Source organism: Myxocyprinus asiaticus, chromosome 8 (assembly GCF_019703515.2).
Source record: "Myxocyprinus asiaticus isolate MX2 ecotype Aquarium Trade chromosome 8, UBuf_Myxa_2, whole genome shotgun sequence".
Taxonomy (NCBI): Eukaryota; Metazoa; Chordata; class Actinopteri; order Cypriniformes; family Catostomidae; genus Myxocyprinus; species Myxocyprinus asiaticus.
This window is the reverse complement of record NC_059351.1, coordinates 32,599,779-32,660,340: the sequence shown is the minus strand read 5'-3', so window position 1 is coordinate 32,660,340 and position 60,562 is coordinate 32,599,779. Positions and strand designations below refer to the sequence as shown.

The following is a 60,562-nucleotide window of genomic DNA, read 5'->3' as shown; positions in this document are numbered from 1 at the left end:
GAACAGACTGAAATTTAGATCGCTATGTAAGAGTTAATGTACAGTTAGACACTTGTTATTGCAAAATAAACCCCGACAGGGTGATCACACTGAAGCAGGGGCAGAGACAGGAGTTTTTCATAGGGGTGGCTGGGCAGGGGTCAGCAATCATTCTGTAGTGGCACAGGAACATTAAGGCAGCATTTTCGTATAGTCGGACAGGTGTGTGGAAAGTGGAGGCACGTGGATACAGAAACGGAGGGGAGTGGTTACAGTGACACCCGGGACGAAAAGGTGCGGCGACCTTGGTGTGTGCACATGTTAAGTCTCCTGTATGTTGCAGTCGTACAGAGATGGTTCTATCTCTAAAAAACTAAATTGTGCCCAAGACAAAAAATGACCAAAACGGCAATTGTGAGTGGGATGGCCAATGGTCCATGGTTCGGTCCATGGTGGCCATGGCCACCTCTGGCCACCCTCTAGCTCCGCCCCTGCCCTGAAGGGGTTTATTTTGTGATAACAACCGGCTGACTGTGGATTATCCCACTTATTACATGGCTAACCAAAACAGTCCAAAACAATTTCAAAACAATATAAAATAAAATAACTATAATTTCCAAATAATAATAATAATAATAATAAAACAATGTAAACAATGACGCGCTTCCTGATTCCTGCTCCACGTGACGCGTGACTTTACCAACGAGCTTACGTCATCCCTCTCATGAGCACACGTCACAGAGATGAACGGAAGCGAACATTTGTACTTAAAAAGTATATAAGTATTGTTTTGTTTCTCAAAATAATCAATCGTTTGGGTTCAGAAGAACTTTATTTGTCGACTGGAGTCGTGTGGATTATTTTGATGCACCCTAAATATGCATTTTGGACCGTCAAAAAATATAACAACCGGCTGACTGTGGATTATCCCACTTATTACATGGCTACTAACCAAATAAATAAATACATGGACATAAAATATTGATTTGCGTTGAATTTATGTTATTATGTGAGTAGAAATAAATTGCTGAACAGCTGAAATCCACCTCTGGTTTGCCTCAGAGTGCTGTTGGCGCTTATACTGTGCAAATGATTGTCTGACTTCTCATTATCCAGCCTATTACAAGACTACTTGCCAAATAAATAAATAAATGGATAAGAAACATTGATTTGAGCTAAAATTATTTAATTATGTGAGGAAAAACATCGGAGCTCTGGTGGTGTTTATCTTGTAGTGAATGACTGTCTGACTGCTCATTATACAGCTCATTAAAAGACTGCTTGCCAAATAAATAAATATATGCACAAGAAACATTGATTTGAAGTTATTTTATTAGCCTGCTTGTAGAGATCACACAGTGATTCGAGAAGCAGAAAAGATGTAATAATCACTGAAAATGTTCCCCTTCGCTGCAGCTCTCAAATCTTCTCCATTCCACATATCCAAAATTATGCATTGGATTCAGATTAGACACTTGAGAAGCAATGACATTTTGTCCTCAGTGGTGTCCTACATGGCACAACATGTCAACATGCCATTTTATTATCTTAAAATGCATGCAGATGATAATCCAAGACTTGAAACAAGTCAAAAGTACTACTTTTATGGTGATTCTTATGGTGGGTTTTTGTGTGTGTGTGTGTGTGTGTGTGTTTTTTTTTTTTTTTGGCACTTAAAGGCATAGTTCACCAATAAAATGAAAATTTGCTGATAATTTACTCACCCTCAGGCCATCCAAGATATATCTGAGTTTCTTTCTTCATCAAAATTTTTAGGATTTAATTTCAGGCCTCCTCCTTTAAACAATGCAAGTGAATGTCCTCCATTTTTTGATGGTCCAAAATATATATTTAGTGTGCATCAAAATAATCCACACGACTCCAGTCGACAAATAAAGTTCTTCTGAACCCAAACGATTGATTATTTTTAGAAACAAAACAACACTTATATACTTTTTAACTACAAATGTTCACTTCCTAATCCTAAAAGTCCTAAAATCCTAAAAGTCTTAAATTCTGTTTTGATGAAGAAAGAAACTTAGATACATCTTGGATGGCCTGAGTAAATTATCAGCAAATTTAAATTTTTGGTGAACTATTCCTTTAATGGCATTATTCGTAAGCAGAAGGGTGATAGGCTTCTTTCAGTAATTCTTTAGTTCACTGGTCACTTTTATCTTGCATTAAACCTTTGGTATTTGCATCATATGCCCAGAGGTGAATCAGACACTACACTCAACAAGTCAGGTGTCTGTACTGTCAGTATAGAGGTGCCATGGTTAAATACCTAACCAAATCTTAAACATAAGACAGCATGGTCAGATTGCAAATTGGTCACAGCAATGCACCACAATTGTATACATTAGTATGTAAATGTCCCAGTGGATTTGTTTTAGTGCTGATATGCTGGCCCTTTTGGTGTATTGACTGACACCATTTGACATGTGGTGGACCATCAGAAAAAAAGAGTGTTGGATCTAACACCCATGTTTGCTATTTAAACGTGGCCCTTGATGAATTTCAGCTTCTTTATCCACAGATTTTTGTTGCAATGAGTTCACAAGATTGATGGTACAAACAAATCGCTCTAGTTCGTTGCAGACCCATACAAAAATTTTAAAGTTCTGAAAAACTTGCCGCAAGTCTTCCGCAAAATTGCCACAAATTTGCTGCAAACTTGGCACAAATTTGCAACAAATTATTTTCACATGCAAATGAGCTTGTGATTCACCACACATGTTTGCTAGAGGATTGCAGCTCTTCACCGGTAGCAGTGAACCTGCAGCAAACCAGGAGACAGTGAAGAGTTTGTTGCAAAGCTCATTTGCATGTGAAAATGAGACCGCTTCTGAGACTGTACATCTTATCACGTGGCTTGTTGTGCATGACACCGTGGAGACTCCGCATGTGGAGGCTCATGCTACTCTCCGTGATCCACACACAACTTACCACGTGCCCCATTGAAAGCGAGAACCACTAATTGCGACCACGAGGAGGTTACCCCATGTGACTCTACCCTCCCTAGCAACCAGGCCAATTTAGTTGCTTAGGAGATCTGGCTGGAGTCACTCAGCACACCCTGGATAAGAACTCACGACTCCAGGGGTGGTAGTCAGTGTCAAAACTCTCTGAGCTACCCAGGCCCCCCCCCAAAAAGTCATTTTTAATCAAATCTAGACAGGCCCCATTTACACCAGCCATCACTCCAACCTTATCCTAGAGTAATCATGCTAAATTGCTAATTTGGAACTAGAAAATCACTTGCCATTATATCAAAAAGAGTTGAAAACTGTTTGGTTCATTAAATGAAGCTTAACATAGTCTTTGTGTTTGTTTTTGAGTTGCCACAGTATGAAATAGACTGGCATGTCGTAAGGTCAATATTAGGTAAAAAACAAAATGGCAAAAAAGAAACAGCTTTCTCTAGAAACTCGTCAGTCAATCATTGTTTTGAGGAATGAAGGCTATCTAATGCTTGAAATTGCCAAAAAACTGATTTCATGCAAAGGTGTACACTGCAGTCTTCAAAGACAAAGGACAACTGGCTCTAACAAGGACAGAAAGAGATGTGGAAGGCCCATATGTACATCTAAACAAGAGGATAAGTACATCAGAGTCTCTAGTTTGAGAAACAGATGCCTCACATGTCCTCAGCTGACAGCTTAATTGAATTCTACCCACTCAACACCAGTTTCGGGGTGCTAGTGCGCATGCCTATGGTTTAGACGTGTTAGTTCAGGCTCCTCTCTGAGGCTTCGATAAAGTTATTATTTTACCGTGTTTCATTCAGTTACGGGCCATTAACGTGTGTCTATTTTCCTAATTTCATGCAAACTTTTGTTATAATTCTATAATGCCAAAACCGAGCGCCTCCAACAAAGCCAAAACCATGGACAACCAAGTCAACGGAGCTAGCGCTAAAGCTAATAGTGGGCCTGCAATCTGCTCTCCTGCTACGCCTGTGGAACTGCTGGACACCACTCATGCTATGTGTAAGGAATTATGCAAAGAGATGTCCAAGTCAATCTTGCCCGGGGTAAACGCACGCTTTGATGCTTTTGAACTTAACTTTCAGAAGCTTGTTATTTTGCAGGTTGAACTGCAGGCCCAGAGTTAGCTGCCAAGAGTTAGCTGCTAGCGACTTTGAAGCACGGATACAGGACCAAGTATTCAGAGATGACGAAACAAAACAGTCAAATCCAGGCCAAAGTACTGGACCTAGAGGCTTGCTCTCACTGACATAATATTAAGATTGTAAGGTTACAAGAGGGCGAGGAGGAAGGTAAACCCACTGAAATTGTCTCCAGGCTGATTCCCAAATTACTCGGGGAAGAGCATTTCCCTTATCCGGTTAAAGTAAACAGAGGGCATCGCTCTCTCCAGCTGATGCCGGCCGCCGGTGGGAAGCTGTGCACAATCCTGGTAGGTATTCATCACTTCAAAGAGAGGGAGCTGATTCTGCGCCGTGGGAGGCTGCAACTGTTGGAATACAAAGGAAAAAAGGTCCTGATCTTCCCCGACTACACCAGTGAGGTGATGTCTCAACGGAACACCTTTCGGGATGTAATGCAGTCTCTACGCAAAAAAGGAGTTAAGTTTATACTGCGATACCCGGCTACGCTGCAGATCCATCAGCACGGCGCTGGGGCGCCTATAGTCTTGATCTGGCGAAGGCAGCGCTATTTGTGGAAAACTCCGACAAAAACGGAGAGGAGTAGACCTACACACGGCCACTATTCTTTTACTTTATTGCTGTGCCTGTTTACTTTCATTTTGGGGCTAGGAGAGCTTATTGTTTTTACTATGCAGTTGTAGTAGGCTGTATATTGCACTGGGACTTAATAACAATGAATGTTTTACATACACTTGCCGCTGTACAGGTTGATTTCAAATTTTTCAATACTTCATGAATGCCTAATTTTAGGTGGGGGGCATTGTGCAATCCTCCTCTAACTCAAATAACCTTTTTTCTTTGTTTTTTGACAATATCATGCTGCCTATGTTAAAAAATTAAGCCTCGGGGAGGGGGATTTTTTTAGAATACTGGATTTTGCTAATTGCCCGGCAGCTCCTTTCTGGATGGAACTGGGAATTTCGTGTCCGGTTTGTGTAGACACGAGGGAGGGTGGAGTAAGTTGTGGGTTGTTCTTCTTGTTGGCTCAGACATGTTTGTTACTTTTGTATTTGCTGTCTGTTCACTCATCCATTTATTATTTTCATTTATTTATTTTACTGCAAATTGCTCTTTTGAGGTTGCTAGTCATTACGCATTACCAAAAATATGTGTGCTCATTTTCAATTACTAATTTCTTTTTGGCATATGCAGAGGTCTCATGGTAGGATGCTGGTGGAGGGTAAGGATGTGACAATAGTCTCTTGGAATGTTAAGGGGCTTGGCCATGCGATAAAGAGGGATAACATTTTTAGACACCTTAAATCACTATCCGCAGATGTGATTTTTCTGCAGGAGACCCACATGAAAGCAACTGAGCTGCGCAGACTGTGGTGCAATTGGATATCGCAGGTCTACCAATCGCCATTTCCTACTCATGCCCACGGGGTGGCCAATCTTTTCAGGAAAAACATTCCATTTCAACTTGCCTCTATGGTCACTGACCCTTACGGCAGATATTTATTTTTGTCTCAGGAACCATAAACTCGTTTCCGCTGACTTTCCTAAACATTTACGGTCCGAACACAGACGACCCTAATTTTTACATGAAGGTTTTTGACCTACTTCCTAATGGCAATAACTCTAACATAATAATTGGTGGAGACTTGAACTGTTATTTAGACCCTCACTTAGATAGACTGTCTACTCGACTGTGATTTCTGATCACAGTCTCCTGACTATGTCCATTAATCTCTCCCTCCCTAATGTCACATTTATGTGTTTTGTTCTTGTTTTCGTGTCTTTTATTTTGGAAGTTTAGTTTTATAGTCACGTGTTTCATGTCATGTGATTTCCTGTTTCCTCATGTGTTCCTTGTCATGTGATATCCTGTTTCCCTCCATGTTCACGTGTCTTGTTTTCATTGGTTTATTGTCTTAACTCGTTATCAGTTCTAGATTGTCATTGGTTTAAGTTTAATAGTCTTGTTATCCTGTTTATAGTTCTGTCTGTTTATTGGTTGTCTTTTTACCCTTGTCCATGTATTTATACCCTCATGTTTGCCATGGTCCTTTGTCAGGTATTGTGTTAATGTAACGTTGTTTGGATGTCAAGTCAACTCAAGTCCATGTTTCTGTTCACGGTTTTTGGATTTCACGTTTTTGAATAAACTGCCCTTGGGTTCTTCACATCATCATTGTCTTCGTCTGCCTGTCATTGCCAGCATATGTTACACCTAAACAATCTTACTCCTGGCATTTCAACACTTCTCTGCTCGCTGATGGCAAATTTATAGAATACATTACCACCAGATTGAAAGATTTCATAGAATTTAATGATAACGGGGAGGTGTCAGACTCTACACTTTGGGATATATTAAAAGTAGTCATACATGGGCATATCATTTCTTATGAATCTGCATCCAAGAAGGAAAGAGAGAGGCTGCTCTTAGAGATACAGAATATTCTTCCCACACTTGAAGTGGCACATCAGGCATCAAAATCATCTGACAACTGTAATAAGATAATGAAGCTCAAATACGAATACAATTGTATCCTTGGCGGTCAAATAAACAACATTTTCCTAAAAATGAGACAGAGACATTTTGAGACAGGAGACTTTCCCAATAGGATTTTGGTGCGACAACTCAAAGGGGCCCAAGCTTCGAGGTCAACAGCATCAAGTCTAAGGCTGGTGCCCTGTTAACTAACCCCAAGGATATTAAAGACCACTTTACAGACTTTTACAGTGAACTTTATACTTCCAATAGTAACGCCACTCATTCCGACCTGAGTTACTTTTTCGACTCCCTTAAAATGGCTAAACTAACCGATATTGCCAGGGAAGACTTAGACTCTGATTTCACTTTGGAGGAAGTAGTCTCTGCCGTTAAGTCATATCCACCTGGCAAGATGGCAGGGCCAGATGGATTTAGCTCCGAATTCTATAAAAGATTCTGTGATATCCTTGCCCCGCTCCTTTTCAGAATGATAGTTAGTTCTAAGAGAGATAGAATTTTGCCAAGTACATTGTATGAGGCCAATATTTTCCTCATTCCAAAGAAAGATAAGGATGAAAATGATCCGGCCAGCTATAGGCCAATTGCGCTTCAAAACTCTGATAGAAAGGTAATCACTAAAGCATTGGCTATTCGGCTAAACAAACATTTATCATCTATCATTCACCCAGACCAGACTGGGTTCATCCTGGGTAGGTTCCCCTTCTCTAATGTACGTCGTCTTCTTAACACAATATATGCCGATCACAGGAGAGTCAGAGGAGCCGCAATCCTGTCACTGGACGCACAGAAACCTTCTGACCAGGTTGAGTGGCTCTATATGTTAGAGTCACTAAACAGATTTGGATTTGGCGAGGCATTTACATCATGGGATAGACTGATATACACCAGGCCAATGTGTTCTGTTCTAACTAACGAGCCTCTTGCCCTAAGCATAAGACATCCTTCAGAGATTGCGGGTCTCAAAGTGGGGGGTGAGGAAACACTTATTAGCTTATACGACGACGATGTAATATTGTACTTGCAGAATTCTGAAAGATCAGTTCCCGTTCTCTTAGATTTAATTACTTCATTTGGTAGGTTATCGGGATATACTATTAATTGGACAAAAAGTAATTTTTAATCACTCGACCTTCTGACCAGGTCGAGTGGCTCTATATGTTAGAGTCACTAAACAGATTTGGATTTGGCAAGGCATTTACATCATGGGATAGACTGATATACGCCAGGCCAATGTGTTCTGTTCTAACTAACGAGCCTCTTGCCCTAAGCATAAGACATCCTTCAGAGATTGCGGGTCTCAAAGTGGGGGGTGAGGAAACACTTATTAGCTTATACGATGACGATGTAATACTGTACTTGCAGAATTCTGAAAGATCAGTTCCCGTTCTCTTAGATTTAATTACTTCATTTGGTAGGTTATCGGGATATACTATTAATTGGACAAAAAGTAATTTTATGCCTCTTTCTGATGTCTATAGGCATGGTTTTCTGGAAAGTGTTCCGTTCAAAATAGTTAAAGACCATTTTACCTATCTTGGAATGATAATACCCAAAGATCCAAAATTAATATTTAAACTGAATTTCACGGAGTTCACTGCAAAACTTTGGAAAATTTTACCTTTGTCTATGATTGGGCTTATAAATTCAATTAAAATGGTCTCTCTCCCCAGATTTCTCTATTTTTGCCAAAATCTCCCTACTTTTCTCACATCTGCTTTCTTTAGGGAACTGGATTCCATAATTTTGTTTTACATCTGGAATTACAAGACTCATAGGATTTCAAAAATTAATCTGCAAAAGCCCAAGTCTGAAGGTGGCTTGGGTTTGCCCATATTTAAACATTACTGTTGGGCTGCTAACATTAGAGCTGTAGTGTTATGGCAGCAGGGTTTAGTCTCCATTGAAGACCTATATGTAGAGGGGCGGTTTGCATCTTTTTGCCAATTAAGGGAGAAATTTGATTTGCCTCATGCACATTTCCAAGTCCAAGTCCAAGATTTGTAGTTTCGAAATTCTCCTAGACAGGCATCACTTTTTTGACATTCTAAGAAGCCCTCCTGGCTCCAGGCATTTTGTTTCGAAGATTGTTTGTTTGTTTGATGGCCGCGTTGCAGCCTCCACTGAGAGGCTCAAGGCGGACTGGGAAGAGGACCTGGGAATTGAGCTGTCCGAGGTAGCGTGGGACAAGTGTCTCTCTATGATACAGGCCTGCTCAGTTAACAGCAGACACCAATTGATCCAGTTCAAAGTAGTCCATTGGCTACACTACACCAAATCCAGGCTGCATAAAATTTTCCCTTCTGTCCCACCAATGTGCGACAGGTGCAAAGTGGCTGAAGACACAGCATCTCATGCCTTCTGGTTCTGCCCCTCATTGTCTGGATTATGGTTAAGTATATTTGATTATATATTTATTCCAAGGCTTACAACAGGCCCTTCCCACCGGATGCCGAACTCGCTATCTTTGTCTTCTCACAGCTCTCTGCCTCCCGGGAGTATTGCAACAGTCTTTAAAACTGGGTATGATTGTCGCTAAAAGTCTTGTTCTTAAGAACTGGAAAGCACCCCCTCCTTCCAGAGATGGATTGCAGAAATGATCTCAGTCATACAGTTGGAAAGACTCAGATTCTTGAGGTCTAATTCAATCACAAAGTTCTCTGCTATTTGGGACTCATTTCTCGGGCACCTAGATGTGGCAGCCACTCAGGCGACCTCTAATGGCCTAATTATAAAACACTTCTATGCACTTTATCTGTCTTGCAGTTCTCTATGGTTATGGTATTATTTAGTGTAAGAGATACAATATGTGTAAGTTTTTTTTTTTTGTTTGTTTGTTATTTTTTTGTAATGTGTGTAGTTCGAGCCAGTGTTATTTGTTCTGTGTTGTTAAATTCTGAAAACCTCAAAATAAAGTATATAAAAATGTTTTTTTTTTTTAAACACCAGTTTCATGTACTACATTAAAGAGAAGACTCAGGGGTGCAGGCCTTACGGGAAGAATTGCAAAGAAAAAGCCACTTTTGAAACAGAAAAAAAAGAAAAGGTTATAGTGGGCAAAGAAACACAGACATTGAACAACAGATAATTGGAAAAGAGTGTTATGGATCTTAAACCCATTGAGTTTTTGTGGTATTAGCTAGACTGTAAGGCACGTGAGAAGTGCCCGACAAGACAAGCCACATCTATGGCAAGTGCTAAAGTAAGTGTGGGGTGAAATGTCACCTGAGTATCTGGACAATCTGACAGCTAGAATGCCAAGGATCTGTAAAGCTTTCATTGCTGCACGTGGAGGATTTTTTTGATGAGAACACTTTGAAGTAGTTTAAGAAGTTCTGAAAAAAAAATTTCAAATTGAAATAGTAATTTTTCACGTTATTAATGTCCTGACTATACATTGTGATCAGCTGAATGCCACTTTGGTGAATAAAAGTGGAAAAAACAATTTCTTTCCATAAGAGCAAAATCTGTACATTATTCCAAACTTTTGGCCACCAGTATATATATATATATATATATATATATAAAATTATTATTATTATTATTATTAATAATAATAATAATTAATTAATTTATTTATTTATTTATTTATTTATTTATTTTTCAGTTATGCAGCCCCACTGGTTACCACTAAATTCTTAAAGGGATAGTTCACCCTAAAATGAAAATTCTCTCATCATTAACTCATCCTCATGCCATTTCAGCTGTGTATGACTTTTTTTCATCCGCTGAACAGAAATAAAAATTTTTAGAAGAATATTTCAGCTCTGTAGGTCCATACAATGCAAGTGAATGGGTGCCAAAATTTTGAACTCCAAAATTCACCATAGGGCCACATAAAAGTTCTCCAGGGGACTCTGGTAGTTAAAGCCATAACTTTAGAAGTGATATGATAGGTGTGGATGAGAAACAGATACATATTTAAGTCCTTTTCCCTTCGCTTTCACTTTCTCCTTCTTTTGATTTTGATGATTCACATTCTTCGTGCATATCGCCCCCTACTGGGCAGGGAGGAGAATTTATGATCAAAAATGACTTAGATATTGAACTGTTTCTCACCCACACCTGTCATATTGCTTTAGAAGTTATGGATTTAACCACTGGAGTTGTATTGATTACTTTTATGCTCCCTTTATGTGGATTTTGGAGCTTCAAAGTTTTGGCACATATTCGCTTGCATTGTAAGGACCTACAGAGCTGAAATATTCTTCTAAAAGTCATAATTTGTGCCCTGCAGAAGAAAGAGTCATACAAATCTGGGATGCCAAGAGAGTGAGTAAATCATGAGAGAATATTCATTTTGGGTAAACTTTCCCTTTAATTTGGGATGGCAATCAGTTGTCTGCACAGTTATTCTAGCATTTTAAAATCCTGCACCTCTAATCCACCCCCTTACCTGCCACAGTCGCTCAAATTTAAAGGTGTCTTTAAAATTTAAAGAGGGTATTTACTGCCCGTAAAAAAAGCAGAATCTTCCATTGGTCCGCATACAAAATTTAGGACGTTGTTTGACTTAGTCTTAGAAAGGAAAAATGTATTCACTAAATTATGCTTGTTTAAATCTATTAGTTTATAGGATTGGACCTAAAATACAAATGGAAATCCACCAGTGTATTCTTCAGATTATGATTAAAAAAGCACATATTCAGTGATCACAAACTACTCTGATTGGTGTATCCTGAACAGCACTGTGAAAAGTGATAACGCCTTTTATGTGCCGCTTCAGATGTCAGACAATAATTTACATATGAATAGTGAATAATGAAAATAAAAACATATTATAAAGTTAAAGTATTTTCGAAGTGGTAAAATTGCCCAAATATTGGTCGGGACATTTTTGATTTTCTGAATGATTTTCTGACATGTCTCTATCATCCCTTCCTAAATGTATGCCTATGGTGAGTTTAGTCTGTTCATTACTTAGGGCGTTTTCAGACCTGTAGACCGTTTTCTTTGTTCTGAAATGGGGACAAAATTGTTACAATGTTGCATTTTCTTCTTGGTTCGGTTCGCTTTCACAAGGCAACATTTCAAAACGGACCAAAACTATTAAAAGTCACGTGTGAGCAAGCTGTCCCCTTATTGTTCACTATGTTAATTCACTCTTTTAGGATTAAGCTCATCCATTGATAAACCGGTTAAAATTATATGCCTGTAAAAAATGTGTCAACTATTACACATTTTTGAGAATTTTTGAGCGTCGTCAGTTAGAAGTTGTGCTCCAAATACAAATTATCCGTCACTTGGATGGATATGAGTTGTAAAAAATTGTATCCGTCATTAGTTGCTTTTGCAATATTTCTCCACTGAAACGTGCCTGTTCTCACAGATCTCTCTCTCTCCCACGTACACACACACGCACACAAATACAAACAGCAGAGTAAAGCCATGTAAAGATGTTTTTCATTTATCAAAACCTTGCCAACGCCATCCTACCAGTGTTCTGCCACTATCCAAAAGAGAGAAACGATCGTACTAAAATTACCTCTGGAATTATAAAACAGCTCCCATTTTAAATGTGCAATTATATCTAATATAGTTGCTAAAAGGCTATATCCATATTTTGATGATGAATTACAGAGTAGTGCTGATCTACAGATGTCTTTTCCAAAGATTCCTCAGTTATGTTCATGGTTTTTATAGGGATATTATTTGGTTTGTTGGTCCGTTGGGTCGGTTTGCATTATCACCACAAGCGAATCGCTCCAGTTCGTTTACTCTGCTATTTGCAGAGGCTTTTGTGTGATCTGACAAGAATTTCAAGCTCAAGTTGTTGACATTTGTGCAAATATTTCAACATCCAATAACTGTTCCTTGCTTTGGGTTATGAAATGTTCTTGCTTAGTCAACAAGAAGGGGGCGGGAGTTTGTTATCAGTTCCTAGAAGTTGCATGGAAACATCTCCTTGCAGAAAGTACATGAATTCAAACACACAAAAGCACTGCAATTTAACCATTATCTCTTCCATGAATAAGTGGTGTCTGCAGTAAGTCAATTATTAGGAGTGTTTTGTTCAACAGTAATTACTATTTTTCCCACTAGGCTTTTTTTTTTTTCTTCTTTGTCATTTAGTGGCATCACATGGGCACACACTCTTACAGCCCTTATTGAAATGCCCTCTGTATATGGTTTTAATGACATAGCCTCTTATAATGAGCTGTTTAACACTGGAGATGTCTTATCCACGTTATTCTTGGTTCTAAATATTTCTTAATATTTTTTTTTTTTTTTTTTTTTTTTTGCTGACTGTGGCAGCGGGGGTGTGGTCAAGCATCTCTCCGGAGAGAGAGAAAGCGGTAAGGGCGCTTACACCTGAGCTAAATTATGTCTAACATCTGTCTCTAATTTCAGTATTATTAGTGTATTGAACTGGAAGTGTTTGAGTAAATGTTTGCTTGTAAAACCGATGAGTGTGGAACTGTAAGTGTCAGAGTGCATGATTAAAACTCCTGCCTGAACCAGGAAATCTGCTTCTCGCCTCCTCCTTTCCAATAAGTAGTGTTACACTGACCTTAATTGTTCGAAGTCAGTTTTAAAAGTCCCCATGCAGTTACTGTTGGAAAAAGAACTAAGTATTGTAAACTATTTATTTTCAGATACATTTCCTAAAAACTATTTAAAAATGAAAGAATGCATCACAAATATTTGCAAGGAATTGATTTACGTTTGGATTATTATGTCTTTATGCATGTTGTTAGTGACTTCTAGGGGTTGTGTATTCTCAAAACTACTGACATTTTAAACACTTTTTCATTGTAGGATGCGTCTCTTAAAAATTCCATATGTGTACTATGCAACATCACTTATTGTTTGGGTGGCAGTGTAACACCAAAAAACTCAGCGCTGCAAACATATTTCCATTGTGGAGGGTGCCCGCTGAGTCTTCTTGTCATTCCCTTGGCGTAGGTGGGTGGTGACGTGACAGAGGACTAAGTATAAAAGATATCATTTAGTCTTGAAGTTTAACAAATATGAAAATAACAATCACTAAACTTTTCCACTGCTTTGCCTAACAACTACTTTCCAATAAGACAGTGACTTTGCTCTGGCTGTTGCTCTGGCTGTTGCACTGGCCAATTATATTCTGCCACAAGAATTTTTCTGGTGTTAGAAAAGTATAAAATGTCCTGTATCCTTTGCTTTGTTGAGACTTCTGTTGTGAACTCTCCCGGCCATATTTTGCTAATACAATAGAGCATTGGAAAAGAAAAAAATCTGACTTCAAGCATCATTCTTGAAAAATTCTTTCACACTGTCCAATGGCCATTGTATTAATTTTTGGTTTAGTAAAGACGTAAATATTTTTGGGACTATGGCTACAAAAACTCTAGATATTACATTTCATACCCTACCAGCACAAGGGAAATGCCAATACATATGTTACATTACATAATAGTTACATCAACAAAGTGCTGTATCTAATCTATTTTGTGTTATTAACATGTACATATGGTTGTGTGATAGGAATGTTATCTGAAAAGTGTCAAAGGGTCTGAGGAAGGTCACTTGGTAATGGCATTTATTTGCTCTACTTTTACAAAACACATTGAAAGTGAGATGCATTTTTATCCAATTGTTCATCCTACTACTACTAAGTAGTTCTGGTAACCATAATTGCATAATTTCTGATGTGGATTGAGATGTCCAATTTTTGGGTAGGTCAGTTTAATTGGGATTATGATATCCAAGATTTCTGAGCATTATGTCTTAATACACATATCAACATTCTTCTGCATGTCTATATTTACAGTATATTCAGCTTCTTAAAATTACTTTTTTTTTTTTTTTTTTTTTTAATAAAACATTGAATGTAAATGTTTTATGGTGTCTGAATTACAGTAATTACAAGATTGTGACAAGTAAAAGTCATTCACTTCTTTTAAGAACTTGTAATTAAAAGTTTTAAATTCTGAATTCTATGAAAGTTTCAACTTGACAGTTGTGACATGATGTAAAAAAAAAAAATATGGCAGCAGTATCACAGTTAAAGATAGTTAAACATTTCTGCTTCATATGTCATTATATTATTCCATTGTTTTCAGGAGTTATTCTTAAACATTTTGTGACAAAATACTTCTGTATAACTCCTGAAAACAGTGGAATAATAAAATGACGCATGAAGCAGAAATATGTGTCTAATATGAATTAATGAATGTAGTGACAGAATATGACTGTAGCATTACAGTTACGACACTGTCCTATTAGACTTGTCACACCCCAGAATTTTCCTGAGATTACCCTCATTTTAAAGAAATGCTGGTGGGAGAACAGAGGATTGATGGTTCATGCAACTAATATTCCATGAAAATGGCACTGTGGAATGATAGCAGTAGGAAACTACAATTAATGCCATGTGACAATTTGAAATGTGTTGCAAAAAAAATCATAAAATATAAAACAAAATGTTTGGAATAAGAGAACTGTAAATTATAATTTATTAAAATCACTTTGAATTCAAGAAGAGAGTTTTGAAGCATTCTGACCCTATAACTGAAAACTGAATCCAAAATCAAAACAATTAAACTTGATAACGTGATACACTAATGACATAATAAAGAAAACAATGTTAAAGAAATCTTTATATTGATTAAAACATACTAACTAACTAACTAACTAACTCAAAAGTTCCCAGCCATGCATTATAAAAGTTATGAATTTAGCATACTGTAAATCATAGTATAGGGATTAAATATCCTTTTTCCTTTTAAATTGTCTGTTATAGCACAATACAGCAGGCATCTGTACTGCTGGGGAAAAAAAACCCAGAGCGGTTAGCATGCAGGCTACATCAAGCTAACGCAGCTGCAAGTTATAGCGATAACATGATAGGTTTTTCATCAGGCATTACAAACGGCTACCCCCTGGAGACCCGATTTTCAGGGGGGACTCGATTGTTCACGACACCGGCAACTCCTGCTTTTGATATAAATAGATGTCAAATGATTGGACGAAAGTTGTCTATATGTCACCAGCTTGACGATGCCTTCTGATTGGATGGTTATCTTATGCGGTTAAGAACAAAAACAGTTGGAAGAAGATGCAGGGGAAAGACAAACAAAACAGGTAAATCTCTTTGTTGGTGATTTCATAATTGATAGCTCCATACAGAAAAAAGTAACCACCTTCAAGATAAGTCATTAGGGTGATTCTATAACTTCTGACACTTTGCCATTGCGACAGTAGAAAAACTTTGTGTTTTTCTTTTTATTAATATAGTAAATATCTGGGGGTCTGGGTAGCTCAGCGAGTAAAGACACTGACTACCACCCCTGGAGTCGTGAGTTTGAATCCAGGGCATGCTGAGTGACTCCAGCCAGGTCTCCTAAGCAACCAAAGTGGCCCGGTTGCTTGGGAGGGTAGAGTCATATGGGGTAACCTCCTCGTGGTCACTATAATGTGGTTCTCGCTCAAGGTGGGGCATATGGTGAGTTGCGTGTGACTGCCGCGGAGAATAGCGTGAAGCCTCCACACGTGTTATGTCTCCGCGGTAACGCGCTCAACAAGCCACGTGATAAGATGCGCGGATTGACGGTCTCAGATGCGGAGGCAACTGAGATTCGTCCTCAGCCACCCAGACTGAGGCAAGTCACTACACCACCACGAGGACTTAGTGGGAATTGGGCATTCCAAATTGGGGAGAAATATATATAGTAAATGTCTGATAAATGTACTGGAAATAAATTAATCAGTTATATGTGACATCCCTTTGTCCTGAACAATAATGAGTGAGACTACATGTATGGATTTATTTATTTTTTTTACTGAAAAAGTAAAAATTTTTATAATATATATATTTTATTTTTTTTCAGTTTAAAAAAAAAAAATACAAATTTCCATACATGTAGTCTATATATATATATAATAACATTGCTGGAAACAGGCAGACAAAGAGACGATGATGTGGGAGGATGAACCCATGTGCAGTTTCATTTACAATTGTGGAAACCAAAAAACCCTGACTACAAACATGAAACATAAACATGAACTTGAATATAAACTTGACTTGACTTGACAAACTAAACCTAATACTAAAACTAAGCTTGGCATTAAACTAAGCTTGGCACTTGACATGAAAAAACATGAACAAAACACATAAACGTGACATATATATATATATATATATATATATATATATACAGGTGCATCTCAATAAATTAGAATGTCGTGGAAAAGTTCATTTATTTCAGTAATTCAACTCAAATTGTGAAACTCGTGTATTAAATAAATTCAATGCACACAGACTGAAGAAGTTTAAGTCTTTGGTTCTTTTAATTGTGATGATTTTGGCTCACATTTAACAAAAACCCACCAATTCACTATCTCAAAAAATTAGAATACATCATAAGACCAATAAAAAAAACATTTTTAGTGAATTGTTGGCCTTCTGGAAAGTATGTTCATTTACTGTACATGTACTCAATACTTGGTAGGGGCTCCTTTTGCTTTAATTACTGCCTCAATTCGGCGTGGCATGGAGGTGATCAGTTTGTGGCACTGCTGAGGTGGTATGGAAGCCCAGGTGTCTTTGACAGTGGCCTTCAGCTCATCTGCATTTTTTGGTCTCTTGTTTCTCATTTTCCTCTTGACAATACTCCATAGATTCTCTATGGGGTTCAGGTCTGGTGAGTTTGCTGGCCAGTCAAGCACACCAACACCATGGTCATTTAACCAACTTTTGGTGCTTTTGGCAGTGTGGGCAGGTGCCAAATCCTGCTGGAAAATGAAATCAGCATCTTTAAAAAGCTGGTCAGCAGAAGGAAGCATGACGTGCTCCAAAATTTCTTGGTAAACGGGTGCAGTGACTTTGGTTTTCAAAAAACACAATGGACCAACACCAGCAGATGACATTGCACCCCAAATCATCACAGACTGTGGAAACTTAACACTGGACTTCAAGCAACTTGGGCTATGAGCTTCTCCACCCTTCCTCCAGACTCTAGGACCTTGGTTTCCAAATGAAATACAAAACTTGCTCTCATCTGAAAAGAGGACTTTGGAACACTGGGCAACAGTCCAGTTCTTCTTCTCCTTAGCCCAGGTAAGACACCTCTGACGTTGTCTGTGGTTCAGGAGTGGCTTAACAAGAGGAATACGACAACTGTAGCCAAATTCCTTGACATGTCTTTGTGTGGTGGCTCTTGATGCCTTGACCCCAGCCTCAGTCCATTCCTTGTGAAGTTCACCCAAATTCTTGAATCGATTTTGCTTGACAATCCTCATAAGGCTGCGGTTCTCTCGGATGGTTGTGCATCTTTTTCTTCCACACTTTTTCCTTCCACTCAACTTTCTGTTAACATGCTTGGATACAGCACTCTGTGAACAGCCAGCTTCTTTGGCAATGAATGTTTGTGGCTTACCCTCCTTGTGAAGGGTGTCAGTGATTGTCTTCTGGACAGCTGTCAGATCAGCAGTCTTCCCCATGATTGTGTAGCCTAGTGAACCAAACTGAGAGACCATTTTGAAGGCTCAGGAAACCTTTGCAGGTGTTTTGAGTTGATTAGTTGATTGGCATGTCACCATATTCAAATTTTTTGAGATAGTGAATTGGTGGGTTTTTGTTAAATGTGAGCCAAAATCATCACAATTAAAAGAACCAAAGACTTAAACTACTTCAGTCTGTGTGCACTGAATTTATTTAATACATGAGTTTCACAATTTGAGTTGAATTACTGAAATAAATGAACTTTTCCACAACATTCTAATTTATTGAGATGCACCTGTATATATATATATATATACAGTGGTGGCCAAAAATATTGGCACCCTTGGTAAATAACCCTTGGCTTTTTGATCTTTCATTCAAAAAAATAAATAAAACAAAATCTAACCTTTATTTGAAATAAAACAATTGAAACAGGGGAAATATCTCATTATTCAATTATGAGCATTAATTTAAAAATATAAATAAATTACAATTAAAATTAAACGCATTGGCCATAATTATTGGCACCCTTTTATTCAATACTTTTTGCCTGTGTGTTACCTCATATTTATACCCTTGTAAAACAGGAAGTCATGGCTGAACAATTTCATGTTCCTAGTCACCCAGGTGCACTAAAAAAATTTAAAATATGAATGGGAATATACTTCAGATATATTTTACTCTTAAGAATTTCTAGGGGTGCCAATAATTGTGGCCAATATGTTTTGGAGAAAAATATTTATTTAATAATGAGATATTTGAAGTTGAAGCACTCTACCTATAGTTAAATGTTCTAGGTTATTAAAAATAATTGTAGAATTAATTAATAAGAAGAAGTTATAGAAAAGAAATGACAATTTATGTTACATGTCATATACTGAGCTGTATGGAATATACTGAATAGTAAATAGGTCTATCAGCTGTATAGGGCAGAAGAGAGTAAAATCAGCGTCTGATCCATGCGACCCCCATGACTCATAATTTCTGTCTGTCATTTGCCACAAGTTTCAACTGCTGCAAACTAAATAAATTCCATGAGACATTTTTTAATTAAATTTTTTTGATAGTTTTTTTTCTGTTTATTTAATATTTGACATTATTATTATGATCTGGTTCAGCTTCTGCAAAAAAAGAAAAGAAAAAAAAAATCATTAAAAAGTATTGCAAGAGAAAGACTCTAATATTAATATAAATAAATGTTTAAGAGGAGAATATATTTGAAATTTATTTAAACTCCCATGATATGTGACTGACTTACATCTCTTCATATTGTCACACAAATCCTCTATCCTCTTCTTCTAGCATTTGATTGTTATTTAGGATGAAGAACCAGTTGTCTCGAGTGTCTGAGTGAATGATTCTGGCTTAAATAAAAATGTCAACTCCCAACGAAAAGTCAATATCAATTGCCTTTGCCAAATATGTGCTTGCAGTATCAAAGCAATGATGCTGTCATTTTTACATATCTGTACTACATCTGTGTAGGATTTTATTTGTAAATAATTAGTTTAAGAATCTTGGCCACGTTCGACCACCAAAATAATGTAGGGAAATATATGCAATATAAATAACACCTGAGCAGATTGGAAATCTGACTAAAATTCTCCACCATCCAATATGAAACAGGCTCATTGTATCTGCTAATAATTTCAAGGAATTTAGCTCAATAATGGAATTAGCGATTGATTTGGGGAATATTAAAATAATCAATATTTACCTCCAATCGAAGTCTTCGGCCAGCGATGAGTTGATTGGAACGTAAGATTAATTCGTATGGTAATACTACTTTCATGGCCATTGAAAATAATATCACAAATAGATTGAAATACTGTTTATTGAAACACCTCCTGCAACCCCCCTCCTCCTCCCTCCTGCTACTCAACCTGCACTTAAGATCTGTGAAGATGATGTGAGCCACGTCTTTTGGAAGGAAAGCTTCAGGTCCAGATGGCGTCTCACCAGCGTGTCTTCGATCCTGTGCTAACCAGCTGGCCCCCATCTTCACACAGTTCTTAACTAGATCACTGGAGCAGTGTGAAGTCCCATGCTGCTTCAAATGCTCAATCATTATTCCTGTCCCAAAGAAACCAAAAATCACAGGACTTAATGACTGTCGCCCTGACGTCTGTGGTCATGAAATAATTTGAGAGACTGGTGTTGGCCCACCTGAAGAACATCACTGGACCCTTTCTAGATCCCTTTCAATTTGCTTATTGAGCAAACAGGTCTGTGGAAGATGCAGTCAACATGGGATTGCATCATATCCTGCAACATCTGGACAGACCAGGGACATAAGCAAGGATCCTTTTTGTGGACTTCAGTTCGGCTTTCAACACCATCATCCCAGCTATACTCCAGAATCAATTACACCAACTCTCTGTTCCCATGTCTATCTGTCAGTGGATTACCAGCTTTCTGACGGACAGGCAGCAGCTTGTGAGACAGGGGAAACTTACTTCCAGCACCTGTACTATCAGCACTGGTGCCCTCCATGGATGTGTGCACTCCCCACTACTCTTCTCCCTCTACACCAATGACTGCATTGCCAAGGACACCTCTGTCAAGCTCCTGAAGTTTGCAGATGACACCACTGTCATCGGACTCATCCGAGATGACGATGAGTCTGCATACAGAAGGGAGGTTGAACAGCTGGCTGTCTGGTGCAGTCAAAATAACCTTGAGCTGAACATGCTCAAAACGGTGGAGATGATTGTGGACCTTAGGAGGAACACCCCAACAATGACCCCCCTCACCATTCTAAACAGCACTGTGGCAGTAGTGGAGTCATTCAGGTTCCTGGGCATTACCATCTCACAGGACCTGAAGTGGGAGACACACATTGACTCCATTGTGAAAAAGGCCCAGCAGAGGTTGTACTTCCTTCGCCAGCTAAAGAAGTTCAACCTACCACAGGCGCAGCTGATACAGTTCTACTCAGCAGTCATTGAGTCTGTCCTCTGCACTTCAAGAACTGTCTGGTTTGGTTCAGCTACATAATCAGACACAGAAGACTACAAAGGACAATTCGGACTGCTGAGAGGATTATTGGTTGCCCCCTGCCCCCCCTTCAAGAACTATACATTTCCAGAGTGAGGAAAGAGGCTGGAAAAATCACTCTGGACCCCATTCACCCTGCCCACTACCTTTTTGAACTGTTGCCTTCTGGCCGACGCTTCAGAGCTCTGAACACCAGAACCGTCAGGCACAGGAACTGTTTTTTTCCCTCAGGTTATCCATCTCATCAACAGTTAAATTGCCCCACTGAGCAATAACTATGTGCAATACACAGTTTAGTCTTTTTTATATTTATCCAACACATCCAACCTCTTCTGCCATTTCATTCCTCTGAAAAAAAAAAAAAAGAAACATTTGCACTGTACATAACAGATTTGTATTTGCACTGTACATAACAGATAACAGATTTGTATTAGATTGCACTACGTATGTGTATGTGTGTATATATGTATGTGTGTGTCTGTGTGTGTATGTATGTATGTATGTGTATAACAATTTTTTATTATTATCTATGTCTTGCTGCTGTTTTTGTATTATTTTTGTATTGTTGTACACTGGAAGCTCCTGTCACCAAGACAAATTCCTTGTATGTGTAAGCATACTTAGCAATAAAGCTGATTCTGATTCTGATTTTGATGAGCATGTAGCTTAGGATCGACAGATCTAATATATAATTGATATAATTAAATCAAATACACAGTCAACTTCTCTTTGAATACAAACAAGACTTTATTAACTAATCTACAACAAACAACTAAACTAACAAACAAACAACTAAACTAACACATAGACAAACAAACACAAAATGATCCGTAACAGAAAAATGAACTTTATGGAGTCTATAGACCTTGCCTTGAACAAACCCTGAGAACTTCATTTACTACGTTTGTGATTTGAGATCGGGTTACTCAAATTATATTAAAGAAAGCACCAGATTTCATTGAAAGTCTGAAGGTCTGTACTTGCATTGTGTTGGGTGCGTTTTTTGGCATGTGGAGTTCTTGAAGTCCTTTGACTTGGTTCAGTTCCAGGAGGCCTTTGTTTGGTTGGATGGATGGGTGATGGAATGACCAGGTGGAGCCCCGTAAGCGAGGCCTCCCGCAAGAGTGACTTCCCGGGACAAAGGTCAAAATGTGTGTAAAACTGTAGAGCAGAGGAGAGAGAGGGGTTGTCCAGGCCTTTAAACCCCTTCAGTTTGTTCACATCCCAAAGAGGCTCTAAGCCAATCAGAGGCGGCTTTTCAGAGGGCCTGTTGTCAAATTCTCCTCCCCTCAAGATAATTAATTTATGGCCTTTGTTCAAAGGTTTGTCAGTTTCGAGCTCAAAAAGTGAAAATTTTAATCATGAATTTCATAAGAAAATTATAACTGCAAATGACCCGAATATACTTCACACCATCATTCTGGAATTAAAGAGACAATCAATTACATACCAAACACTTGTAGCCCGGTTCAGTACCGCAGGTCCAAGATTGGCCGCAACCCACTGCATTTTTTCAGTACGATGAAGTAGGGGCTGTAAAATCCCTTCTTCATCTCGGCCGGAGGATGACAGGTGAGGCTCTATCGTGCTGTTCCGTAGGAGAGTAGCGATCTCCGTATGCAAGGTAGCAGCGTTTTCGTCCTTCACCAAGGTGAAGTGGATACCGCTGAACCTGGGCGGGCGCCTGGCGAATTGAATCGCATAGCCATCCCAATGGATTGGAAAGCGCAACCCATGCATCCAAGTTCCGCGCAAGGGGGACCAAGGGGACAATGTTGTGGGACGTACCGGCAGGTGGGGCCTCGAGGCGGGGTGGAGCTCGAGGTGCCACACCACGTCGTGGCCATGCTGAGTCTAGCGACATCTAAGCACTTACCTGGCTCCTTGTGACCACCCCCGGAACAGCCTGGGATGGGGGAGGAAGAGGCCTGTCCTCGTAACCCGTGGAGACTGTCACATCGGGGGTGGCTGTGTGCCACAGCTGGGCACTCAGGGGCGGGAAGACCACCGCTGGAGCGCCAATCCTGCAAGGAAAAACCCGTGGACGGTAGTCGTGATGACGACCGTGCACACTGGGTATGTGACCCAGGGAAGAAGGAAACCGCTCTTTTGCTGAACTGTTGGGTACCACAGCCACTTGGACATGCAGTGAAATCAAACAAAAAGGCAACAAAAGATTCTCCACCCGGCCCTCCACCAGGGGATGGAGTGGTCTTCTTACCAGCTCCAGGTGAGTGGGTTTCTTCGACCCTGGGTCGCCCGTCTCAGGGGCGCTTTGACGACCTCTGTGGGTTCTTAGTGGCTGGCTGTGAGACAGGTGGCGTCTGCTTCCTGCGGTGGGCTCCACGCCAGGGTCGGGCCGAAGGGGTGGGCTGCGGCAGAGCTGGTGCAGTCACCGCAGGGGGACACCCTTGGCGATGAGCAGACGGTGTGCTGGATCTTGAGCCGCGCCGGGGCAGGATATGCCGGATAGCCTCCGTCTGCTGCTTCACCGCCGAGAACTGCTGGGCAAAGTCCTCGACGGTGTCGCCGAATAGGCCAGCCTGGGAAATGGGGGCAGCAAGGAACCGTGTCTTGTCGGCATCACCCATCTCGACAAGGTTGAGCCAAAGGTGGTGCTCCTGGACCACTAATGTGGCCATCGTCCGCCCGAGAGACCGCACCATGACCTTCGTCGCTCGGAGAGCGAGGTCGGTTGCCGAGCGCAGTTCCTACATCAGATCTGGGGCGGAACTACTCTTGTGCAGTTCTTTTAGCGCCTTGGCTTGGTGGACCTGCAGGAGAGCCATGGCGTGCAGGGCAGAGGCGGCTTGTCCAGCAGCGCTGTAGGCTTTAGCTATCAGGGACGACGTGAACCTACAGGGCTTGGATGGGAGCTTTGGGCGCCAGCGCCAGGTGGCGGCGCTCTGCGGGCATAGGTGCACCGCGAGCACCTTATCCACCGGGGGAATCACCGTATAGCCCCTGGCCACCCCGCCATCGAGGGTAGTGAGGGCGGGGGAACTTAGGAATCGGGGCCGGGCAGTAAAAGGTGCACTTCTGGGAAGAAATGCATTGGAGCGGGGCGTGGCTGCTTTGAGCAGCGCCGCGAGCCCAGGAACCAATCATTGAGTCGCGAGGGTTCAGGGGAGAGCGGAGTGTTCCACTCTAACCTGACGCTCATGGCCACCTGGGAAAGCATGTCCGTCATCTCTGCATCAGCCTGTGACTGGGCAATCGTCCCCGAGGGGGGGAGCCCAGCTGAGGCTTCTGCTTCCGACTGGACAAGCCCGCTCTCCGATGCTGCGCTCGAGAGCTCATCATCTTCGCAGGCTCCGAACAAGAGGCCAGACTCGCTGTGAGACGAGCCGGCGGACTCATTCTTACGAAAGCAAGCCGCAACCGCAACGTTGCAAGTTAAAGTTTTAACATTATTTTTTGTTTATTTAAGAAAAGTAAACATTTTAGAAAAATAAATAAATAAAAAAATCTCAAGAAATGAAATATTTAATCTCCTTAAATGTGGGACTAAACCCAAAAAAGCAGCCAAGGTTTTATATTTTTTTCTTTTATTATATATCTATATATATATATATATATATATATACAGGGTTGGGAGTAACGGAATACATGTAACGGGATTACGTATTTAAAATACAAAATATTAGCAATTAGTAATATCATTGGTAATTAGAATAGTTACATTCAAAAAGTATTTTGATTACTGAAGAGATTACTTTGCATTTTATTGTCATTTGTTTCACTTAATATTTAGTCCTTTCAGATGGAAAACATTTATATATATAAATGATGCGATCAAAAGTGCATTTGAACAGCGGTGAAACACTTTCTTATGATGTGTTACATTCATACGAGCAGACTAAGAAGTAAATTTGAAGTAAGTTTGGAGCAGAAGAAATAGAAATAAACCTTGTGTAAATTGTCAGCTTTACGTTAAGCTAAAATGCTATTTCTAGCCATTTTACAAGCACGTTACCAAGCACGATCATATTTTTTATCAAGAAAATTTACGTTGGATCATAATTTCTTTTTTCTAGTAAGACTTTAGATATTAGGGCAAAAATCGTATTCTTGATAATATTTTTTTTATTGTTTTCCTGTAAAAATATCTAAAAATCCTTAAATCAATCTAATTGATCTTGTTTTAGAAACAACACTGCATAAGATATTTCGGTTTTTCAGAGAATGTATTTTTAACATGTGTATTTTGTCTTACTGTACTGGCAGAGTTTTTATAGTCAAAACGAGTGAAAAAATCTACCAGTGCTGAAGAAGTAATCCAAATTATTTAAAATACATTACTGACCTTGAGTAATCTAACGGAATACGTTACAAATTACATTTTACAGCATGTATTCTGCAATCTGTAGTGGAATACATTTCAGAAGTAACCCTCCCAACCCTGTATGTGTATATATATATATATATATATATATACAGTATATGGGTTGTTGACATGACATGGCATTTTCACTGTCACACAAGATAAAAATTAATAAATAGTATTGTCATCATTTAAAAATGCATTAAATGATTAAACATTTCTTTGCTTTACATCGACCTGTTATTATACAAACTGCATTGTCATTCGATTTTTTATTTTTTGAGCCAAATCTCAAAATTGTCCTATGGTGTTACTGTCTCAAGCAAGGTTCAATAAATTCTAACTTTTATAAATTAAAAAGCATAAAAATGTTGATAAATACCACTTTTAATTGCAATAATTAAACTACTTTCTGCTGTTTTTGAAGAACATTTGTACTGTTATAGTGATGATATGATGATACTGCTATTCAGTGTCATGAAAATAAATAGTTATAAAAGTTCATTAACAGAGGTTCGGGAGTAGCATGCCAATTTTAATCTGACAAATCACAGCCCGCGAGCAGGAGTATATAAACCGCAGCTTACCTGCTTCCCGTGACAGATTTTCTTGGCATCCCGCCTCCTCCCCATCTTCACCTATTTTCAAATATTCACTATTCATCTAAGGGTACGTTTACACGACAACGATATACTAAAAACGGTAACGTTTTTCCTTTGCGTTTTTGAAAAGTTTCACGTACAGATGACAACGTTGTCAAAATGATCCCCGTTCACACGGATCCGCGAAAACGACTAAAAATGCTGTATTATGCATGCCAGGCCAGTAGTTGGTGATGTCACTTTGTAAAGAAACACTACGCGCCTGCGCACATAAGCATTCTTCCACAGAGCGGTGAATACAAACAACGAAGATGGCGATTGCTGGTTGTAGTAGTGATGCAGTAAATCTACAATTTGCTGGAGAAGCGTCAATAAACTCAAAATCTTGAGCAGCACAAACACAGTCCTGTAGTCCGCCATTGTAGTTTTGAATGTCTCGGGCGTTGTTTTGAAGTACTCGCATACATGTCTATAGACTGAACATGTAATACGCGTGCGCATGATGTCATCGTTTTCACAAATTTGCATTTTTGTATGTTTACACGGAGACGGTAACGGCATTGTTTTCAAAAACGTGCACTTTGAAACCCGTTTTCAAAAGTTTGCGTTTTCAGGCCCCAAAACGCCGTTGTTGTGTAAACGAACAGCCAAAATACATAACGTTTCAATTAAAAACGGAAAACGTTGTTGTGTAAACGGCCCCCAAGTAAGTAAAGTCCGGGGGGGGATTGGTGTAATCAGGACTCAAGTCGAGTCTCGAGCTCCGAGCCCTCCAATATCGGACAGCAGGCCAAATATGCTTTACTCTATTGAAGATTACATTTACATGCAAACTACTGAAGTATAAAATGTGGTCCTTCATTTTTGGATTCTTTCATATTTGGACAAAGAATTGAGGGAGAAAAATGATTGGGAGAGAGAGAGATCACGAAAGTTCAGAGAGAAAATTAACAGTGATCCACACAGAAGGGAGGAGATCCTAAGAGAACGATGAAGTAAATAGTTTAAATGTTGCTTTGAAAAATGCAACAATTATATTTAAAAATTTCATTAATCTTTCATTCAGTTAAATATAAATGCTTGAATATAATACATCTTATTTCTCTTTAATCCAACAACTACCTCCTATTTCTGTCCTTTAGTGTGACATAATGTCCTATGGTGTGACACATAAAAGAACCAAAAATTAATTTAACTCAAAATATGTTTAAAAAAAAAAAAAAAACTGTTGAATATTGCATTAGGGTAGATATAGTCATCACTCATCTTAAACTGGTATAATTTTCAACATTTTTGAAAGGATGACAGCAAATTTTGACTTGAAGTTAATGAAAATGTCCAACAGGTAATGGGGGGAAAAGGTGTTATTCATAATTTCATTATAAATAAAAAACACCATATGAAAATAAGCATCTAACAATGAAAATAAATCTCTCTCATGCTTTAAACAAGTTTAAATATTAGTCAAAGATAACACAAGTAAACACAAAATGCAGTTTTTAAATGAAGGTTGTTATTAAGGGAAAACAAAGTCCAAACCTACATGGCCCTGCGTGAAAAATGATTGCCCCCTAAACCTAGTAACTGGTTGAGCCACCCTTAGCAGCAACAACTGCAATCAAGCATCTGCGATAACTTGCAATGAGTCTTTTACAGCGCTGTGGAGGAATTTTGGCCCACTCATCTTTGCAGAATTGTTGTAATTCAGCCACATTGGAGGGTTTGAGCATGAACTGCCTTAAGGTCATGCCACAGCATCTCAATAGGATTCAGGTCAGGACTTTGACTAAGCCACTCCAAAGTCTTCATTTTGTTTTTCTTCAGCCATTCAGAGGTGGACTTGCTGGTGTGTTTTGGATCATTGTCCTGCTGCAGAATTGTCCTGCTGCAGAACCCTTTTGTGACCTCTTGGATGAGTCGTCGCTGCACTCTTGGGGTAATTTTGGTCAGCCGGCCACTCCTGGGAAGGTTCACCACTGTTCCATGTTTTCACCATTTGTGGATAATGGCTCTCACTGTGGTTCTATGGAGTCCCAAAGCTTTAGAAATGGCTTTATAACCTTTTCCAGACTGATAGATCTCAATTACTTTCTTTCTCATTTGTTCCTGGATTTCTTTGGATCTCGGCATGACGTCTAGCTTTTGAAGATCTTTTGGTCTACTTCACTTTGTCAGGCAGGTCCTATTTAAGTGATTTCTTGATTGAGAACAGGTGTGGCAGTAATCAGGCCTGGGTGTGGCTAGAGAAATTGAACTCAGGTCTGATAAACCACAGTTAAGTTATGTTTTAACAGGTGGGGCAAACACTTTTTCACACAGGGCCATGTAGGTTTGGATTTTGTTTTCCCTTAATAATAACAACCTTCATTTAAAAACTGCATTTTGTGTTTACTTGTGTTATCTTTGACTAATATTTAAACTTGTTTGATGATCTGAAACATTTAAGTGTGACAAACATGCAAAAAAATAAGAAATCAGGAAGGGGGCAAACACTTTTTCACACCACTGTATATATTATAACTTTATGTGTTTAAAATTCATTTGTAGATATATGCTAAACGAAGAAGCGTTCAGATAAATGGGTAATTATGACTTGGCTCTGCCCTCTAGTGGCAAATCCATATTTTAAACAACATTCCACTTGCCTTTAAAAAACACAACCAATTCACATATCAATAAAAATGTGATTTATGGTTAAATGGGATACGTAATCCCTTTAAATCTGAACAATACTTCATGAATAATGTATGAGAAAGGAAAATCATCTCATTAACCCAAAACTGTGATTAATATATATTGCCTGGCCAAAATAATAAAAAAAATAAAATTAAAATAAAAATCGCCATTTGGATTTAAATAAGCAGATATTTAAGAGCTTATGCTTGGATCATTATTGCAGTGATTAATATGTTTCAGCTGGAAACAATTATTTAAACCCTAACCGGTGCAGTGTGTAGCTTCTCATTTCTTAAACAACCATGTCGGAAGATGTGTTTCAGAAGGGGCACATTATTGGCCTGCTTCAAGCAAAGAAAAAACGAAGGAGATTGCTGAAAGCACTGGAATTGGGTTAAGAACAATGCATTATTAAAACCTGGAAGGATAGTGGCGAACCATCAGCTTCGCAGAAGAAATGTGGTCGGAAAAAAACCTGATTGTGATCTTAGGTCACTAAAACGCTTGAAGTCACATCGTAAAAAAAATAGACAACAGAACTCACTGCTATGTTTTGTCTGTTTTTTTACGATGTGACTTTCCACACGCACAAAAAGAACTTTTAGGATTGGGACTAAACGGCTGTGTGGCCACAAGAAAGCCACTTGTTAGTAGCCTAGTTTCCATCCAATTTTCGCGCTATTTTGTTATCGACAAAGTGAAAATGCGTAAAAAAAAATGTGCGAAATTTGTCGTCTTCTGGCTGTTTCCATTCAAATGGCCTTTTATCGATAAAAAAATGGTGTGCGTGATGACGTCATGCCTAAAAAAAACACTTTGTCGCATAAGTTTTGGTTTAGCGCAAAAGAAATCTGCCCTGAAGCCGTTTCCATTCAGAAATGTTTGTTTATCGCTAATTCGCCTCCCAGATGTCCCTATTTTTTTTCCTCCGAAATTTTGGTAAAATGGGGAGAGTATTGTGATAATTCATTGAAATTTGCCAGCTTACTGTCATTTTAATTTCACAAATAAATGCAATCAGAAGGTGAGGAATTGCAATCAAAAGGGAGCCGTTGCCCTTCTGATAGGACTGTAATATTGGTCCTGATGTTGCGCATATCGCAGATTGCCATCGGTGCCGACCCGAAAGCGAATCGTAATGGCCCTGTTCAAGCTGAAAACCTGCACCAAGTGGGGGAACTTTCGGTCTTAGTATAAGGACCATCAATCGATGTGTATATGCTGTGTGCACAGCTATTAAAGAAAAACTGATGCGGTGTAATATCAGGGTTTACATATATGATACATTCCTGATATTCAGTAGGCTATTTTAAACAATCATCTAATATAAAGCATCGCCATCACAACTGCATTATATCCCGCATATATGTCCAGCAACTTTTAACGACCAACTGAATTTGATTGTCGTCTAAAATTAATAATTAATGCAATTTACATTTTCTGAAGAAGCTCAGCAAATGCGATCCGAGGTAAAGAGGGTTAGATTTAAAATGTTCAAAAGCTCGTTTTCTGAAAGTGAACTCAGCATTAGACAAATAGTTCTGATAGTTTATAGTCTTGAAAAAAGTGTAGAACATTCTGAGAATGTCATTCAGCCGACTTTTTTTGTCTACAGAACAGGGTACGGCTAATTTAAGTTTGTGTAAAGAAAAGGCAAGTATATAGGTCTATTCGTCTGGTAATTTTTTTATTTTTATTTAATGCTTTTTTCGCTTGGTAATTTATTTAATTTAATTCAGGGAAATGTGCTGGCATTTTTTTCAAAAGTAAGCTAAACAATAATTTCATAGAATTGCGCTGTATGTTAGTGTTTCAGAAAGGCACACTGAAGCGTTTCTCCTAGTATTGTGTATTTATTTTTAATTTAAAACATCTTTGTGCACAGAAATTATATGTTTTTTTGGTCTAATTCCATGACTGCCATCTATTATTTTGAATGGTGTGGAAAAGCAACTTTAATTAATAAACGGATGTGATTAATCACAAAGAGTGGCCATTCATTTGTTCTCCGTGCACTTGTCGATGTGCATGATATGAGATATTTGTGTTGGCACTCCTGGAAGTGTCATGTATGCAGCATTGGATCTGTGCAGGTATGCCGTTAAGATCAATCCATAATCACATACAATAAATTGGCTTTCAAGGATGTATACTGTCATCATGATTAACACAGGCTAAAGATTGGGGTAAATTCTGTCACGTGACACTACATTTTTGCGTTATTGCCAATTTTCTCGACAAAAAGTATATCCAGACCAGTTTTTCGCGACATTTGAAGTATCGACATAGAGTTTATGCGCTAGTATTAGACACTTGTGAAATTTTAACGATAATTTGCGTTTCCATCAGCTTTATTTTGATGCGCCAAAACTTTTTCCGCAAAAAATCCTTGGATGGAAACGTAGTTATAGACATCAAAGCGGGCTTGAGCACCTGCCCTTTTTCTTCCTCGAGGGAAAGTGCCCTTTTTCTGATGTGCTCGGGAGATGAGACATTATCGAGTTCCGATGCCCGCCCTCGCTCCCTCCGCGCAGCAGTGCAGCACACATCAGACACACAAACAGGCAGGCAGCAGCCCCAACCAGCTCCTATCCCAGTTGTGTTTTTCTTGGCTTGTGTGGAGGTGAGAGGTGATGAACAAAAGACAAAGCTACCAGTGCCTCGACTTTACAGCTAATTAGCCAAAAGACAAATATAGTTAACTTGTGTCTTGCTAACATGCATGACTCATGAGCTACTAGCTAATGTAATAAGTTAGCTAAAGTTTAGCTAAGGCCATATATCATGGCCATACAGGCTAATGTACTGTACATAATGGAGACACTACAGGTGAATACAGTAAAATTTGTGTCTAATAACGTCATCACAATCGCCACATTGATATGCAAATTAGGCGTTAACTAATTAAAATGCGCTCATTTGCATACATTTGACAAGGCACTGCAGGTGAATAGGATAAACAAAAGAATTTAAGCATATCACCAAAGAACTTGCCCAGTTAATGGCTTACATCAAGAGTCTTTCTCCTGAAATGTTATGTTTAAATATGCAGTTTAGCTTGTTTTGCTTAATTTAGAATAAATCTACAGATGCAAACAGACGGAGGGCAGTAGGCTTAAAACAAACACCATCTAAATGTGTATTTTGGAAGTTTTCTTTCCATTAGAGTAAAAGAAGACATGGAAGCAAAATAGACCAAAATCTCCAAATTGACCACTACATGAAAAAGTGTCCTGCCTTAAACAGTAACTTCATAATTTTGATTGTAGGCTCCTCATCTAATAACCATCCATTCTATTAGTTTGTTGTATGCTGATAGATCTTTACATGATACAGACAGCCCTTTTTTATTTTTTATATCATTTTTTTAATAATTTAAAATTATTAAAATTATTTTTTTAAATAAATAGTTATGAGAAGTGCCCTTTTTTTTTCCATTTTAGCCCCTGCCCCCCAAAATGTCTGTACACATCCCTGAATTTGCATAATGATTGGACTGTTTAGCAATGGAAAAAGGTCATGTGGTCTGATGAGTCCAGATTTTCCCTATTCCAATGCAATGGGCGCATGAAGTGATGCACCCGTCATGCACAGTGCCCAATGTACAAGCCTCTGGAGGCATTGTTATTATCTGGAGTTGCTTCAGTTAGCCAGGTCGAGGCTCAGCAACATTATGCGGCAATAAAACGAAGTCAGCTGACTACCTGAATGTACTGAATGACCAGGTTATCCCAACAATTGATTTTTTCTCCCCTGATGGCACGGGATATTCCAGGACAACAATGCCAAGATTCATCAGGCTCAAATTGTGAAAAAGTGGTTCAGGGAGCATGAGGAATCATTTTCACACATGAACTGGCAACCACAGAGGCCTGACCTTAACCCCATTGAAAGTCTTTGGGATGTGCTGGAGAAGACTTTACGGAGGTGTTCGACTCTACCTTCATTAAAACAAGATCTCGGCCAAAAATATATGTAAATCTGGATGGAAATGTTGTGACGTTGTATAAGGTTGTCGAAAACAATGCCATGACGAATGTGCACCGTAATCAAAGCTAATGGCGATCCAACGAAATGGAGTATGCCACTTTTTTTTTTTTTTTTTTGGCCAGGCAGTGCATGACTATAAATAACATTTACATTTAAAAAAAAAAAAAACTTGTAAAATCAGCATGTAACCTCAGGCGCAACTGGAGAGCCACCATCTTTAGACAACACAATGATAAATAACATTCTCAACCACAACACAGATCTTTAGATTAAGGTTTGGCATCACCCTGAAAAACAACCGAATAAAATATGTGCACTCAAAATATCTGAACAAGATATGAACCTAGAGGACAAATTCAATAATTTCCCATTGATAAATGAAGCAAAGGTGAAAGCAAGAAAAATGGTGTGACTCACACAAAGTCTTATTTTCAAACACTGGGAGAACAGCAGGGTAGAATGGGGAAAAGACAAAATGTTACAGAACTGAAGAGACAGCCCCGTGTCACTCCTTATCTTAACAGAGGTAGAGTTCTCCTGTCAAACTTGTTTACAACATTATGAGAAGAACGATTTTCAGTGTTGCTTATCAAAGAGACAGAAGTTGGAGCGTGTTGCCTGTCTAGATTTCAGGGGAACACGTCCACATTATTCTCCACACTTGAAGGCATTGTATGTATTCATTTACAACACAGGTTTTCCAAAAACAGTTATTTTATTATTTTTGTCTAAAATTACTACTCTAAAGCCTGACGAAACAGTGGCTTATCTTAAAGAGTCCTAATAAACCTTCGATAGACATCTCCTATTGTCACAAAATAAATAATAAAAATGGCATTTGCCATCTGTGGCACTTTATCCCAGAGTAGGCATGTCCATGACTAAGTTTTTTTTGACTGTCCATTTATCTGCATCTGTTGTCAGTGTGGATGTGTGTGTGTTTCCATTTGTATTCAGTATAAACATATTATAATGTGTTTCTGTTCATTTGAGCAGAGTGTATTGTTGTTGCCAGGCAATGATCAGGTGTATGCGGAGCACTAGTCCACTCCAAGGGCTTTGAGCTGTCTCTCAATCTCTTCATCTGATATCCCATCAGCTTTGGATGTGGAAGCGCTTGGGGTCTTTCTGCCAGCTGAAGGGGCATGAGCCATCTGCAAAGGAAACGAAGAATCCATTATGGATCCAGATATAACGTAAATGATGGTTTTGGTCAATGTGATGCAGTCACTACAGGGTATGGTACAGGTAAATTGTATTTAACACACTAATACACAATGCAAAAATGAATGATGAATAAATAACTCATGAATAGGGATTTTATAGTTATATGGACAATTAAATTTTAACAATAATGCAATGTACTAATTATTAAGAATTTGTACAACTATACATTTTTAAACTAATCAGTCTTTAGAAAGCCTTGTATAATTAGGCTGGTTTTGGGGTCACCAAACCCCTGACTGGATGACGTTTATATATAAGATGAATTCTTATGTTCAAGACGTTTTTCTGAAAAGTTAGACTAGGCAGGCCATCTTAAAAATGCAACGCTCGTGGCGGAACGCTTAAACCGAGCAAGATGTGACGCAACAGCCAAAGACTTCTGTCTGAACGTACATTGGTGATCTCACAAAACTTGTCAAGATGATGTCCTGGTCCTATTTTACTCATAACAAATATTATTCATATTTATACATCATAGTAGTATTCCCCTGGTGCTACCTTTAATTTTCGATTATTTCAATAAAATATCCAATCCTTATTAATCATAAATCTGTTCCCTATGTCAGATCACTTCAATGACAGTGTAAATGAAGAGTTAGTTTTAGTTAGTTTACATGGATTCAAGGTGGCCTACATAAACACAATTTTACTAATGTGACAATAATCGTTCTAATCATACCTTTCCGGAGATCTCAATTCCAATTTCATCCAACACCTGGTTCACAATGTCCTGAGATTCGTCTTCATCACCAGAATCCTCAAAGAGCTCATCCAGAGTGTCACTGACTGTAAACAAATGCAAACACAGGAAATTACAGAATAAAACCACTCATAATCAAATGATGTAGTGGTGTGTTTAAAGTCAACAAACTATTAATTGTTTGAGTTACTATGGCAAAAACAAGGTTGTGAGAAACCCTTTCTTCTGGGATTTCTATAACATTTTTCAAGGCCCATATCAAAACCATTTCAATGCCCCCAGTAAATAAATAAAATGCATCTTACTCATCTCTTCTGTCATGTCCATCTTTGCTGTCTCCTTCTGGAAGTTCTGCAGGGTCTGCATGGTCTTTTTTGGATCCATCTTTTTATTGACAGCTTGCATTGTCTTGAAGTGCATTTTTTGAGAGAGGCAGAGATATAAACAAATGAGTCACTGCTTGATTCATATGCTCATTATAAAATGGGCCCCTTAAGACTAGTGCAGGGGTCGGCAACCTTCTTGACATGGAGTGCCATCTTTTATTTTCCTGGTAAAAATAATAAATAAAAAAAATAAAAATAAAAAATGCACAAGGTGTTTTCCTTATTACATCATGCGTATTTCTGAAAGCAGAAAGAAACAAATGAAACCGGGAATGTAGGCTGTCATCCGCGCAGCCTGACCGAAGCAAAGCGGGTGCGTTTACTCGCATGATTAACCAAAAGTGAAGCGCTGCCGGCTCGTGAAGCGTGCATGAATGGCTTGCATGCACTGCACGAGTCTGTTGGGTATACTGCACTCGCCACATTTTTACTTTTTGTTTAGCCTCCCATTCAGCTTATGAAAACGCACTGTGTGATCATGAGGAAGGATTACATCAAGATGTAGATTGGAATGCAGGTGCGGAATTTCATATGAATAAAATAGTCTACTCCTCTCTCGCCGTTGCTGGCGTGCCAGTGATTACCCCTCCATAGGTGCCATAGGTTGCCGACCCCTGGGCTAGTGCAGTAATGCAAAGAGTGGTGGCTGTGTATCAATATTGAGTGTTCCCACCCTTTTTAACCAATGAATTTTCCATGACATTTCCAAACATAGGTGTATAAAAGAGTGTTAATGAGCAGAATTCAGACAAAACAATGATGATAAGAGAGGCATATCTCACTTTGGGAAGATGTATGAATGGCTTTCAGTGGCAGATGGTGCAGGAGTAAATGGGCACTTAAGAATATTTGAGTAGTTTTGATTCCTTTTGTAGACAAAAAAAAACAAAACAAAAAAAAAAAACAAAAAAAAACGCATAACATGTTCTTGGAAAATGTCTCTACATGAACAATCTTACAAATGTAGGTAAGTTTGAACCAGCTCACTATATTTATGTGTTCATGTTGACTGATCTTGGTTCATCCAAAAATGAAAATTCTCTCATCATTTACACACACTCATGCCATCCCAGACGTGTATGACTTTTTTTCTTCTGCAGAACCCAAATGAAGATTTTTAGAAGAATATCTCAGCTCTGTACATCCATACAATGCAATGAATGGTGGCCAGGCCTTTGAATCTCCTAAAAGGAGATGAAGTCAGCATAAAAGTAATCCACTTGGTTTTGGGTGAGAACAAACCAAAATATAACTCCTTTTCACTGTACATCTTGCCATTGCAGTCTCAAGGGATGATCATGATTTCAAGCCCGATTACACTTCCTAGTGCTTGACGCATGTGCAGAGCGCTAGATAGCGCTATAAGACGTGTAATCGAGCTTGAAATCATGTTCGCCATGGAGATGTACAGTGAAAAAGGAGTTATATTTTGGTCTGTTCTCATCCAAAACCACCTGGATCACTTTAGAAGTCACTGATTTATACACTGGAGTTTGGTGGATTATGTTTGTGCTGACCTGATCTGCTTTTTGGAGCTACAAAAGTCTGGCACCCATTCACTTGCATTGTACAGACCTACAGAGCTGAGATATTCTTCTAAAAATCTTTGTTTGTGTTCTGCAGAAGAAAGAAAGTCATACACATTTTAGATGGCATGAGGGTGAGTAAATGATGAGAATTTTCATTTTTGGATGAACGAATCCTTTAACTGACTGAATGGGAATTAGTTGTCGGCCTCAAAATGTGGGTGGAGCTTCCGGTCACACCAACCAATGACACAGATCAACGGCAGTAAAAAGGTGTTTAGCAACCAGTATGAAATTTTCGCGCTGGCGAGCAGGTACGAACCATAGAAACAAACTCAAACATCTTTTTGTCCAAATTTTGTTCTAAATGACATCACACCCTTTCAGTCTTCGATTTTGTATGAAGTGCACCGGGACCTTTCCTTAACACGCACAATTTCGAAATTGTGAAATATTTAGAGCTGAGAAAAACTTAAAAAATAATAATAATAATTCACTAGAGATTTTTACATGACTTTTAAGGTTTTATTAATTTCCATGTCCTTTTCCAGGCCTGAAAAACACGATTTTAAAATTCTCTGATATTTCCAGGTTTTCCATGACTGTGAGAATATCACTACAACACACCTATAATCAGTGATGCAACTTGGATCTTGCGGGCCCCAGTGCAAAGAAACTGTCGGGCCCACTCATTGAGGGGCCATGGTCGTTTTTCATTACCCCTTGGGCCCGCGGTCATTTTTATGGTTTCTTTTGGACGACCGTTGCGTCCCCCCTCTCACCCTGGGCCCTAGGGTGGCTGCCCACCCTGCCCTCCCTCTAGTTACGCCCCTACCTATAATGCATTTATAGACCAACAAATCATTTATTACAAATAGTTTTCTAAAATATAACAAGAGCTGCTTAAAAGGTTAGTTTACTTAAACATGCAATCACTGCCAATAATATGTACACCTACAAGAACTGAGCAAATAAATGAATCTTGAGTCTAAACAAAAAAGGCTCTTACTTTGGTAGTTGTGGCCATGGCTCCAGCCATCTTCATCTGCGAGTTCATAAGCTTGGTTTGTGTGGACATGGAGGTGACCTTAGAGCTGACAGCATATGTGCGTGTTTTCTGTTTCCTCACTTGCACAAGCTGCTTGGCTAAAACCTTACAGGCATCTCTGTTCCCTGTCTTAGCCATTTTCTTTATCTCCATCTCCTGTAATAATAAAAAAAAAAAATGGCAGAAAACCGATGGAGCTGAATCTACTGACATTAGCATATACATGATTCTCCCAAACAATGCTGAAAATCCAAAAATAGGCGTTATGTTATTGTCATCTGGTCATAGTTATGTTAATATGATATTAAAAAAAAAAAAAGTATAAGAGAATCCACTGGCAACATCTGAAAGACAATTAGTTACAATGCCATAGACAGCACTCATGTCAACTTTAAACAATAAAATCATGAGCGGAGTCCAGTTAGTAATAATCCACTGACACAGAAAACAGACTCTGTGGCAATAATTACATAACCGCGTGATCTCACACACCTCAGTGGCGAGAAAGGGGAAACTTTTGGTATCATGTGCTCGTCACAGTGATGGTTGGTGATTCTTACCAATTGTTTTTCCTGTTTTTCTAGTGCTGTCCGGTCTCTTGTAATCTGTCTCTGCGTTCCCCGCAGCTCTTTGTTCTGTTCTTTAATAACATCTGAGAGGGTGAGAGCAGATATGGTTATGGATCACCGTTTAAAGTAGTAATGCTTGAGAAGCCTAAATCAGTTATAACACATTCAATTAAGGCTACTACATCTATAACAAGTGTTTATGACCAATAGTCATTACAGTCGTAGCCCGGTGATTTTTATAAGATTAAACTATAAGATTTGGTTTATAGCCCTTTATCTGATACTGATTATAACTGGTTTTCCAACTATTAGTCAGATCAGTACCACTCAAGAATGTTTTCTGTGGCAGATGTCCAAAGCACAAATAACGTTCCGATAATTTAACATAAAATCTTCGTTTCCGATAAAAGCACGAAACTAATGTGTTGGACGACACAGCTGATAAGTCAAGAAAGCCTAAATCAGATTCAATTTATTAAACAAATCAACAGTACTGACGAAACCAGCTGATGATTGACGCGAGATGTGTTGCTGGGCGGCTTTGACAAACAAACAAGTCCCAGAGAGGCAGACAACTTACCATCTACAGTCTTTTTCTTGAATAACGAAGCCATGGCTGCAACAGCCTCTGTCGACCACGACAGTAAAAGATAAATAAGTATATTTCAAAGACTAATATTAACTGAGAGTGCCGCCGCCTATCACAATATTATGACCATTTCCTGGTTCTTGGCAAGTAGGCGGCGAACTTCTGCTCTTCGGCAGTGATTATTTAATTCTGATTGGTGAAAATGTCCGTGACGCTACAGACTATGCATCCAATCATAACCTTATCCCGACAAGCACCGCCCATAAACAGAGGTATTCCTTTGGATTTTTCCACTGCCGTCACATAATAAACTGTATACGGGTTGGAATTTTTTCTTCATGAAATTTAAACATTTTAACACATTGTGAACGACGTTATATTTATTACAATAAAATAAGCAGAGCCAATCACAGCGCAAGCACTTTACACATGCGCAGTGCGAGTGAACACGGAGCTCGTGTAAATCCGACTCTGTTCGTCGACTTTTCGTATACCTTCGTAGTCACTTCGGCACGTTCCGTCCACGCCTCGGATCTTGTCGATCGTGAATTAGGGCTGTGTTCATCCCTCTCGTTCTATGTGCTGTCCTCGGTGACGCGACGGAGGTGTAGCCTGACGCGGTCTCTTACGTGTCGGACTAAATAAAAGTGGAGCTCCGGAGGCCTGGGAGTGACGAGGCGAGTCTGTGTCGGGTAAGAAGAGACGCATTCGTAGGGGGAAGAGATTATGCCGTTTTAGTGGACATGTCGCAATGCCCGATCCGTCTGTAACAAAGAGATCATGGCGGCGGTGGGCATGTTTCTCAACAGCTCGGACTTGCTTGCAGACAATGAGTCAGTCAGGCAGTCGGAGGAAAGAGAGAGGGTTCTAGAAACACAACCGTGTACTGTAATATAAAAGATATGAGATGCATAGTGTTATGAATGCAATCGCCCGTCCATGGCACCTTTGGATGGACACTACAGCACATAAAATGAGTTTTTCTTGGCTCCAGCATTAGATTAGCTGAAGCTCTTCGTATACATGCAAGATCTTTTAATTTCTTCATATTCGCCCATGCAGAACATTTTCTGTACCACAAAAAAAAAAAAAAAAAAAGGTTTATTTTTTAATAAATTGTGTTGTTTAGTCGATCAATAAAGTCAGAGAGAGAAAATGCATTCCTCTGTGTGTTAATATTTTTATATTAAACCATGAAACACAATGATATTGCGTTAAATGATTGCTTCATTCGACCTGGAATACCGTTTAAACAAGTTGAAACACTCCTAAACATGCAAGCACTGTTATTTTTTTAATTTATTTTACGTTATGTTGTCATCAGAACACACGTAGAAATTAAACTGTTTTTTTTTTTTATTCTCTCTCTTCGCATTCTGTCATTTTAATTCTTTGTGAATCTTAATTAAATTACTAAATTCTTAAACCAAATCTCACAGCAGACTGACAGCTGTGTATACACGGAAGTAAAAAAGGCGGCAAATGGAGGCAGATTTTTGATTTGTGGAACGTCTCAGTTCAACATTATTACAGATTTAAATGTATTCATTGGGTTCAACAAAATGAAGTTTATAAATATAATTATTCATATTTTTATTTGTGTGTATAGAAGCATTATTCATTTTATTTTCCTTTTATTTTGATTTTCATTATTGCGTTTAGATACAATTATTTTTATTTCCATTTGTATCATAATGTGTATTTTTCATTAATTGTAAATTTCATTATTTTACACAATTGCATAATAAATTGAGACTACATAAATAATGACATTTCACTTGCCTCAGTATTTTAAAACATTTATTTTATTATTACATTTCTGGCTATTTTCATTGTTGGCACTAGATTGTAATATTTAATTGACCATAATCTATGAAACATCCATTCAGGCTATACAAATGAATATTCAAAATGAAACTTTGACAACCCCTATCTGTAGGCAGAGTATTTTTACAGTTACACCCTTTCATTTAAGGGTACATTACATGCATGGTTGCAGTGTGTATATTTGCAAAAGCTGTTTAAATTTCGGATAGCCAACGTAAAAGATTTTGAATTAACATTTCCAGGCTATCTAAATGAAGATGGAGGCAGGAGCAGATGTCCAGCAGGGCGGCGACACTGCAGTCTCAGAGACAGACACTCAGCAGATTGCCACCTTAGCACAGGCTAGTGTGAAACATTTGAACAGTTATGACACTATATATAAATATAATATTATGTATGTTCCAAACCCATATGACACAAAGGGAGATGTTAGGCAGAATGTTAACCTCAGACACCATTCACCTTATTGGATGGGGAAAAAAAATATATATGCAATGAAAGTCAGTGGTGACTGAGGCTAAGATATTGCCCCAATATTTCCTTTTGTGTTCCACAGTAGAAAGTCATGCAGGTTTGGAATATGCATATAACATCCAAAATATAAGTTAATTATTACATAATTTTCACTGTTGGGTAAACTATCCCTTTAATTTCAGTCCAATTGTAGCTTGCTCTCTGTGTCTCTCACTCTTCAACCTTGTTGTACCTCCCTTGTGCAGGTTTCCATGGCAGCAGGACAGGTTTCAGCCACTGCGCCCACAGTGACCTTAGTGCAGCTGCCTAATGGCCAAACTGTGCAAGTTCATGGGGTCATCCAGGCAGCCCAGCCCTCGGTCATACAATCCCCACAGGTGCAAACTGTACAAGTAAGAGCATTAGCCTGACATTATTAACATTTGAAAATTACCTCATTACAGCCAGCAGCCATATCACTCTGCAGCTTTTGCCTGGTTACCCACTGAAGCTAAACAGGGTTGAGCCTGGTCAGTACCTGGATGGGAGACCTCCTCGGGAAATCTAAGGTTGCTGCTGCAAGAGGCCAGCAGGGGGTGCTCACCCTGCAAACTGTGTGGTTCCTAATGCCCCAGTATAGTGATGGAGACGCCATACTTTGAAAAAGGCGCCTTCCTTCAGATGAGACATTAAACCAATATTGTGTCTCTCTGTAATCATTAAAAATCCCAGGACACTTCTTGAAAATAATCCCTTCACTTTTATGGCTTCATCACTCTACTCTACTTGCCTCCAGCAGTAGCTGGTGTGTGGTGAGCGTTCTGGCGCACTATGGCTGCCGTCGCATCATCCAGCTGGATGCTGCACACCAAGGTTATTATCATAAAAGAAAATGAAGATGAAAACTAAATAAAAAATAAAAAAACATTTTTGTAAACTGAAATAAAAATACAAAATAGCATAATTGGAAAAACTGAAACTAAACTCAAATAAATGTTCATGGCTTTTAAACAAACTAAACTAAAATAAAAATAATCTTGAAAAATATTTAATTTTCGTTTTTGTTGCAATATGTTTTTAAACCTTTAAACCCGCCATTACCGTAACATGAAGATGACACTAGATGGCGATAATAAACAGCCTATTGGCCTCATTGCATTAGCAACAGAGCGGGAACACTTCCTGTGGTGCCGCCACGACTGGCTAGGGGTGCCTCAGTTTAATATTTTAATTGCAGCTGATGTTAAAAGTACCAGCAGTACCGAGTACTGACTAAATTCTGTACCCACATGTTGTTTTAAATGCTCACATGTGTACAGTTGAAGTCAGAAGTTTACATACACTTAGGTTGAAGACATAAAAAAAAAAAATGTAACCATTCCACAGATTTCATATTAGCAAACTATAGTTTTGGCAAGTCGTTTAGGGCATCTACTTTGTGCATGACACAAGTAATTTTTCCAACAATTGTTTACAGACAGATTGTTTCACTTTTAATTGACTATATCACAATTCCAGTGGGTCAGAAGTTTACATACACAAAGTTAACTGTGCCTTTAAGCAGCTTGGAAAATTCCAGAAAATAATATCAAGCCTTTAGGCAATTAGGCAATTAGCCAATTAGATTCTGATAGGCTAATTGGGTAAATGGAGTCAATTGGAGATGTACCTGTAGATGTATTTTAAGGCCTACCTTCAAACTCAGTGCCTTTTTGCTTGACATCATGGTAAAATCAAAAGAAATCAGTCAAGAACCCAGAAAAAAAAAAAAAAAAATTGTGGACCTCCACAAGTCTGATTCATCCTTGGGAATAATTTCCAAATGACTGAAGGTACCATGTTCATCTGTACAAACAATAGTACGCAAGTATAAACACCATGGGACCATGCAGCCATCATACCGCTTAGGAAGGAGACGCATTCTGTCTCCTAGAAATGAACATAGTTTGGTGCGAAAAGTGCAAATCAATCCCAAAACAACAGCAAAGGACCTTGTGAAGATGCTGGAGGAAGCAGATAGACAAGTATCTATATTCATAGTAAAATGAGTCCTATATCGACATAACTCAAAAGGCTGCTCAGCAAGGAAGAAGCCACTGCTCCAAAACCAACATAAAAAAGCCAGACTACAGTTTGCAAGTGCACATGGGGACAAAGATCTTACTTTTTGGAGAAATGTCCTCTGGTCTAATGAAACAAAAATTCAACTGTTTGGCCAAAATTACCAATGTTATGTTTGGAGGAAAAAGGGTGAGGCTTGCAAGCCAAATAACACCATCCCAACCGTGAAGCATGGGGGTGGCAGCATCATGTTGTGGGGTGCTTTGCTGCAGGAGGGACTGGTGCACTTCACAAAATAGATGACATCATGAGAAAGGAAAATTATGTGGATATATTAAAGCAACATCTCAAGACATCAGCCAGGAAGTTGAAGCTTGGTCGCAAATGGGTCTTTCAAATAGACAGTGACCCCATGCATACCTCCAAAGTTGTGGCAAAATGGCTTCGGGACAACAAAGTCAAAGTCAGGTATTGGAGTGGCCATCACAAAGCCCTGACCTCAATCCGATTGAAAATTTGTGGGCAGAACTGAAAAAGCATATGCGAGCAAGGAGGCCTACAAATCTGACTCAGTTACACCAGTTCTGTCTGGAGGAATGGGCAAAAATTCCAGCAACTTAGTGTGAGAAGCTTGTGGAAGGCTACCCAAAATGTTTGACCCATGTTAAACAATTTAAAGGCAATGCTACCAAATACTAACAAAGTGTATGTAAACTTCTGACCCACTGGGAATGTGATGCAAGAAATAAAAGCTGAAATATTTAATTCTCTCTACTATTATTCTGACATTTCACATTCTTAAAATAAAGCAGTGATCCTAACTGACCTAAGACAGGGAATGTTTTCTATGATTAAATGTCAGGAATTGTGAAAAACTGTGTTTAAACGTATTTGGCTAAGGTGTATGAACTTGTGACTTCAACTGTACGACTGCGCATGAGCAGACATACAGTCTCTTAAAGAGACCAAATCTGCCATCAAAGTGATATTAATGTAAGCACAGCTGTTAATGTATTAAATGAGTGTAAGATGTGTAAGTGAATAATGATGTCAAATAATCACACAAATGATTAACAATTTAAGTATTTTGCATTAATTACTTTATTAAAGTTTTTATATTATGTTTAACACCATGAAAGGGTGCCTTAATTTAAAAAAGTTTGGGAACAGCAGGTCTGAAGATGGCCGCAACATCCAGTAAATTAATATTTAATTTAACCTTTATTGGCATAACTGTTCGTTGTGTTGTCAAAGCATGAGGTTAAAACAAAGAGAACAGAAACAATATAACAATGTCTAGTAATTTATTCTGCTCTCTCCCTCTCTCTCACCCACACTTGCATATCAACATACATCTGATACATACATACATACACACACATACACACAGTCTTCTCACACATTATGTCTTAGCCTGTCATTCTGTGATTTTATTTTATTTTTTTACATTTCATTTGGAACTGGTAAAGAGTTTTGTTTGACATTCATTTGGAAGTTTTAAAGAGTTTTGTTTTCAGAGTTGCTGTGAGTTACTTTCTCATGTCCATTACATTAAAGAGGACTTTGTGGTTAATTTCAGTAAATTACTCACAAATGCCTGTTTTCCCCATTCTCCATTTATACCTTAAAAACTACAACAAAAACTAAACTAAAGCTAAAAAACCACTAACAAACGAAACAAAACAAAACTAAAACTAACAAAGAACTAACAAATAAAATGAAAACTAAACTAAATTGAAAATGAAATTAACTAAATTAAAAAGGTAAAACTAATATAACTTTGCTGCACACTGATGGTGGTTGAGATCCCTTGTTCACCATGTAAAGTGCTTTGAGTGTAGTGTCAGAAAAGCACTACATAAAATGTAACATTCATCATTCATTTAGTCACAATGATTCTGTGTAGATAGGCCTCCCTATCATGTTTTGTTTGGTTGGACGTAGGTGAAGTAACACTTTCAATATTTATACCCAGTGATTTGCTAATATAAAACAGTGTTTCTTAACTGGTGGGTCACAACTGAAAAGTGGGTCACAGGTCTGTTTGGATAGGGTTACTGACAGCAAGGAAAATACAGTGCCATGGTTCTCCCACCTTTGAACATTTGCAGGCAAATGCAATGATAATCTCAAGTTCTGTGCTTTATACAGTACGTGCTAAAAATACTGTATGCTTCTCATCTGCAACGCAATATTTTCGCGGTGTGATTGAAGCCTGGTTTTCGCACAAGGGTGGCATGAGCCATCAAAAAACCACTGGCGCCAATGATCTAACCCTAATACATCTCTGGAGTGTGCCCGCATCAACCGGACTTTCCTCCATCTGGCGCAGACCACAAAACTGATGCGACCCATTTGAATTCTAGTGAGAATTTTCTAGTTTAAAGCACTATGGAGGAAGTCAAGTCAAACATCTCAAACAGTAGACCACCCCGACATGCTAAACAGCACTGAGACTGAAATGAACAACACTGTGCTATGTGCCAAAATACAGGGTTTTCATATTCCACATCCTCACTTTTTACAATTTATCATGATTTTAGAGTAGTAACACTGTGATGTTGTGACAAAAATAATTTCATATTAAATTATCAATTTGGTAGAGTCTATTAGACCACATTTTTATTACTACTGTGGCAATTTAAGTTTCTAAATGGATTTATTTTTATTTTTATTTTATGCTATATTATTATTAAAGTCCCTCTCCAGTCACTGGTTTAACCCCTAAAAACTCATCTTTGTTAGTCAAAATTACATATTTAAGTTTTTTCCATGAAAATAATCCCTTCATGCCTTAAAATGGCTTAGATATAACTCTACACCTTTGCCTCATTTAGAATGCTCAGATCTATGAATATGCAAATTAGTCCATGCCACCATCTCTACTCACCCCTACACCGCTCGTCTATAGCTTGGGATCGCTGTGTCCCCAGGATAGATTGATGGAACCGAGTTGGGCTTCAATATAAGTTTAGTGGAAAAACCCCATCTGTTTTTGGGTAAAATGTTCAAAACAGTTCTCTGGAAAATGACTACTGCAAACCTGAGTTTTCTCTGGAAGCTATGCTGGGACATTACTATTTTTCCAAATAAACTGCACCCATTTATCTCTGATTTTCAGATCCTTTGGTAATACATGAGGGCTCACCATTTGTCCTTCTGCAACTTTGCATCTGAAAACAGAACATGTCTTGCAAAATACTGATACGTAGCTACACCTGGCTTCTCCTGATACCCCTTGCTTCGCCGTAGAATATGCTATTGATATGGAAAGCCCCACCGCAAGTTACGGGATTGGTTCCTTAGGTTTGTGAACCCAGGCTGTCTGAATCCGTGTTTTGAGATTGTCTTTAATAAACTGCAGTTCCAAGGCGAAAATGCACAGCCATGGTGTTGACTGCTGATTTCACTCATGGTATGTCTTCTAGCAAATACAAAAACATCATATGGACATGAAAACAAGGTTAAAAACTTGATTTTCACTGGAGGGGGTCTTTTAATATTATTATAATTATTTTAGAAAGACTAGCTCCATTGACCTGGGTAATGAGGAGCCATTTGCAGTCTTACCTGTGCTTGTATGTCGTTGCACTGTAAATATAAGGACTAGTACATTAAGCTTTTAAAGTCTGGACCTTCAAGACTTAAGGACAAATTACATTTTGGACAAAGTTTTCCTTTTGTGGAATGTATGTTCTGTTTAAGTGATGTTTGATATTAGGAAATAAACTGGATAATAGATATAATAAATAAACTTCCTGTATGTTTAGGGGGCCAAGCAGTGAAGCTGCTAGAACCCTATTGTAATTGTACTGATTTTCTTCTTTTTTAGGGGGCCAAGCAGCGAAGCTGCTGGAACCCTATTGTAATTGTACTGATTTTGTTTGATTTTTTTTTTTTTTTCTGTCCTAAAAGTGTCTGGGCATCAGAGACCGTAAATTGTGGAGACACCAAACTTGGCAGGATGATCCCAAATCCCCCTCACTACTCAGGTGCACAAAGGCACACTCATCTGACCCTAGGTGGCGCTATAATACTTTTACATTTTGGCTCATATCTCTGCGACCGTAAGGGCTAGAATCAAAATGTTTTCCTCTGATTCCTGGAGTCAAGCCCTGTATATTGTAAATCTCCGATTTCATTTCAGTCTATAATTTTTTTTTCCGGCATTTAGAATTTTTTTAAAAAAACTACTTTTTCGAACTCCTAGACCATTAGTGCGATTGGCATGCATTTTGGTGTACATCATCTACAGACCCTTCTGACAAATAGAATTTCGATACGTCAAATAGTTCAGAAGATATTAACGATACAATTCCTTCGGTTTAACGCAATTTGAGTAATGATATCTACTCATCACAAATTCTAAATGTAATCAAACTCGGTGCACATAGTCAGCAGGATGTTTAGAAGATGTCAACAAAGTTTTGTACAATTCCGCCCCTGGGGGCGCAACAACTAAAAAAACTGTCATAACTTTGCAACTGTTTGAGCAACAAAGTTCAAATTAAATATGCATCTTCTATGGTTCAAATGCTAACTTATTCTTAAAAAATCGATTCTACAAATTAACAAAAATGGCCGCTGCCGGCCAATAAAATTTCTGCACCTTATAACTCTTATTGGGAATGTCCGAGGGTTATGGAAATTACTATATACAAGCAGGGTGTCAACTCGAAGCTGCATATCAAATTTTGTGACAATTGGCCCCAATTTTGATGGTGGCGGTATAATTAGCTAATTCGCGTTTTTGCTCATAACTCCAGAACCATATAGGCTACAATACAAATTTGTAGCTTCTCTGAATCCACCAGTGTCCCACAATGATATGGTCACTTGAATTTCCGCAAGCAACTTTTTTTGACAATTTCTATGTATTAAAAAAAAAACTACATTTTCGAATTTGTCCTAGGCCGTTTGCCCGATTCTCACAAACCTTTGTATATATCATCTAAAGACCCTCCTGACAAAAAGTTATCAGAAGAATTTTAATGCGTCAAATCGTTCCAAAGATATAAGCAAATATGTTTATGTATCTTGTGAGTGCAGTTTTCAAACTTAACAAAATTTGTATACATGGACAAGAGAACACTCTGAGGTAACATAACGAGTTTCGTTCATTTTTTTATGCTAGGGGGCGCTATAATTTAAGACAGTCCTATTTTTGCAACTGTGCTCAAAGCAGGTGAAATGTCACACATTGTACACAGCATCCACAGGATCTTTTCTGTCAAATTTGTTTGTTTTGGTCATCTCGCCATATGTGCTTGGCCCCTGACAATAGTCGCTTGCGACTATATTTTGTTTTTGACATCAACAACAAAAATAATGTCTCTTGATACATGCCCTTATACTTGAAAATCATGAACAAAACTATGCAAGATAATAGAAAATGTGACCCAGGCTACATGAAGTACAGGTTGTGTTTTTTACTTTGTTGTGTTGCCACTTGATGTCCAATGTAAAATCTGGGTCCCATAGCAAAACCAGTTGAGAACCAGTGATATAAAAGACTCATGTTTGAAATATGACTTGTGGAAGAAATTGGAATGAAAGGCCTTTTTTTTTTTTTTTTTAATTTTTTTTTTTTACTATTAATATTCATGTGTTTGTTTTGTATTGTATTAGATTTCTACCATTGCCGAGAGTGATGATTCACAAGAGTCAGTGGACAGTGTGACCGATTCCCAGAAAAGAAGAGAGATCCTGTCCAGACGGCCTTCATACAGGTACTTGACTGTATTTGTAGTTTCAATTAATATCAAGAAGTCCTTTTATAATCATTAATTGGATCTTGTCCAGATATCAACAGTCCTTACAGATATCTTAAAGGTGCACTCAATAATTTTTCCCCATTTAAAAAAGTTTTACTCCTAAAGAAATTAATTGTAATTTTGAAAGATATGCATAAAATCATCACCGCTCACATGAGGTGAGGACTCTAGTCATATCAGTAACCTTAGAAAAGCTGTTTTATTCTGCATGGGGCAGAGGTGCCCTCTTGGGGGCTGCCATTTTAGAATCACATGACCAGCTGAATACTACTCGCTTAATCTCAGTAACCGTCTTGTTATTGGACACTAGGGTTGAAACTATTAGTCGACGTTATTGACAGCGTTGACAATACATTTTTTTTTTTACACATTTTCATCGTCGAATAGTCATTTGATCTAATTTAACGTAACATGAGATCACATTAAACTCTGGCACGCGAGAGCAGCACTGTAGCTCTCGCCTGACAGAGGAGAGGAAGAATTACACAGCTCACAGTCCAGATGCACTCTAAACTTTCCAAACAGCTTCAGGTGATGTAGATCGCAAAGTATGAGGAAATTATACAAAAATACCAAATAAGTAAATACAGAAGCACTCTCATTGTGGAATAAGCAGAGCCTTAGCTCTTTAAAGGAAACACCCTTGCATTACATCTTAAATGCAGTTATATTTAATGCGTTATAGCTTTATTAAAGTTCAAATAATATAGAAGCAGATCGTGTAAATAACTACAAACTCCAAAACTGGCATTTCTCTGTGCGGTCAGCGCCTCTTCTATGAGTTGCGCGAAGTGTTCCGATCTAAGGGGGAGAGATTGAAACTGCACCTGGCTGAGGCACACTCTGTTACAGGGACGCTCATCCTTCAAGCATGCACGCTTGCTGCAGCTAGATTATAACATGATGGCTCGCGACTTATTGAATCATAATATATGTGTCACTGTGTATTTTTTATCGTGAAGAAAATTGGCAATATGCAGCTTTATTAATAAGCGAGAGTTTGTTTTTTTGTGAGTTAAAGATGGATTGAAGTGAACAGAAAGGTGAGAGAGGGTAGTCATCGCCTCATTATACATTGCAACAAAATACGTTTTTGATTTGTTTTTGTTTTGGTTTGTTTTCCAATATAAACATCTAAAACTCCTTTAAAACAAAGTACATTTTCTTGTACAGCTATACTGCAGAAAAAGATTTGTTATCTGAGAATGTTGAATATAATATTAAAATTGCAAATATTTTAATATATCTAAAAATCATTGATTTTGCATTCATCTGAGAAGCTGCATTTAACATATTTAGACTTGCTTTTAGAGAATAGATCTTGAATATAAGTATATGTTGTCTTTACTGCACTCGCAGAAGTATAACCAAGTGAAAAAATACACTTATATACAAAATGCATTTATATTTAAGAGACATTCTCTTAAAGCAAGCCTAAATATCTTTTATGTTGCTTCAAGTAAATTTATCTTGTTTAAAGGATTTAGAAAATTTTAAATGGAAAAAAAGACAAAAACACTTGATAACAATATGATTTTTTGCAGTGAATTTCTTTACTGAATTAAACTTAATAAAAAGTATTTTTTCCCTTTAATTCAGTGAATGTCATTTAGAGGTATTTTTAAAAGATGATTTTGTCCTCTTTGTTGTTAGTAAGCACGTTTAATGCAACCTTTTATGTCGGGGCACAAGCTGAATAATCGGTTAAGAGCTAATGATTAATCATTGCAATAATCGTCGAATAATCGTTCTAATAATTGATAGATTAATCAATTATCAAAATAATCGTTAGTTGCAGCCCTATTGGACACTTTCACTCTTTGATTAAATGAATCATGGCTGATTGTGAATATTGAATTTCTACAATAGCATCTGCAACTGAAAACTACTGCTTTTGAATGATGCTTCATCCACACCACTAGTTGTCACTGTAACACCCTGTGTACACTGGGCGAGTCCATTGACCACATCACTGATTATAATGGCGTTTGATTACTTTTGACGCAATGCACCACTCGCGTCCGGTGTAGACAGGGTTTAAGTCCAAGGTGACATGAGCAAAAAGATACTAAATACACCTTTAACTTCATTCTCCTAGATGTATCTTAGTTTATTTATAACAGGCTTGATTTGATGTTTTGTAATGCAGAAAGATCCTGAATGACCTGTCATCAGATGCTCCAGCAGTCCCACGAATAGAAGAGGAGAAATCAGAAGAGGATTCCACCCCAGCCATCACAACAGTTACTGTGCCAACGCCTATCTACCAAACAAGTAGTGGGCAGTACAGTAAGTTGATCACTTACTCTTACCAATAAGTGAAACTGCATGACTAAATAAAAGATTTAACACAGTATGAATCCACTAAATCCACAAAATAAAATTACATTTATGTTGTAATATTTAATATATGTTGGGTTATACATTGGTAAATCAACCTCTTGTTATTTGTTCTTTCCCAGTCGCTATCACTCAGGGTGGGGCAATCCAGTTAGCCAATAATGGAACAGATGGAGTTCAAGGGCTTCAAACCCTGACCATGACCAACGCAGCAGGCGCTCAGCCCGGCACCACCATCCTGCAGTATGCACAAACCAGTGACGGCCAGCAGATACTCGTGCCCAGCAATCAAGTAGTTGTGCAAGGTTAGATTGCAAAAAACATATAAAGTCTCCACATTTCAGCTTTAAACAAGTACGTATGTATTTAAAGAGAAGAAAATAACAGATAAAGAGAGATGAACACGACAAGACTAAGTGTGCCAGTCTAGATTCCGAGATTGAATAAATTGAATCTGATGAAGTACTAAGTTTGTCTTCTGTGCAAGGCTTAATCTTTGTCTAGGAAGACAACCACACAAGGAATCTAAATGTGCATTTGTGAACTATAAGTGCTTGTATTTTTCAGCGGCCTCAGGAGACGTGCAAGCGTATCAGATCCGCACCGCTGCAACCAGTGCCATTGCACCAGGCGTGGTCATGGCCTCCTCTCCTGCTCTGCCTAGTCAGGGAGGAACAGAGGAAGTCACGCGTAAAAGGGAGGTTCGGCTTATGAAGAACAGGTACGATTAATAACTTCGGCTCAAGAAGCATTGCGATCCATATGTTAATGTGCTGTAAATAGGGCTCTGCGACATGTTGAATGTTCACAATATATTTAGAATGGTCATATAAAATTAAGCAACATGAAAATTTATAGGCATGGATAAAGGCAGAATATTTTAACTAGCCCTAGATAAATAAGGTGTTAAGTTAGTTTGATTTTTCATAGCACTTTGACGTCTGGGTTGAATTGAAAAGGCACCAGATGCTTAGGTGATTGATAATAATGCACACATCCTCTTTAAACAAGGGCATTTAAGTAATTGTTAACTATTAATTACTGGTAATTGCAATTATGTAATCAACCAACTTTGCGCATGTGGATGATCATGTATGTAAGCTACCACCAAAGAACATTTTTGACCCATGAAAAACCCTGCTTTGTTATATTAATGTATATTAATTAAAATGAATATATCATTCATTCTTGTGTTCATTTAATGAAAAACAACAATGTGTTGATAACTTTAGCCTTATTATAAGACTATATTATTTTAAGCCATTGGACAGCAAATATATAAATATTGAGATTAGAAGTCAAGTTGCTTTTTGCATAAAGTTTTTTTTTTTATTATGTTATTATTATTATTCCTCCGTGTTGCTCTGTGGTCGGCGCTGAAGGATTCTATAGTTACAATCATACGTTAGAATACTATGGCTTAGTTAGCCAGTATAACAGTGGCCTGTAGAGGTGAAATGAAAACAATCACTGACACCGTGGATTTGCTCTAAATCTGTCATCGTTGACAATATAAATCTTTTTTTTTTTCCTCCCCACTTCAATGCATGTTTTGCATATATTAGATTTCGATTGTTTTGTTTTATTTATTTTTGTTTTGATCAAGTGTTCTAAATTGAAGTGAGGGTTTGCAAAGAAAAATGTGACTATATGGAAACGTGCCCTGTCAGCACACATTGTGTCTCCAACTGTACATCTTGTAAATAGTAAGTAATAAAAAAAACCTTGTCTGGTGAAAATGCTATAAAAGCTTAATTTGGGTGAATACTTTTCATATAGAGCATTGTAATGGAGCCATGTCTGTCATGCTACTGTTTGTTGATTAATGCAGGATTTTTAAAACGAATATTATAAAATCCCAGATTTTTTTTCTTTTTTTTCTGGTTTTTATTAGGACTGGGATTTTATTCATTTTGGACTCTTGTAGCCTCTGTCTGTGCCCGTCATAGTAGGAAATGGCTAAAAATATGTTTTATCATTCAATAAATCTTTTTTTAAACTATGAGCTTTTTATTACTCAGTTATCAGCCTTTTCCACCCCCTTAGTGATCGTATCGACAAAATCCACTATCGGTCAACCTCTAACTGAGATATATACACATGTTGAATATTGTCAAAAGGCTGAAAAAATATCAAGATAGAATTTCAGCTACAGTTTAAGTCAGAAGTTTACATACATCTTAGCCAAATACATTTAAACTCAGTTTTTCACAATTCCTTACATTTAATCGTAGAAAACATTCCCTGTCTTAGGTCAGTTAGGATCACTAATTTATTTTAAGAATGTGAAATGTCTGGGTAGCTCAGCGAATATTGATGCTGACTACCACCCCTGGAGTTGCGAGTTCGAATCCATGGCTTGCTGAGTGATTCCAGCCAGGTCTCCTAAGCAACCAAATTGGCCTGGTTGCTAGTGAGTGTAGAGTCACATGGGGTAACCTCATGGTCGTGATTAGGGGTTCTCGCTCTCAATGGGGCGCATGGTAAGTTGTGCGTGGATCGCGGAGAGTAGCATGAGCCTCCACGTGCTGTGAGTCTCCGTGGTGTCATGCACAGCAAGCCACGTGATAAGATGCACGGATTGACAGTCTTAGAAGTGGAGGCAACTGAGACTTGTCCTCCACCACCCGGATTGAGGTGAGTAGCTGCGCCACCACGAGGACCTACTAAGTAGTGGAAATTGGGCATTACAAATTGGGAGAAAAGGGGATGATAAAAAAATAAATAATAACAATACATTTTTATTTATTTTTTAATGTCAGAATAATAGTAGAGATAATTATTTATTTCAGCTTTTATTTCTTTCATCACATTCCCAGTGGGTCAGAAGTTTACATACACTTTGTTAGTATTTAGTAGAATTGCCTTTAAATCATTTAACTTTGGTCAAACAATTTGGGTAGCCTTCCACAAGCTTCTCACAATAAGTTGTTGGAATTTTGGCCCATTCCTCCAGACAGAACTGGTGTAACTGAGTCAGTATTGTAGGCCTCCTTGCTCGCACATGCTTTTTCAGTTCTGCCCACACATTTTCTATCAGATTGAGGTCAGGGCTTTGTGATGGCCACTCCAATACCTTGACTTTGTTGCCCTTAAGCCAATTTGCCACAACTTTGGAGGTATGCTTGGGGTCATTGTCCATTTGGAAGACCCATTTGCGACTAAGCTTTAACTTCATGGCTGATGTCTTCAGATGTTGCTGCAATATATCACCATAAATTTCTTCCCTCATGATGTCATCTATTTTGTGAAGTGCACCAGTCCCTCCTGCAGTAAAGCACCCCCACAACATGATGCTGCCACCCCCATGCTTCATGGTTGGGATGGTGTTCTTCTGCTTGCAAGCCTCACCCTCAAACTTAACGATGGTCATTATGGCCAAAAAGTTCAATTTTTGTTTCATCAGACCAGAGGACATTTCTCCAAAATGTAAGATCTTTGTCCCCATGTGCACTTGCAAACTGTAGTCTGGCTTTTTATGGCGGTTTTGGAGCAGTGGCTTCTTCCTTGCTGAGTATCAGGTTATGTCGTAATAGGACTGGTTTTACTATGAATATAGATACTCGTCTACCTGTTTCCTCCAGCATCTTTACAAGGTCCTTTGCTGTTGTTCTGTGATTGATTTGCACTTATCCACCAAACTACGTTCATCTCTAGGAGACAGAATGCGTCTCCTTACTGAGTGGTATGATGGCTGCGTGGTCCCTTGGTGTTTATACTTGTGTACTATTGTTTGTACAGATGAACGTTGTACTTTCAGGTGTTTGGAAATTGCTCCCACAGATGAACCAGACTTGTGGAGGTCCACAATTTTTTTTTTTCTGAGGACTTGGCTGATTTCTTTTGATTTTCCCATGATGTCAAGCAAAGAGGCACTGTTTTTGAAGGTAGACCTTAAAATACATGCACAGGTACACCTCCAATTCAGTACACCTCCTATCAGAAGCTAATTGTCTAAATTGCCTAAAGGCTTGACACCATTTTCTGGAATTTTCCAAGCTGCTTAAAGGCACAGTTAACTTAGTGTATGTAAACTTCTGACCCACTGGAATTGTGATATAGTCAATTTAAAGTGAAACAGTCTGTCTGTAAACAATTGTTGGAAAAATTACTCATGTCATGCACAAAGTAGATGCCCTAAATGACTTGCCAAAACTATAGTTTGCTAATATTAAATCTGTGGAATGGTTAAAAAATGATTTTTAATGACTTCAACCCAAGTGTATATAAACTTCTGACTTCAACTGTATATCGCCCTGCCCAACCTTTAAATAATGATCTTATAGCAATGTCAAGTTGTTAACAATGATATAAAGTGACATTGCTGAATTTATTAGTGGCGTGTTTGTTATAGATCTTTAATTGGACTCCTCATATTATTTTTACTATGACTGTATACCACCTTGTCTTAGCAGTATTCCATAGAACCTTAGATTAGAATCTTTAGATTTTTGTAGTAAGTCACCAAGTCATTAAAACGAGGAATAACTGTTTAAAGTGTTGGTACACTTTTTAGTTTGTGTGACCCGTATGGTCTCTGCAAAATCGCCTGACAGTAGTAATGTGTTTCCACCACAGGGAGGCAGCACGGGAGTGCCGCAGGAAAAAGAAAGAATACGTTAAATGTCTGGAAAACAGAGTGGCTGTGTTGGAGAATCAGAACAAAACACTCATCGAGGAGCTCAAAGCACTTAAGGACCTTTACTGTCACAAATCTGAATAATTATACTCACTCTCACATACGTGCTGAACAGATTTCTTATGGTGCCTCAAGAGATAGAGACTCTGAACATAACACAGGCACCTGCACAGCATCTCTATTTCTCTCTTTCATTTCTTTTTTTATATATATTATCGTCCGAAAAAATCAGTTATCGTCAGGAATACATTGTAAGTTTGTAATGTAAACTTTTTATTTTCCACTTTCTCTTTAAGAGAAAGAGAGTTGGTTTCTCTAATAAAAGAGAAGATGATTGGCAAGGTACAGTTTGGTTATCAACAAGTTGCCCTACTTAAGGAGCATTCTGAACCATATAAGAGCAACATTCAGCTGGAGCCGTGAGAGGGAATTAATGTTTGTGTGGGTTTTTATCATGGAAACATTACAGAGTGCTGTTCTGAGACCTGCTCCTGTCATTCTGAGGCTTTGAAAGACTTTCCCACACTGCACCAGTTGTTTATGGTGTCGCCTGCAAGCATGATTAAAGAGGGATGGATTTTTCACTTTTGCAGCATGGGTCTTTAATGATTAAGATCAAATCAACGGTGCCCACTCCTGCTTTTGTTACTAATACATATACTCATTTATTTTGTTCTAATGAAAACATGCAGATAAATATATATGCCTCTGTTATGACTTGGGTTTGATATACAATGCACCGTTGTCTAAAAGTTTTTTTTTTTCTTTATGTAGTTTTAAGCAGTGTTGCTTTTGTTACAAAATTAAGTGCTATATGGAGAAACTCGGTCACCTTTGTCAACCAAAAATAGAAGGTGGATCCTTTAAAAATATGGAATGATGTTCGAAAATGCTTTAAAGCAGTTAAATATACTTTGTGAGCATTGGTAGCCCATAATAAGAAAATCATTTTTAAACTTGTAAGTGTGCTTATATTGTAATATATTGGAATTTCTTCATCTATGCCAGACTTTACTGGTCTTTCTGGTGCCATCTACACTGATCAGAGACAAGTTGTGTTGCTTTCCCTTATAATATTTTAAAACAAGAATTTTGATTTACAAAAACTTACCTCTGATCAATGTAAAGAGTTGGTTTTTGTTTGTTTTCTGTTTTTGCCTGAGCTCTTGTGTTCCACACTGCTATGATGGAAATGCTGTTGTTATCCTTTTCTGTCCTTTTGCCATAACATGTAGCTTTCCATGACATACATGTTATTTTTAAATCTTTTTTGTTAAAAATTTTCTGAATTATTTTGATTATATATTGTGTTTTTAAGACAAGTCGCTTATGTGTAACTTAAATCAGTTAAAAAGCAGTCTGGAATAATCTTTCATCAACAATTATATATTTGGCAGCTGTTCATAATCTAATGTGTTGGGCTAGTTTTTATTTACAGTAGAGTTTACCTGTAATATAATGTTTGAAAACCTTAAATACCAGAATTTAATCTTTGCTTCAGACCTGCATAGTTTGGTTCCAATTCAGTTCAGAACTGCCTGCGATTCTTTTTTTTTTAAAGTTTTTTTTTGTTTTTGTTTGTTTGTTTACAAATTCACTGGGAATTTGGTTCAAGTGTGTTGGAGTTGGAATTAACTTTGCAGAAAGGTTGTATGTAAGATGGCCTGCTTTGTGCCTGACAGGCTCAATATGATTAGGAACAACCATATTGTGAGACACATAGCAAGAAATTTCAGCAACAGTGGGCTTAGAAAGGTGGATCTCCAGAAAGACAATTTAGCAACCTTGCTTCAGAAATTATTAGCAGCTATGGGTGGGGCTACATTTAGTATAGCAGTTTACCCAGACTGAAAGTTCTTGCCGACATTCAAATCACTGCCCTTCCAGTGATCGAAGCTGAAAGTGTTATTAAAAGCAAGTTGTGTTTTTAGTTATAAATTATGTAATAGTCAACAGGAATGCATATTTCTTTATACCCCCTAACTCAAACCCCAACCCTAAACCTATTGTTTTACTCTGTCAGTGGAGTAAAAATTTCATTTCAGAGCAACCTCCAAATTGTGCTCGCCATTGTTTATGTGGATGCGATTACTTTCTGGTTTCTACGGGACCAGATCCTGCATCTCGGAGGTTGTTCATACAACATGCTAGCATAGCTAGAGGAAAATACATTCACACTTGAATTAATGCAAAAATGTGTGATATGGGTGTCAGTCATTCGGCTGAATGGCACTGATTTTATGCAGGTTACTTATTTGATAAAGGTGGGCACTACTTAAGCCATTTAAACTAGTGTTGTCTACAAGTTGAGTAAAATAAAAAAACTAACATGGTAAATTGTCTGTATATTGAAACTGAGTTTTAGGAGTTAAGGGAATCTTATTTCCCAAAGTCAAATCTCAGTATTTAGCTCAGAGAACACCAGATTGCATTTACAGGTAAAAAAGGAAAAGAAAAGAATTTGGGGCATTGTTTGCAACAAATCAGGACAGAACTCCCTGACTGTCTCCCATTAGATTGCATGTATTCTATTATTCACTGCTTTTACTGTCATGGTCAGGTAACCAAGGTCTCCAGCAGTCTTTGAAAGTGGCCACAGACAAACATGCTCCTAAAACACGTGCAGCACATTCACGCCTCACACAAAACTTAAGCTGATTTAAAAAATGACAGCAAGTGGGCAGTCCTGCTGAAAAGGATTCCCTCTGAGGATGATTTTGATTTAGAGAGGGAGGAAATTACATAGAAATTATAAGTTAGTGCTCTTGGCTCTCGGCATCATAAATTCCAGGTCAATCATATACTCCACTGCATGTGTTCATGAGGATGTGTGATAAAACCCTTAATACGACTTATGTGATCTTAATACCACTTGTGTGAAATAAAATATAGCGTGTAACAGTCATCACTGTCAGAAAGAAATGTACCGCTTTATGGACAAAGACATCACTGGGGTGGTACTTTTATTTTAGGTCATAGCCAGATCTAAGGGAATGCTAGGGGGGGCCAGAAACTTCTGATGCCCCTGACCTGAATGAAACGATCAAGGGCCACTTCTGGCGACGAATCGATCAACATTACCTTCATTTGAACTTTCAAGAGTTTCTCTGTAAAATTAGCTACCCCTGTCAAGCTCTTACACATGAAATGAATATATAGGAAACACTCAGATTTTACAATAAAAAAAGGAAAATATTAAGTAGAGTCCGAAAGTCTGAGACCACCAGTGAAAACGGTTCTATTTTGCAATTTTAATTTAAAAATGTTTTAATACAATGTCTTTTGTCACAAATATATTATCAGCATAACAATTTGGGTAAAAAGTTTAAATGAAACATGTTCATAAATTTGAGAATATTTAGGATTTGGCATGTCCCACTTTTTTGCACACACTTCAGTTGGCATATATTCCACAAGTTTGTACAAATCCGGATGATCCAAGTTATCCCAGCATGATGTGAGAATGTTTTATAGAGCTTCATGTGAGCTTCAATGGAAGAAAGAAAATTTGACTCGTAGTACAGTTTTCAAATTCACAGAATTTGCTTGTTTGATTAAAACTAGAACTGACAAATAGTACAGAATCTTATGATTATTCATTTAATGGCATAATAATTGTTTTACATTTTACAAAAAACAGAAAAAACATTGTTCATTTCCAGGTTTAAATATGATTTTCAATTAGATTAAATTAGATTTTCCAGATGATCTCAATCTTTTGGTCCCTGCTATATCTTTTAAGAGCTCAGCCATTTTCAAGATTTTCAATGCATGTTCTCAAATTATTTTGAGGCTCAGTGGAAACCAAACCCAGATAAATGAAAATCACATTGTTAAAAATGGATGGTTTTCAAAGTCAAAGTATTCACTCCTCCATCAACTGATGATGCCAGTCCAGACTTCAACACAAAATTCCAAGATCCAGAGTACAAATAACTACAATCTTCAAATAGATGTCCCAGTTCCAAGAACATTCGCATTCACATAGTAGATGTTTTCATTAAAATAATTTGTATCACCACCTGATCATTTGTTAATCAAATCTGATTATTAACCGTTATTGATATGCAGAGTATGATTGCTTTTGCCCTCATACAGCTGTGTGCTGATGCTCTGATGAACGTTTTCAGGGTAGTAATGGCATGAACGCCCTTCTCACTTCTCTCACACACTTTTTGATATTTAACTTTATGACCCTGCATTTTTTTACTGTGAGTTTGATTGCTGTTTTGGAATTTGATTATTTTCCTTAGTGAGGTCCTTCAAACTGATTGTGTTACTAATTGAAATAAATTAAATAGTAAATGAAGTGTGAAACCTTTGTCATCTCTGTTCTCCATATACAGTGGGGTCAAAAGTCCACATTGAAAACCTGGGGCTAAAAATTTCATTTAAACCTGGAAATAAATAGAACCTTTTAAGAAAATTAAATGAACAGTATGACATGAAATAAATAGTAAATATTTAAGATTCTGCAGTATTTCCAGGACACTAAGCAAATAAGCAAGTTTGTGATATTGACCATGTTAATGGGATATTTCATCCAAAAATTAAAATTCTCTCATGATTTACTCACCCTCATGCCATCCCAGATGTGTATGACTTTCTTTCTTCTGCAGAACTCAAATGAAGATTTTTAGAAGAATATCTCAGCTCTGTAGGTCCATACAATGCAAGTGAATGGTGCCTAGAACTCTTAAGGTCCAAATATCACATAAAGGAAACATAAAAGTAATCCATACGACTCCAGTGTTTTAATCGATGTCTTCTGAAGAGTGATCCAGTTGGTTTTGGGTGAGAACCA

General features: G+C 38.1%; 2 protein-coding genes across 2 annotated transcripts; one reads left to right on the top strand and one right to left on the bottom strand.

Moving 5' to 3' along the window:
• Positions 1-33,023: 33,023 nt before the first annotated feature.
• Positions 33,024-38,818, bottom strand: LOC127444853 (charged multivesicular body protein 2b). Its single transcript, XM_051704438.1, has 6 exons — positions 38,656-38,818; positions 38,067-38,158; positions 37,468-37,662; positions 34,852-34,954; positions 34,526-34,632; positions 33,024-33,773 (listed from the first exon to the last, which is right to left on the bottom strand). Exons 1-6 carry the CDS (start codon positions 38,687-38,689, stop codon positions 33,660-33,662), a joined length of 645 nt encoding a protein of 214 aa, XP_051560398.1. The 5' UTR covers positions 38,690-38,818; the 3' UTR covers positions 33,024-33,659.
• Positions 38,819-39,178: 360 nt separating this feature from the next.
• creb1a (cAMP responsive element binding protein 1a) lies at positions 39,179-58,095 on the top strand. Its single transcript, XM_051704428.1, has 8 exons — positions 39,179-39,356; positions 40,734-40,832; positions 41,211-41,357; positions 48,634-48,734; positions 50,929-51,068; positions 51,242-51,424; positions 51,687-51,840; positions 55,698-58,095. Exons 2-8 carry the CDS (start codon positions 40,743-40,745, stop codon positions 55,840-55,842), a joined length of 960 nt encoding a protein of 319 aa, XP_051560388.1. The 5' UTR covers positions 39,179-39,356; positions 40,734-40,742; the 3' UTR covers positions 55,843-58,095.
• Positions 58,096-60,562: the final 2,467 nt, after the last annotated feature.

Excerpts from the sequence above, each read along its gene's own strand:
- LOC127444853 (XM_051704438.1), bottom strand. The coding sequence starts at position 38,689 with ATGGCTTCGTTATTCAAGAAAAAGACTGTAGATG. Across the intron at positions 38,159-38,655 it reads CAAGAAAAAGACTGTAGATG|ATGTTATTAAAGAACAGAAC; the intron begins GTAAGTTGTCTG and ends TCACCCTCTCAG. Across the intron at positions 37,663-38,066 it reads AAAAACAGGAAAAACAATTG|GAGATGGAGATAAAGAAAAT; the intron begins GTAAGAATCACC and ends TTATTATTACAG.
- creb1a (XM_051704428.1), top strand. The coding sequence starts at position 40,743 with ATGAAGATGGAGGCAGGAGCAGATGTCCAGCAGGGCGGCGACACTGCA. Across the intron at positions 51,069-51,241 it reads AACAAGTAGTGGGCAGTACA|TCGCTATCACTCAGGGTGGG; the intron begins GTAAGTTGATCA and ends GTTCTTTCCCAG. Across the intron at positions 51,841-55,697 it reads GTTCGGCTTATGAAGAACAG|GGAGGCAGCACGGGAGTGCC; the intron begins GTACGATTAATA and ends TTTCCACCACAG.